Source organism: Trifolium pratense, linkage group LG2, assembly GCF_020283565.1.
Source record: "Trifolium pratense cultivar HEN17-A07 linkage group LG2, ARS_RC_1.1, whole genome shotgun sequence".
Taxonomy (NCBI): Eukaryota; Viridiplantae; Streptophyta; class Magnoliopsida; order Fabales; family Fabaceae; genus Trifolium; species Trifolium pratense.
Window position 1 is genome coordinate 59,416,849 of NC_060060.1, and position 52,250 is coordinate 59,469,098.

The window sequence follows — 52,250 nt, forward strand, 5'->3', positions numbered from 1 at the left end:
TTTTTGACTTAACACTCTAATTCCAAAGGCATTTGCAAATGTTTTTGTTCCAAACAAATGAATTTATATAGAGAACGATTTGTTGTTTTAATGAATTTAATTTTGTTAAACCAAAATGATACAATTTTTTTAAAAAGCCCCTATAATAAATGAATTTTTAAAGTGTGCTCTAAAAATGGGTAAAGTAGAAAAAAGAATGTATTTGAAAACCTCATTCTAAGATAATGAATGTCTTAGGACTGAAAGAACACTTACAAATAAATGAAATAAATGAATGGAGTTTGAATTTGAGATGTCTTTTAACTACTATAAAAAATTTTGGAGATAAAATACATGTATTATTATAAAATAAAAAATTAGTTAAATAGATTTGAATAGAATCAAATATCATAATATAATTTAATGTTTTTATTGGAGTATTTCTTTCTTCTCTCAAATAATAGTTTTATATTTAATTCAATTTTTTATTAATAAAATGATAACAAGTATTAAGCATATTTTTACTGATGTGGGTATTTTGTGTGACTTATTAAACATGTTCGCTTTTTATGTTATAATTATAACTTTTAATTTTTTATTTTTTATTTATGAAAATTTTAATATTTAAATATTATTTATATAGTCACATTTTTACCCGTGCTTGGCACGGGTTTGGGTACTAGGAGATATTAAATAATTCTCTTTTCATAGTAGTATTGAAATTTTCCTCCGTTTTATATTATAAATAAATAAAAAAATACATACTTATTAAGAAAAGTAAAATAGAATAATTTAAAATTAGAATTTGTGTTTTACTTGAAATAAGTTTCATGGAAAAAAGAATTTACAAACACGTTTTTACCCGTGATTTGAGTCCATTTTTTCAAAGAATTTTATACACATGCCATGTCCAAAAGATTTCTCTTCTCATAAGGCTTTGACAATTAATTCACATAATTCACATGAGAAACCAAAAATTCAAATTCTACATAGACAATTGATGATTTATAGTTGTACCATTAATACTAATAATATGAAATTTGGACGTTATTAAAAACATTCTATAATGAAATAGGCGATGCAACATTCATTAATAGTTGTACAGAAAATTCATATCGTTAAGGAATATTCTTTTTATTGCAAACATTAATTTTATTATATTTATTGTACCGTAAAAATATCCAAAGCAATGTTTTATATTGGATTTAATCATTTATTATATTTTATTTGCAGATGTATAGAAAGACTATGAAAGGAATGAATTAATACCAAGTTGGTTGCGATATAACTTGACGGGATCAATTATATTCTTTTCTTAGAGTGGATTAAATTTGTTTGATTAGGTTAAGATTATTTTCTGTATTAATTTTTTATTTATTTAGAGAAGACCAATAATTTATACCAAAAAAAAAAAGAGAAGACCAATAATAAAGAGGAGGAAGAGAATTGTTCAAAAAAAAAAAGGAGGAAAATAGTACAATTATTTTAAGACATTTATACGGGATTTTAAGACATTCTCCTATTTTTTTATTAATTTTCCTATTTTTTTTATCTATTTTATTTTTTATATTTTTTATCGTGGTTTTATACTTTTATTTTAAGATATTTATACGGGATTTTATACTTTTACTCATATATTAATACATAGACTTATTTTTTTGTATTTTTATGTGGCATGTGTTCTTTTTATTTTGTTATTTATATATGATCTTTTTTTTTTTTTTATGTGAGAATTTTGCACATGTATTATTTGGGGATATATATATGCACACGGCGGTCGAACTATTAATTATCAGATAATTCTTCCCATAAGAACAAGATGGTAAATACCAAAAAGTATATATTTTTGGTAAACGAATACCAAAAAAAAAAATTATTATAGGAACCGTATGTTTGTTCATATGTTAATACAGAGACATATTTTTTATTTATAATATATACTAGGTTCTATATTTATGTTATTCGGAGGATATTGATGTGAAAATTAACTAATATAAGATATATTATATTATTTGGACTTTTTTTTAGGGTTTAATGTACACATGACACACTCATCAATCATCTTCTAGCATTATTTTGACATTATTATCATAATCAAATTAATAACAAAGTTGATCTTTCTATCATTATTATGCTTCAAAAAAATAAAAGGAAACAGAGCAATGATCATTTATTTTATCATTATACATTTTGATTCAAATTTCACAATAAGCAATGGTCATTTATTTCTAATTGCAACGTCAATTGCTATTGGAATCGATTGATATATTATTTGATAGCTGTTTTTCAAAGACTTTTGTACACATGACATTTCGATAGTGATCCTCTTCTCATATGATTTTGACAATAAATTCACGTAAGCAATATCAATCTCATTCAATGTAAAACGCTGCAATTTATTGATCTTTACTAATAATATATCTTTTTTTTTTACAATTTTTTACAAAAAATTACTAATAAGCCAAATATATTTGAGAGAAAAAATATAATATTTTTTAATATAATTAAATGTTTTAAATGCTATAATTTGAGTATTAATCCTTTCTCAAAATATTTGGTAAGGATTGGTTAAAAAAAAAATATTTGGTAAGAAAATACTACAATGACGAAAGAAAAAGTATTTAAAAAAGAGATTTAGTAAAAAAGTACTATATATAATCAGTAAAAAAAAGTAGTGGATAAACGGGAAGTTAAATTTGAGGAAAAGAATTCATAGTAGTATTGAAATTTTCCTCCGTCTTATATTATAAATAAATAAAAAAATTCATATTTATTAAGAAAAGTAAAATAGAATAATTTAAAATATGAATTTTTGTGTTTTACTTGCTTGAAATAAGTTTCATGGGAAAAAGAATTTACAAACACGTTTATACCCGTGATTTGAGTCCTTTTTTTCAAGGAATTTTGTACACATGCCATGTCCAAAAGGCTTGTCTTCTCATATGGCTTTGACAATTAATTCACATAATTCACATGAGAAACCAAAAATTCAAATTCTACATAGAAAGTTGATGATTTATAGTTGTACCATTAATACTAATAATATGCAAATTGGATGTTATTAAAAACATTCTATAATGAAATAGGCGATGCAACATTCTATTAATAGTTGTACAGAAAATTCACATCATTAAGTAATATTCTTTTTATTGCAAACATTAATTTTATTATATTTATTGTACCGTAAAAATATCCAAAGCAATGTTTTATATTGGATTTAATCATTTATTATATTTTATTTGCAGATGTATAGAAAGACTATGAAAGGAATGAATTAATACCAAGTTGGTTGCGATAGAACTTGACGGGATCAATGATATTCTTTTCTTAGAGTGGATTAAATTTATTTTATTAGGTTAAGATTATTTTATGTATTAGTTTTTTATTTATTTAGAGAAGACCAATAATTTGTACCAAAAAAAAAGAAGAGAAGACCAATAATAAAGAGGAGGAAGAGAATTGTTCAAAAAAAAGAAGGAGGAAAATAGTACAATTATTTGAAGACATTTATACGGGATTTTAAGACATTCTCCTATTTTTTTTATTAATTTTCCTATTTTTGTTTATCTATTTTATTTGTTATATTTTTTTATCGTGGTTATATACTTTTATTTTAAGACATTTATACGGGATTTTATACTTTTACTCATATATTAATACATAGACCTATTTTTTGTATTATTATGTGGCCTATGTTCTTTTTATTTTGTTATTTATATATGATCTATTTTCTTATTTTTGTGAGAATTTTGCACATGTATTATTTGGGGATATATATGCACATGGCGGTCGAACTATTAATTATCAGAGAACTCTTCCCCTAAGAACAAGATGGTAAATACCAAAAAGTATATATTTTTTATAAACGAATACCAAAAAAAAATATTATTATAGGAACCGTATGTTTGTTCATATATTAATACAGAGACATATTTTTTATTTATAATATATACTAGGTTCTATATTTATTTTATTCGGAGGATATTGATGAGAAAATTAACTAATATAAGATATATTATGATAATTTCTTTAAGGTATTTTTGTTTCATATTTATTTTACTCTCGAATTTAACTTTTTTTGTTTGTTTTTTTTTTAAAGTTTACACACGAGTCTATATTTTTACATTGAGATTTATACGGGATTTATATTTATATATTAATACGATATTCTATGTTTTATTTTTTTACTAATACGGGATTTTTTTTTTATGTTTATAAATTTCCATTCTTTTTATTTGAGAATTTTGAAAATTTTAATATTAAAATATTATTTTTGTAGTCTCATTTTACCCGTGCTTGGCACGGGTCCGGATACTAGTTATGATTAAGGACCACAAATTTGAAACTTTCCACCTTCAAAGCATATTTCTACAGTAAATGCAGCAGGACCACCACTTAGGAAGCATATATTCTTAAGTTTGTTCATCATTATTTGACCACTTTTAACGTTGGAGTAAAAAATGTACACTTAGTATTTTTCTTTAACAAAATGATGCATTTGTATTGCATGAATGATAGAGCATTGTCAAGAAGTAACATATTTCTTTGGATAAATTTAAGGTTAATGAATTAGAATTGGCTTATTCAGTCTGGAAATATCGCCGCCATCGTCGAAAATCTTGAATTATTTGAACACAAATGAAAAATAATATGGTACTGAATGTGGCGTGATAAAACTGTATGGTCAGTGTAAGTATACAATGACATAAAAGTATATGGTTAGTGAGTAGTTATTATATTTTACTTATAGCATTCACAATGGAGCTCCTCATTTTTTAGTACTTAAGTGGACTTCACATATACACATCACTCTTTATAATTTTTTAATAATAGTACTTAATAAGCACTCAACCCCTCCAACCCAACACTTCTTAAAAAATTCTAAATTGGCCCCACCAATAACACATTTCACCAATAACTCTACATTATTATAAACGGGTCTCACAAAAATCATATAAGTTATTTTAGAATCAGTACCTATTAGGTACTCATTTCTGTTTTGCTCCAATTAGAGTACCTATTAGGTACCGATTCTTAAGAAATAGGTACACTTTAACGATATTATATGTGGCATTTTATCTAAACCAACCACTATGAAATTTGGTAGAAGGGATCAAAGTTGGTGGAAAAGCGATGCATTTTTTGGTTGTGTACGCGGTTAAGGCAGTGGTGGGTTACTATGTATTGACAACGGGGCTCCAATATCTTGACCCGAACCGTGAAACATCGAAGAAGGCTCATGAGCAGAAGAAAGATATTGCAAAGCGTCTAGGTCGTCCCCTCGTTCAAACCAATTCTTACGAGGTAGTACCAGGGACGGATCTAGACATGAAAATCTAGTGTGGCTAAAATCTGAAAGTTAATGTAACAAAAAAAAATATAAAAATTAAGAAACAATGAGCATTAAAAAGATAATGTATTTTTTTGAATTGGCTAAAAATTGAAGCAGTGCAGCAGCACAAGAAGTGCTAGAACATCAAAGTACAGAGAATAAAAATAAATAAAAGGGCAGGAATCAGGCCAGAACAGAAAATAGCAGCAAAAAATAGCAGGAGCAGCAAAAATACCTCGTAGTAGGAGCAGAACAGTTTAGCCCATCTGTGATGCAGTACAGGAAAACAGAGCAGAAAATAGCAGCAAAAAACTAGGAGCAGCAGGCACTTGTTCTTGATACAAAAGTTGAAACTAATAGCAGAGAGAAATACACATTTACAACGAAAACCGTCTACCATCCATTTGTTGAAAATGATCTAAAATGACATCATTATCAATTGTTGCAAGAACATCTCTTTCTATAAGAGTTACAAGACGATTATTTAACCATTCATCACCCATTTTGTTACATAGCAGACTCTTTACTAAATTCATAGCTGAAAAAACGCGTTCCACACTTGCAGTTGCTACCGGCAAGACTAAAGCCAGCTTCAAAAGCTTATAAACCAAATTATATGTGTTGCACTTATTTGTTTCCACAAGTTTTGCACAAAGATCTGAAAGTCCTTTTAACTTTGCAAAATTTTTGTCCTCTCGAACATCTCTAACATAAGTCTGAAGTTGATGTCGCAATACCACTTCCGGCACATCTACAAAATCATTTGGATAAAACTCAACCATCCTCAATAGTTTTTTGGCATCAAACCTTGCAAATGACGATGAGGGACTCAAGCATGAAACACATTGTAAAAGTTCAGTATTCTCTTCATCAAACCTTGCATTGAGCTCATGCAACTGCAAATCTAAAACACTAAACAAACAATCATGCTTATAATGATGTAAATTAGAAACACCAGAAGTTGTAGATTGCCTAGGTTTCTTTCGCGCCCTATACGGTGCATCCATATCAGGCACATCAATATCATGCTTAATGCAAATTTTCATAACCTTTGATATAAGTTCTTCCCATCCATCCTCTCTCATTTCTTGTAATTCTTGTTTGGTGGCATTGACAAGTGACAAAGCATTGATAAGATCTTGATCACGCTTTTGTAGTGCTACACTCAAATCATTTGTAAATCCTAATATTTCAACCAACATATATAACATGAAGATAAAATCAAAGGATTGAAGCAAATCTAACAAAAGTGTAGTTTCACCATGTTTCTTAAATGTCGAATCATCCCCCACTTCTTCAAGTACCCTAACAATAGAACCATACAATCTCATCACACTAGTGAGAGTCCTAAAGTGGGAACCCCAACGAGTGTCACCCGCTCTAGCTATAGATGATTGTTGATTTAATCCACTACCAGTCTCTATCTCTCCATCTTCAATCAATTGAGCAAACTCAGCTACTTGTTTGTCCCGAAGCAATTCTTGCCGCTTGTTAGATGATCGTATGAAATTAACGAGAATATTGACGTTACCGAAAAAACCACTAACACCTTTATGAGCCTGAGCACAAGCAACAAGTGCCAATTGAAGTTGATGGGCAAAACAATGCACATAATAAGCAGATGGATTCTCATTTTGGATTAAAGTTCTTAAACCACCAAACTTACCTCGCATATTGCTAGCTCCGTCATATCCTTGCCCCCTAATGCTAGATAAACTCAAGCCATTAACAGACAACATCTTCTCAAGTGCCTCCTTAAGTGACTTAGCACTTGTTTCTTTAACACTTACAATGCCAAGAAATCTTTCTTTTACCAAACCTTCGCTATTAACATAGCGAACAACTATAGCCATTTGTTCTTTCCCGGCAACATCACCAGATTCATCAATTAAAACACAAAACACATCATCCGCAATATCACATACAATTTGTTTAGTTATTTCATAAGCACAAGCGGAAGCAAGATCCTTTTGTATCCTAGGGGCAGTCATATAGTTATTCCTCGGAGCACGATCTAGTACACTAGCTATTTCTGGGTTAGCTTCCTTTAAAGTCTCTACCAACTCAAGAAATGGCCCCTTAAATGGAGAGTCATGTTTCTCGTCATTCCCTCTAAATGGCATAGCACTCCTCAAAAGATACTTGATAGCTATAAGAGATGTGTTTATACGAACACGATAATCGGCATTCTCTTGCTTAGTTTGCTTAACAAACGCAGCCTTAACACTTTGGATTGGGTTCATGAGAGCATAACCCATATGCACACAATCAATATGACTATTGCAAGAAGTAGCATGCTTAGCCAATCTGTGAGCATTCTTCCAATCACCAAATCCGTCTCCCACAAAGTGATCCCCCCCGTATTTAGAGACATTTTTAAACAAAAAGCATGGCAAACAAAATGCTAGGTCCTTAGATTCACTATATTCAATCCAATCATACAAATCAAACCAATTTTTTGAAAATCGACGTCTTTGACTACCTTGAACAGACCAAGGATAAGCGAAATTGTGAGGGGGTTTATGGCGACCTATTTTTAAATAAGCTTTTCGTACCTCATTTTGAATGTCAGGATGATAGTTTGAAATTGGAGGCCTAATTCCTGGATCCGTTTCCAACAATTCATAATCAATAACTTTACTACCCTCACTTGGATGTTGAATTTCTGTTGCTTCTACGGTAGCCGAAGAACTAGCTTTGTCTCTAGAAAGCACAGGAAAAAATTTCTTCATCCTATAAACAGAACAATGAAGCCTTTATTGTAGCAAACCAAGTACTAGCATCTAAATACAGGACAATATTTTACATGCTGATTCTATTAAAAAATATCACATTAATATTCAGTGTAGCACAGGCCTTCTAGTTAGTTAATTAATTAGTAGAGGTGCTCTCAAGAGAAAGAACCCACCACATACTTCAAACAACCTCTTCTATAATTACAGTATATAAGGTTTTCCACGGGAAGAAAGAAACACAAAGCCACCAACCAACTACACAACACAACACACATCACACTCACAGTCACAAAACAACGATCATAATAAGTTGAATCAGAAGTTTATAACATATAAAATATGAATCCAGAAAAAATAAGGGTGAAATTAAGGTTTCTAATTTTAGGGTTTGAAAATTGGAAGCAAATTAGAAAAACATACCTTTTGTGGAAGACGATGTCAAGATGAGTGGTCGGAGAAGGTGGACGGCGCCGGCAATTATGGAGGAGGATGTGAAGACGAGTGACGGTGAAGAGGAAGAGAAAGAAATACGGCGGTGAAGAGGAAGAGAAAGTTCTATTTTAAATTTTTTTTCTCTTTCACTCTATATATATTTTTTTTTAAAAAAAAAAAAAAAAAAAAAAATTGAAAAATCTGGTGTGGCTTTAGCCACACCCAGCCCTTACATCAGTCCGTCCCTGGGTAGTACCAATTTCTCAACTGTTGTTGTCTCTACAATCAGTTGCAAAATTTTTGTAGATTTCTGTAAAAAAAATCCTAGGCTCTGTTTGGTAAAAAAATAAAGCTAGATGAACTTATAGCCGGTAGCTTATAAGCTAGCTTTTAGCCTATAGCAAATAAGCTAGCTAATTGAATTTGCGTATGAAATGACATAAAAAAAGATATGTTTAATTAATATTTGATTTTTTTTTTCAAGTAAGATGATAGGGGTAAAATTGGAAGAAAAAATGATAAGCTATAAGCTATAAGCTCATAAACTACTTGAAATAGCATTTGGAAAATAAGCTATAAGCTCTTTTTTAAAAATTGTTACCAAACAAAGCTTTTAGCTTATAAGCTATAAGTTAGCTTATTTGTCTTCCTAGTTAACGGTTATCTTTTATTTTGATGTTTGATATGTGCCCTTTAACTTCATTGTGTGTAGGATGTGATAGCATGTGATGTTATAAATCCTGACAACATTAATGTGGAATTTGACTCCATTGGGGGACTTGAAACTATTAAACAAGCTTTGTTTGAGCTTGTTATTTTACCCCTTAAGCGGCCCGACTTGTTTTCGCATGGTAAGCTCCTTGGACCACAAAAGGGGGTCTTGTTGTATGGACCTCCTGGCACTGGAAAAACTACACTTGCAAAAGCTATTGCCAAGGAGTCTGGAGCAGTATTCATTAATGTCAAGATATCCAACCTCATGAGCAAATGGTTCGGGGATGCCCAAAAGCTCGGTAAGTGTGTGATATCCTTAAAACTATCTTGTAGCATATTTTGATGATAAATTCAATTTTTGTTTGTATGGATAATGGATGTTATGATTTTCTTAGTTCAGTAAATAAATAGTAGTTAACTAATTAATTAGTTGAGGTTGTTACTTGTTATTATATTAGGGCTATTAACCCACTTGGGTTGGTCGAGTGGTGTTGGCTTGAGCCCTTGGAGCATGCTCCTCTCAAGGTCTCAGGTTCGATTCCCACTGGTGCCAATTTCGGTGGGCTAAGTCCATACAGAGCAAAAAAAAACTCTGGCTTTAAATGGGACCCCCGCAAGTGGGCGGTGGGATTGGTCCCCTTGGATTAGTCGGTCCTAAGACCGGATACCAAGTTTTCAAAAAAAATTATATTAGGGCTATTTGTATAAGTACAAAGGGTGCTGAGCATCTTTGATTATCGTAATTGTGAATAGAGTATTAGTCTCTACTGTGAAGAGGAAATTCTTGAGGAGAGATTCTATCCTATTTCTTAATAAAATTGTTGTATCTCTTTGGAATTCAATTATTGGGTTCCGAACAACAACCAAGTCATTTCTCTATTCACTCAATGTTTACAAAACTTAATCATGTCCCTCTCCCCTTGCCTCCTATTTATGCATGTCCACCTCTTTAAATAACCAATAAACCTAACAATAAGAAATATTGTTGTTCTAAAGTGAAATTCCTGGCACACAGTGGACAAGTGTTGATCAAGGTGTATCAACACTTGTCTGTTGTAGACAGATGTTGTTACCGGTGCGCCAACACTTGTCTATAAACAGAGCACTTAACATAAAACAATAAAAACAATAAAGTAAATAACACACAAGAGTTGTTAACCCAGTTCAGCCTAAAGCCTACTCTGGGGGATACCAATCCAGGAATGAAGTCCACTATCAGTAGTATTACTTCGAAGCTAAACTCACCCGTTTACAACTTCTCACTTAATCACTACCCAATGACACTTCTACCTAGGAACTCCTAGATATGAGACCCCGTCCCAATTCCCACCTTAACAACACAGACAGCGTTGTTATTCAATTCAACGATTACAAACGGTGGAGACACACTCCTAAGAAAATAGGATTCACTCTTGCTTAAAAGCTTGCGAGCAAACTACACAACACAATAGAACAATCTCCGTACTTCAAAGCTTAGGAGAAGTTCACACTTACAACTCAATAAACTCAGGTCCTAAGCTTGCATCAATGAGACACAAGAAAGGCTCACAATTAACACTCTAAAATCCCTAAAACACACGCTTTGTAAGACACGATTTTAGATGCTTGAAACCATATGCTTGCCTTCGTATTTATAGTAGTAGAACGACTTGGGCTTCAAGACAAAATTAGGGCTTCTTGAATTGCGGCAGCAGTGATATATTTTTGAAAATAATAGTTCTATTTTTGAAACACAAAAATATATTTTCCAAAAATATAATTCCTTTAGAAAATATAACTAGGGTTTCGGCTGCCTCCTGAAACACATTAAACACGTGCGCCTTCCTCTGTAAGAAACCTTGAAACAATTCTTCAATCAAATCTTCAAAAGATTGAGTAGAAATTAAAACCCGCTAGCTGGCGCGCACAGATACACAGACAGGTGTTGTTCCAAAGTGTACCAACATTTGTCACAACACTTGGGGTCAGCACATATGTCTCAACACTTGGCTAAAATATGTTTTTGCAAAATGTAGCCAACATACAAAAACCCAACAATCTCTCCATTTGGCAAATTTTGGCTAAAACAATATTAGACCAGTATATAGAGAGATACAGTATTACCTTTCCTTCGAGTCAACATGATCACACAACTAGGAAAGAAAGTAGTACATAATAAAACTACTTCCAAGAGAATTAAGTAGCATCAGAGGCAATGCAACAGCGGAATAAAAACACAACTAGCCTCATGGAACAACACAAGGGAGAAATAAACTTCCATAGTAGATGCAAAGAAATAGGAGAAATAAACTCCTAATAGTTAAAGCGCATCCATTCATCACAAGAACATCTGGGAAAAATAAATTCCCATAAACATCTGAGAAAAATAAATTCTCAGTCATAGTGGATAGTGGACTCAATAGTCAGGTGCCATAACACTTGGCACAACATTTGTCATCAAATACATTCAGGCGATCAAGAGATAATATCACTCACACTCCCCCTGAATTCATGCATACGAACATCAGATAGAGAAAGAATATTCACTACTCCCCCTCAACACATGCATATTACTCTCACTCCCCCTCAATACGAGCATACGAACATTAGCACAGAAACAGTCATCAGATGTGAGAACATCTGTCCACACACTTGTCACACACACACACTACTCCCCCTTTTTAGCCACAATTTTGACAAACACTATGCATATGAAAACATAGAGTAGCAAACAATAGAAGTATCAGGGTGCAATTATTACAGACCATAATGCACACACAGGTGCTAGAAATCCAGGGCCTTGCCCATAAAAGTAACAACAAAGAAAACACCAAAAGTACATCAGAAACAAATAAGAGAATATCAGAGATCATATGGAAGAACTTTCATCAGAGTCCTCCTCCAAATCCTCAGTGTCATCATCAGAGCCACTAGTTTCCTCACCTTCTTGTCCATCAGGCTCACCCTCAGCATTCTCAGCAGCTTCCTCAGCCTTGAGGGCCTCTATCACACGATCAATTTTCAATTTTCTTGCCTCAAGTGCTCTGCTGGCCTCAGTCAGATCAGCAATCATCTGCTTCCTTGAAAGTACACCAACCTGGACAGATGTGCCAACACCTGCTGCAACATTTGTCCCTTCAAGCAACCTCTGCTCAATAACCAACACCCCTTTCCTTTTACAAGGAACATCGGTGCTTCTCAGAATATCTGGGTGTTGCTCAAGGATGATATTGCATAACAGAGTGGGAAGGGCTACTGGTTTTTCAACAGCATAGGTCAGGGCATGGCTTAAGGTTTCTTGAAAGAAATAGGACCCATAATCAAATTTTGCCTTTATACCCACAGCATAAATGAACTTTCCCAATCCTCTGGCCACATCACCTGAGTGGGTTGTTGGCACCCAATTGTGTGCAGTAATCCTATTCAAAACAACATAAAATGGAGAGAGAGAAGTTGCAGCCAACTTAGCCTTGCTTGGCCATACCTTTATCCTGCCACCTGTGAGGACCTTGCAGACCTCATTGTCTGTGACTTTTAGAGCAGCCACCTCATCAGAACTTCTTTGCAGATGTTGGTTAATCACAGTTGGTGAGAATTTTACACACTTCCCACGAACAAAAACTTGCCTATATTCAGGACTTGTTGGATCATTACAATTGTCAGCCACATTAATCAAAAACTCTTTGACAAGCCTGTCATAGCACTTGTCCAAACCACAGACAGTCTTCATTAAACCTGCATACTCAATAGCTTCAACAACACTTTGGCATTGAAGGATATCATCTTTTAGGTTCCTTTCCAAGGCCAACCTCCTGTGATATACAAACTTCCATCTAGCAGACCCATTTTCCAGATGGAATGAAACATTATCCAAGGGAGCATAGGGAACAGATTGAGGAACTTTCTTTCTTCCTATACTCTTTCTAGATGTGCTGCCAGATGCAGCAACATCTGTCTCTGGCTCAAAGTCAGAGTCACTGGTTGGTGGAGCTTTCCTTTTCCTAGCTTTTTCCTTTTCCTCAGTTCTAGGAACCACCTTACTCACAGGTTTTGGAGGTCCATATAGGGGCTTTCTACCAGTACTTTTTCCAGCCCTAGATGGTTTGGGTGTTTGGACAGGTGTGTTAGCAGTCTCTACACCTTTACCTGCAGTTGAGAGTGTTTGGACAGGTGTGTTTCATTGACAATTATAACTTCAGGATTTTCATTAACAACCTTATCAAAAGCAGTTTCTTTATCAGCACCCTTAGGTTGGGGACTCTCATCAGACTCAGAATAGTCCACAATATTTTCCTGTGCCAAAGATGTGGTAACATCTGGCACAACATTTGGCGCAGCGCCATGTGTTGCAACACTTGGCGCAACATGAGTCTCAGGACCAGTTTTCTTGAGAGACTCATCAGCAACATCATTATTGGTCTCAGTAGAAGCACCAATATTAGCATCAGCAACAATAGGGGAGTTAGGAACACTTTTCCCCAAATTTCCAGATATAGCAGGGTTCTCTACGCCTAGGGTTTTAACAGATTTTGGTATATTGAGACCTATATTAACAGAAGTCTTACCAGATGCAATAACACTCTCAACTGCAGGATTAGCGACAGGCGTTGCAACACCACTTGATGGAAGTGGATTAATGTGAAGCTCGGACATTGTAAAAGACTTACTCGATTCACCTTTCCCTTTCTTGCTTTTACGCTTTGAATCTTTAATTGTAGCAGGAGAAGAAGGATTTGTACTTGTTCGTGATGATTTATCCTTCTTTGCAGTTGATTTTCTCCTCATCGTTGGACTTGTAGGAGGTATGGTGCTGAGAGGAATAGTGAAATTCTGGTATAGCAGAACCAGATGTTGTACAGGATGGCGAAACATCTGGTCTGTCATGAATAATATGGCAAGACATATAACATTAACAACAGATACTGAAATACGTAAACAGTAGATGTTCTACACGATGTTCCATCATTTGTCAGGAGCGATAATATACTGATGTTGAACGCGATGCTTAAGCATCTCGTACCAGTACAGACAAGTTAATAATAAAGTGCAGAACGTAAAACACAAGTTATTTGTTAACCCAGTTCGGTGCAACGTCACCTAATCTGGGGGATACCAATCCAGGAGTGAATCCACTATGATAGTATTAGTTCAAAGCTAAACTCGCCCGTTTACAACTTATCACCTAATCACCACCCGTGTTATATTCTACCTAAGACACACCTAGGTATGAGAACCTCCGCTCAACTCCTCTTAATCACAGCCACTGTGATCGTACACATAACAACTTGTATATGAAGACACACTTCTTAAACATTCACCAATTCCGTACTTCAAAGCTTAGGAATGGTTCACACACACTATCTCCTTGCTTAGAAGCTCTAGAGATATTACAACACTCTACTCATTACCTAAAGGTTTCTGAGTGAGGACATAGTGACCATCTCACAACCCGAGTGGTTCACTTACACCAACTCTCCTAGAGAGTGGCTACATGACACGAAACCCTAAAGACTACATCTTGATGAACAATGGCTTCGGTGAGTAAATTAGGTTTAGCTCCTTTCTTTATATAGCATAAGCAACATGGGCTTTGATGAGTAAACATGCTGCACAATACTTCAGCTCCAAGAACTCTTTTAGAAGAAAAATATATTTTCCACAAATATATTTTCACCAAATATTTATTCCTTCCATAAATATATTTATTGTCCATAAATATATTTTCAGTAACAATCTCCTGAATATATTTTCAATAATAATCTCCTTGAACCATAAAGATTTATTTGAAATAAATCTTTTATATTTTCTACAACAATCTTCTAAAATATATTTTAGAATCAAATCTTTTATGACAATATTGAGGAATAAATAACACATAAAACACTTTCTGAAGATTCTGGAAACACCTGTGTGTTGGCACACAAATTAAAAGGCGTGGATTAATTCTTCAATCAAATCTTTCAAAGATCTCACGCAAAAATATATCATTCGCGAAAACAGAGCGGACTGGATGTGGTATCCAATGTTGAAGCATGAATGTTGTATCCAATGTTGAAGCATTCTATCCAACATCTTGCTTGAATATTTGTTTTAGCAAAATGAGGCCAACATAAAACACCAACAATCTCCCCCTTTGGCAAATTTTTGGCTAAAACAATCTTAGACCGTTAAACCATTCTAGAGAGATACAAACATATATATTCCATAAACACCAGAGGTATGCAACAACGGAATACGAACACACCTGGCTTCACATAATACTTCAGCAGAGAGATATATATAAACTCTCCCAATAGAACCTCACAAGGAGAAATAAACTCCTTCAAATAGAGAAAGATAATTTCTCTTTAAGAAAACATCATCCGGATGTTTCAACATTTGGTAGGTCATCACAACACCCAGACATACATTAAGCGCATACATTAAGCGCATACAAGCAGAGCACTACATCACTGTACTACTCTTCACAGATTCATCAGAGCATGTCAGAACATCAGGCACAATTCTCTCCCCCTTTTTAGACACAAAATATGCCAAACAGAAACTTCATGCATTAAGAACAATAGTAAAGACCACCACAATATACATAGTGGAGAGTATCAGAGCGTAACAGATCACATACCACACTTGTAGAGCACATTCAGAACATATGCAGAGCACATACATCAGATACTAGACATCACATACTGCTACCGTGCCACACCAGATGTTAGAGCATCCGTCAACACATCATGTACACAGAACACATCACAGATCACCACTCCCCCTTTTAAACCACAAATTCTCACAAATAACCACGCATTAAGCAAACCACAGAGTAGCAGTTGCGAAAGTAAATTCCAACATAACTGAGAAAAATAAATTCTCAGGCAACCAGGATGTTTCAACATCTGTCGGGATATTGCGCCACGCTCAAGTACAGAATCAGTCAGAGCAATCAAACAGAGCATTACACAACAAAATAGTAACTGCTTACTTCATTATGCTACTCCACCTCAATATCAGAATCAGAGAAATTAATTTCACTCCCCCTGAATACATCGACACATGCTTATCATAATGATAATCAGAAAGCAATTTTTACTCCCCCTCAATTTTATCATCCATGTCAGCACATAAGCATACAGCAGCACAAATTCAATGCTACACTACACAGGTTAGCAGATGTCTAAGCATCCGACACCACATCATATAGTAGAACACATCCATATAGCAGAACACGTCCAACCACTACACAGACTAGCAGAAGAGCATGCATATGTTTCAACATCAGTTAGCACATCAGCATACTGCACACTACTAACTACCAACTACTCCCCCTTTTTGACAAAATAGGGTCTTCATAGAAATAACAGAAAATCCAGAGACATAGTGCATAATATCACAGTCCAGATGCACACATGGTGCTTCAAATTATCCAGGTCATAACTCACAAATGTCATGAGAACAGAAGAGTGGAAAGAGAACATGTGAGCTTTCATCCACAATACCATAACCAAACTCCAGCAATATAGCATGAAGATCATAAGTCAGAAGGCACAAACTTATATTATCTTCATCACATCAATCACATAGTGCACAAAGCTACTACAACCGAAGATACCACTATGAGATACATACCTCATTAACAGTGGAGGAAACATATCATATTCACTACATCAAACATCATAGTCAACACGCATAAAATAGACATTTTCCCTTTCTTTGCACACTATGACTTCACACAATTCTATTGATCTTTACCAAATTCTTGTGTCTTCATCCATATAACCATGAGCCTTGTAATAGCGGAAGCATTCAATCAAAGTGATCAAGGCTTAATGGTTGCTTTAGACACACATGTGTGTATTCATAATCAAGCATGTACAAGTTACCCATATTTCTATGACTGTAACTAACTAAGTCACCCATATTGCTATGAATGTGACCTAAGCATAAAAGTCATCCATATTTCTATGACTATGACTAAGCATGAAGAATCATCCATATTTCTATGGTTATAAGATTATGATCATGCCCTATGCTACAAGTTTAAATGCTTTTTGAAATCCTTGCATGCACACAACACAGAGTAGGAAGCAAAATTTACTCCCCTTCAAACATAGAAATAGCAAATCAGCCCATAGCAGGAAGAACCATAACATCAACATGAGAAGGGCCTAAGAGACCATTGTTCCAAAATTCAGCTTCTCATAGAACTTATCTTCATTAAAACACGGACTTTCACTTCTGAACACTTCCTTCAAAATGAAAGAGACATTATCTAAGAGAGCATAAGAGATACTAACATGTCAACTTTTTCCTGTCAGGTGACATGATGTTGAACACATCATCCTCAACATCTGGCTCAGAGTCACACACATATGAATATAAACCAGTTTCAGCCTCAAGAGGCACATACCAAAATCACATAAGAACCTCAAGCCAGAGATTTTAGTAACGAATCCGAAACCGTCAGATATAGTAGTAATAATCACGTTTTGTACATCACATATCTGAGTATTATCACATCTGATCATACCACATCTGAACACAAATAATACTTCTCAGCTGAATGTACATCCACACAAACATCCATAACATGACTAGATCTCTTTCAGTCACAATTTGAGCAACAACTTGATCAAGTGGAAGATCATTAGAATCAGTTTCTTCCACCACATTCAAAACCTAAATACTCCAAACAACCATTTGGTTGATCTTCAACTTCATCAGATAGGGGACTCTCAGAACCATATCAACTTCAGTATGGGGAATTATAGAACAGGTTTCAACAAAATTAGCAGGTTGGTCCAGGATGGTTCAACATCCGATAGGACATCAGAATCAGGTGAGGTTTCTTTGGGGGGACACAACCACAACTTTAGTGGGGGGTGACAAAGTGTCAGAACCAACAACTTTGGAAGATGACACAAGAACAATTTTAAAAAAAAACAATGTCATCAACAACCACAACATTCATGCTAGATTGACCTATGATTTTAAGTGATCTAGGTTTATCTAGAATTACAATTTCAGAGGCAGATCTCATAGATGTTCCAACACTACCCACAACATTTGAACCGACAAAACCTTTAACAGAGGTAATCACATTTGATTCAACATTAGGGGTGACAACTAAATCAATGAGGTTATAAAAAATGAGCTTGGTAGGTTCATTAACATCATCAACAGTAACATAAATAGACTTTTCTAGGGTCTTTTGAAAGATAGGATTAACCTGGATAATAGATTTAGAAACAGGTTTCCTAGATGATTCAACATTGTGTTCAACATTGAATTCTTCCAGCACTTGCTACATCCACAAGAGTTGTGAACAGCTACTCGCAGCTACTATGTACTCAACCTCTGTAGTAGACATGGATACACTATTTTGCTTCTTGATAAACCAGGAAATCAGATTATTCTCCAAAAAGAAACAACCTCCATAAGTACTTTTCTTATCATCACCACTTCTTATCCAATCAACAACACAATACTCCACCAGTATAGAATTTGTACCATGGGAGAACAGAATATCATAGTCACAAGTACCAATAACTTACTTCATATCAAACTCAGATTGCATCTACTGGCCAATGTTGGACCATCTGGTTCGACATTCCTCCAAACACAATCTCATCAACAACAAAGACTCTTGGAGAGTCCTTCCAAAAATCTGTAGAGAAAAATAAATTCTCTCAAACTTAACCATTTAACCACTTGAGAAATAACTGATATAATTATCCAGCTTTACATGGCTAGAATCAACCATTCCTTGTTAAGATCACCAATAATTTCATAATGTCACAACATGTTGTCTGACATCATATCCTCTTATGAGGCATAAGATTTCCACAAGCTTGAACAACACTCTAGACAATATATGTATCATTGTAGCAACAGTTCACAGATAAACACATGACACTCCCCGTCATGGATAACCAATGCTCCATCAGAAGATGAAACCTTGAGTACTAGATGAAAACATGCGAAAGACTTCATCCTTTCATGTTGGAGAGCAACATTAACTCCCTCAGTAGAGTCAATCTTGAGTCAGATATTCTCACTCCTTGAGAATTAATCCAAGCACTCTGACTTCTTCACTTAATCAAGGACTCATATGATCATTTTCCTTGCAGAACCACACTTTGTATCATGACCTTTTGAATAGGCAAGATGTCATACACAGTCAGAACATACTATTAAAACAAAGATCAGATTATCCACATTCTGATTCACATAGTCAGAAGCGCCACTTCTAACCATACTACTTGAGTACTCTCATGCACAATCCCAAGCACCTTCCACAAAACACCCATCAATAATTATGATGTTCCAACATCATTTGGCTCATCAGCCTCTGATTTCAGAACCCAGATTCGTTGGTTCGTAAATCATCATTCAAAGGACTCATTGTGCATAAACATCTTTCAAGAAGCTCCTAACGGAGTACTATTGGTGCAGATCATCCCAGTTTTTCAAACCTGAATACCACGGAGAGAAATAAACTCTCATAAAAGAATCACTGGGAAAAATAAATTCCCTCAAAGCTGAGAAAAATAAATTCTCAAGTAAAACGATGCTTCAGCATATATTAGAGCATTGAGACACATCAGACAAACAGTACTACTCCCAGAAAAATACTCAGTCTCTCGTCAAAGTATTCACCATCAGTCTTATGCATAACATCAACAGAGGATAGACAGATATCAGCTCCCATTAAAGAAATTATAATTTGTCAGATAGGATTACCTTCTCATACATGGTAGGACATTTGATTTGACATCCTTCTTCTACACATATCTGACACCAGCAGATGACACTCAGTCATTACAGCTTACCACAAATTATTCAGATTAGGTCAGTGGCTTGACCTTGTACTCCACCTTGAGTAGAACCAACATCCTTGGCTGAAGAGGCAGATCCTTGAGATAATGCTTCAGCATCAATTCAAGCATCAATCTCAACCTCATGAGTTTCATCCTGAACTATGGTCTGGAGATACCATAGTAGTCCATAACTCTTGCAAGGGGACACAAGAGGGTCAACCATCAGTAGTTGATCAACCTTCAATACCAAATCATCCATACATGCAAGGACCTGCATATTATACATCTCAAGAAATTTCTTCTAATGTTCAGACTTCTTGTATGACTTTGAGATGTTGGATGCCATTCTTCTGCACTTATAGAGGAGATTCCCTCTACCAAGTATTTGGAGCAGTCTTCAAAAACAATGGCAATAACTGGTCATTATTCACCATAAGCCACCTTTTCAGACTAAGTCTGCTTCTCCCAATACACAAGGATCACCTTCAATCCTTTCAACATAATCGTTCCATTATGTGAGGACACCACATAACTGGACCCTAAGTCAAAGAGGAACTTCCCATATAGATACCAGAGAACCATAATCATTTAGTCCCAAAAATAATGACACCTCCTTGCTAAATCATAAATTCATACAACTATAGATATTATCACCAGAACATAATAACATGCATGGTTAGAACATCATACAACATATACCAGAACATGCATGTGTAGAGCATCATATAGCACATACTACTCACTAGATATCACAGCATCATATAGCACATCAACATTGCACCCAACTGCAACTACCACTTACTTGGATCAGAAATAAACTACTCCAAGAGGTCAACCATGAGTTGATCGTGTCCTGAGCAACATGCTTATCTAAGACATGTTTCTAGCGTAGAAAACATCTCAGACACAGATGCCTCATCTTCCAGATCAGGAGAAGGTTACAAACACATGTAACCAATACACATTTGTTCAGCACCCACGCATCTGCCATGCTCTACTATCATCCAACAAGATTCTGCAAAGTCTGCTCGTTTGATGTTCCAACATCTGGTAAGGCATCAGCTCCCTTCTACAGATGCACACAAATAAATCCTCTATCAAGGCCGTACAGCAAGTTAACACCGGTTTGAAAATAAATCAAACCATACAGCAACTCATTACCAAATCTACACGCCTGAACACCAATAGACAGGTCTAATACACACCCTGTCATGAATAGTCCATCCTCCACTTCTAGGGACCATTCAATTAATATGAACTTCTCCAAGTTCAAAACAATTTTTCAGTATTCCTTTCTTGCCCATAACCAGAAAGTATCTTCCCTTGGATCTCATCCAGAAAACAGAACAGGATGCCTGCTCTGATACCAATTGAAATTCTGGTATAGCAGAACCAGATGTTGTACAGGATGGCGAAACATCTGGTCTGTCATGAATAATATGGCAAGACATATAACATTAACAACAGATACTGAAATACGTAAACAGTAGATGTTCTACACGATGTTCCATCATTTGTCAGGAGCGATAATATACTGATGTTGAACGCGATGCTTAAGCATCTCGTACCAGTACAGACAAGTTAATAATAAAGTGCAGAACGTAAAACACAAGTTATTTGTTAACCCAGTTCGGTGCAACGTCACCTAATCTGGGGGATACCAATCCAGGAGTGAATCCACTATGATAGTATTAGTTCAAAGCTAAACTCGCCCGTTTACAACTTATCACCTAATCACCACCCGTGTTATATTCTACCTAAGACACACCTAGGTATGAGAACCTCCGCTCAACTCCTCTTAATCACAGCCACTGTGATCGTACACATAACAACTTGTATATGAAGACACACTTCTTAAACATTCACCAATTCCGTACTTCAAAGCTTAGGAATGGTTCACACACACTATCTCCTTGCTTAGAAGCTCTAGAGATATTACAACACTCTACTCATTACCTAAAGGTTTCTGAGTGAGGACATAGTGACCATCTCACAACCCGAGTGGTTCACTTACACCAACTCTCCTAGAGAGTGGCTACATGACACGAAACCCTAAAGACTACATCTTGATGAACAATGGCTTCGGTGAGTAAATTAGGTTTAGCTCCTTTCTTTATATAGCATAAGCAACATGGGCTTTGATGAGTAAACATGCTGCACAATACTTCAGCTCCAAGAACTCTTTTAGAAGAAAAATATATTTTCCACAAATATATTTTCACCAAATATTTATTCCTTCCATAAATATATTTATTGTCCATAAATATATTTTCAGTAACAATCTCCTGAATATATTTTCAATAATAATCTCCTTGAACCATAAAGATTTATTTGAAATAAATCTTTTATATTTTCTACAACAATCTTCTAAAATATATTTTAGAATCAAATCTTTTATGACAATATTGAGGAATAAATAACACATAAAACACTTTCTGAAGATTCTGGAAACACCTGTGTGTTGGCACACAAATTAAAAGGCGTGGATTAATTCTTCAATCAAATCTTTCAAAGATCTCACGCAAAAATATATCATTCGCGAAAACAGAGCGGACTGGATGTGGTATCCAATGTTGAAGCATGAATGTTGTATCCAATGTTGAAGCATTCTATCCAACATCTTGCTTGAATATTTGTTTTAGCAAAATGAGGCCAACATAAAACACCAACAATCTCCCCCTTTGGCAAATTTTTGGCTAAAACAATCTTAGACCGTTAAACCATTCTAGAGAGATACAAACATATATATTCCATAAACACCAGAGGTATGCAACAACGGAATACGAACACACCTGGCTTCACATAATACTTCAGCAGAGAGATATATATAAACTCTCCCAATAGAACCTCACAAGGAGAAATAAACTCCTTCAAATAGAGAAAGATAATTTCTCTTTAAGAAAACATCATCCGGATGTTTCAACATTTGGTAGGTCATCACAACACCCAGACATACATTAAGCGCATACATTAAGCGCATACAAGCAGAGCACTACATCACTGTACTACTCTTCACAGATTCATCAGAGCATGTCAGAACATCAGGCACAATTCTCTCCCCCTTTTTAGACACAAAATATGCCAAACAGAAACTTCATGCATTAAGAACAATAGTAAAGACCACCACAATATACATAGTGGAGAGTATCAGAGCGTAACAGATCACATACCACACTTGTAGAGCACATTCAGAACATATGCAGAGCACATACATCAGATACTAGACATCACATACTGCTACCGTGCCACACCAGATAGTGGAAGAAAAGAAATGATTGCGGTTGATAGAGGTTATGGGAAGTTGAAAAAAAAACTCCCTTGATTAGCGTGTAACTTTAAGTGAAGAGGCGGATGAGAGGTAGTTACACGCATTACATGCTGTAACTGCTATTTGTCTTCAAAAAGGCAAATTCCAAGTTTGCCTCTCAATTTTTCAAATTGATTCGCATCTAAAGCCTTTGTAAAAATATCTGCCAACTGTTCTTCAGATGCAATGTGTTCAAGTGTAACAATTTTTTCTTCCACAAGTTCTCTTATAAAATGATGTCGTATATCAATGTGCTTGGTCCTACTATGCTGAATAGGATTTTTAGAAATATTTATAGCACTCAGATTATCACAGTAAAGTGTCATGACATCTTGTTCAACACTATACTCCTTCAACATTTGTCTCATCCATAACAATTGAGAGCAGCTACTACCAGCTGCTATATATTCTGCCTCAGCTGTGGATAGAGACACACTATTCTGCTTCTTACTAAACCAAGATACTAGATTGCTTCCCAAAAAGAAACATGCACCAGAGGTGCTTTTTCTATCATCAGCACTTCCTGCCCAATCTGCATCACAATAGCCAACTAAGGTAGAATCATTACCATGAGAGTATAAAATTCCATATCCACATGTTCCATTGACATATTTGAAAATTCTCTTTACTTGAGTCAGATGACTCATCTTGGGTTCAAATTGATATCTAGCACAAACACCTACTGCAAACATGATATCAGGTCTGCTAGCTGTAAGATATAGCAAGCTTCCAATCATACTTCTGTAGAGACTTTGATCCACATCAATCCCTTTCTCATCTTTGGTAAGCTTCAAATGTGTAGGTGCAGGTGTCCTTTTGTGACTACCACCTTCCATTCCAAACTTCTTCACAATGTTTCTTGCATATTTTTCCTGAGAGATAAATTTGGTGTCTTCCATTTGTTTGACTTGAAGACCTAAAAAATAAGTTAGTTCACCTACAAGACTCATTTCAAATTCAGATTGCATTTGATGCACAAAATGTTCCACCATTTGTCGCGATATTCCACCAAATACAATATCATCCACATATATATGAGCTATCATTAGCTTCCCTTTCTCCTCTCTTACAAACAGGGTTTTATCATTGCCACCTTTCTTGTATCTATGGCTGACGAGGAATTCAGTCAATCTTTCATACCATGCTTTAGGGGCTTGTTTCAATCCATAGAGATCTTTCTTTAGTTTGTAGACATGGTTAGGAAAACTTGGATCTACAAACCCTTTTGGTTGTTCAACATATACCTCTTCATTTAGATAGCCATTTAGGAATGCACTCTTTACATCCATTTGATATAACTTGAATTTTAAGATGCATGCCACAGCTAAGAGCAATCTTATGGACTCCAAGCGAGCAACTGGAGCAAAAGTCTCATCAAAATCTACTCCTTCTATCTGGGTGTATCCTTGTGCCACAAGTTTGGCTTTGTTTCTAGTATTATCACCATTCTCATCAGTTTTGTTCTTGTAGACCCACTTTGTACCAATAACATTTATACCATCTGGTCTAGGTACTAGATCCCATACCTCACTTCTTTTAAACTGAGTTAGTTCCTCCTGCATAGCATTGATCCAGTATTCATCAGTCAAAGCTTCTTTGACATTTTTTGGTTCAATCTTGGATATGAAGCATGAGTTAGAGATTGCTTCTTTTGATCTTCTTGTTGCAATTCCTTGATTTGGATTTCCAATGACAAGTTCCAGAGGATGATTCTTCTGTGTTCTAGTAGATGGTCCTTTGTTTGGTCTAGGAGCCTCTGTAGTAGATTCAGAATGTTGATCAGGTTCAGGTTCAGTTTGATCATCATCTAGTGCAGGGACAGGTGTGATGACATCTGTCTCTTCAGCTGGATCTGCACTTGTTGTATCACTATCATCAACAACAACATTGATTGATTCCATCATAGTTCTTGTTCTGGAGTTAAAGACTCTGTAGGCTCTGCTGTTGGTTGAGTAACCCAAAAATATCCCCTCGTCACTTTTGTGATCTAATTTTCTCCTAGGTTCTCTATCTGCCAAAATGTAACATTTTGACCCAAACACATGGAAATATTTCACAGTAGGCTTCCTATTCTTCCATAGTTCATAGTGTTGTAGCAGTACCTTTTCTTAATATTACTCAATTGTGAATGTAACATGCTGTATTCATGGCTTCAGCCCAGAACTTGTAAGGAACATTTTTGGCATGCAACATCACTCTAGCAGATTCTTGTAAGGTTCTGTTCTTTCTTTCAACCACCTCATTTTGTTGAGGTGTAATTGGTGAAGAAAATTCATGAGTTATTCCTTCAGCAGCACAAAAATCAGCAAATTTAGAGTTTTCAAACTCCTTACCATGGTCACTTCTGATTCTTACAATACCACAATCTTTCTCTTTTTGAAGTTGTAAGCAAAGATTTTTGAATTCTTCAAAAGTCTCAGATTTTTCCCTAATGAAATTGACCCAAGTATATTTAGAGAAGTCATCAACAACAACAAGAACATATTTCTTACCTCCAAGACTCTCAACTTGTATGGGCCCCATCAGATCCATATGTAGTAACTCAAGAACTCTAGAAGTGGACAAGTGTTGCAACTTCTGGTGCGACACTTTGGTTTGCTTCCCAATCTGACATTCACCACAGATGTTGCCTTCCTGTATCTGTAAACTTGGTAGTCCTCTGATAGCTTCTTCAGATATGACTCTCTTCATGCTCTTCAGGTTAAGGTGTCCTAATTTTTGATGCCACAGTTTAACCTCTTCATTTTTAGTTAAGAGACATGTAGATACATTAGCTTCTTCAAGAGGGATCCATAAGTAGCAGTTGTCCTTTGATCTAACACCCCTCATAAGGATGTCTCCTCCATTATTGCTGACAATACATTCATTTTTTGTAAAGTTGACTTTCATGCCTTGATCACATAGTTGGCTTATACTGATTAGATTGGCAGTTAGCCCTTTTACAAGGAGAACATTTTCAAGTTTTGGCAGACCATGGTCAATCAGTCTTCCAATACCTTTAATTTCCCCCTTTGCTCCATCTCCAAATGTCACAAAACTTGTGGCATAGGATTTTACCTCCTTTAAATACTTTTCAACACCAGTCATGTGTCTGGAACAACCACTATCAAAGTACCAATCTTCTTTTGATGAGGCTCTGAGAGACGTATGGGCAATCAAACTTTTCCCACTGCTTTCAGCTGTATACTCCTTGATATTGGTTGTATCATCCTTTTGCTTCCATTCCATCCTTGTTTTAGTAATGGATGGATCAGACTCTTGAGGAATTTCACTTGGATACTGAAATTCTGGCACACTAGTATTAAGATGTTGTACTCAACGCTTCACCACTATAGTACACTTTTAATGCGTGAATCAATGATCCAACATCCAACAGCGCATACACAAGGAATAATAAACTAAACAAAACTGAAGGTAAATTAACACAATAATTTGTTAACCCAGTTCAGCATAAGCCTACTCTGGGGGATACCAATCCAGGAGTGAATCCACTATGATAGTATTAGTTTGAAGCCCTCAATAAACCTCCCGTTTATGACTTCTCACCTAATCACCACCCGTGCTATATCCTACCTAAGACACACCTAGGTATGAGAACCTCCGCTCACCTCCTCTTGACCACAGCCACTGTGATCGTACAATACTAGATTTAATATGTGAAGACACACTTCATAAAACACTCACACCCCTTCCGTGCTTAAAAGCTTTGGAATGGTATACACACACTATCTCCTTGCTTAGAAGCTCCAGAGATATTACAATGCACACACACAGTTCCTAGTCTAGTGGGAAATCAACACAAGACTTAGAACACAATAGACACAATACTAAAACCTAAACTCACGCTTTGTCAGACTCAAATCTGGTTTCAGTGAATTGAACAATGGAGTCAACCTTCTTTAAATAACCTTCACGAGCTCAGGCTAGGTCTTCAATTAGGCTTCAATAGCTCAGCATGATTAATGGTTCCTTCAAGGAATAATCTTCAATTAAAATGTTTTGTTTCCTTAACTTGAAGATCTGATTAACAAGCAACACTTGATCACGAGATCCATTAATAATTATGTGTGACAACGCTCCTTATCACAAACGAACATTTATTGTGGATTCCATATTTAGAACTTAGACGCGAGATCTCAACATACACAGGCCCGACCTACTGGATGTGGTATCCAATGTTGAAGCATTGTACCGAACATCTTGCTTATACTGGATGATGGAAGCATGTAGTTCCACATCAGGAAAGATCACATGTTTTAGCAAAATGAGGCCAACTTATACAACGCCAACAATCTCCCCCTTTGGCAATTTTTGGCTAAAACATCCTAGGATTATTTCAACCGCTCTAAAGGGATACACAAGCTACCTTTTCTTCAACTCAACGTAGGCACACAGTCATGAAGTAAAGTAGAACAATTTAACATGCTTGTTTTAATAACCCCTCATATAAAAATAGCATATTTAATATGTATCAATTTAGAACTTCAGAGGCATGCAACAGCGGAAGGATAAGCACAAGAGCCTCACAGGAATTTGCCAATAGAGAGTATAAGATTCTCATAAAAGAAACACTGGGGAAAAATAAATTCCCTCAAAGCTGAGAAAAATAAATTCTCAGGAACAGATGATGCTTCAACATGCAGTAGCACATTGTGTGCTAAATATTGCTCCCCCTCAAAGGTAGAGTCGAGTACCAAGTTCATCTTACTCCCCCTTAATTCATGCATTATTCAGATGATCCAGCATCTGGTGGCACATCAAGGCCTCAGCACCTATTATGGCATACAATAACTACTCCCCCTTTTTAGCCACAAAATAGACAAAATGGGAACTGCATAAAAAAATATCCAAACGCAGTGCAGATAGTAGCAGAACATAAAGTGCAGACAAAATATTACACACCATGCACACTAGGTGCTAAATTCAGGGCTCAGCCCACAGACATGCAAAACAAAAAATCCAAATACAGAAACATCAGAATTAAACAGAAGCACTTGGGGAGGAATCACTTTCTTCTCCTTCAGCATCTGAGTCAGCTTCTTCTTCACCACTAGAACCATCATCATCTGCATCAGCTGCTTGAGCTGCAGCCTCTTCAACCCTGAGAGCATGTATCATCCTTTCAAACTGCAACTTCTTTTCATCTAGTTCCTTACAGTTTGCTTCCAGCATAACAATCATCTCCTTCCTTGTCATAGGAGTGTCAGCAGCAGCATTTGATGGTCCAGCAATATCTGGAGCATGCTGTTTACTGTACAGCTTCTGATGAATGGCCAGAGGAGTTGCCCTTTTCTTAGCAGACTCATCCTCATGCCTTATATTCGGATGTTGGGACAAGATGATGTCACAGATCAAAGTTGGAAATGCAATGGGTTGCTTGGTGACAGAGGTCTTAGCATGCTGCACAACTTGATTGAAAATATATAGACCAGCATTAAACTTAGTACCAGTACCAATCATATAAATGAGCTTACCCAGATTTGTTGCAATGTCAGATGCATGTGTAGTAGGGACCCAGTTGACAGATGCAATACGATTCAGAATTGCATACTTTTGGGTTAACTTGACAGCTGGTACCTTCTCTTTCTTTGGCCAGGTTTTCACCTTTTCAGCTGTGATAGTTTTGCATACCACATTGTCAGATACATCTATGTCAGGGTGAGGATCATCAGCATTACCCAGCACCTTGTTGATCACACTTGGAGAGAATGTCACACATTTTCCTCGAACATATACCTTCTGAAATTCTTTGTCCAAGGGATTGTCACAACCTATAGGGATGTTGACAACAAACTCCCTAACCAGCTTTTCATAACAGGAGCCTAAGCCCCACACAGTTTTGATCAATCCAGCATCATTGATCAAACTCACAATTTCTTCACATTCCAGAATATCTTTGCCTAGTTCCCTTTCCAGAGCCAATCTTCTTTTGCAAATGATTCCCCATCGTTGAGCATAAGATGGAAGATGAAATGAGACATTGTCACAAGGAAAGTCTTCAATGTCAGGAGCAACAGATTGAGGCATGGCCTTCTTAGCAGACATAGCCTTCTTAGCAGGAGGCTTGATGCTTGAGTCATCCTGGTCAGCTTCAAAATCAGAGTCACTTGATGGTGCATTCTTCCTCTTCAGCACACCCTTTTTCTTTTCAGGAGGAGGTATAGGCTTGCTCCATCCTTTCTTAGGACCATACTTGACAGGCTTCAGAGTATTGTCCTTTGTTTTCTTGGTAACAACAGGGGTAGTGGTAACAGCAGGTGCAGGTGTAGTGGTCCTGCTTCTCAGTCTTCTCCCAATACCTTTTTGAGTAGGTGGAGGTTGCAGATCTTCTTCAGAGGGGACTTCATCAACATCCACTATGTCCTGTTCTTCATTGGTGGTTTTCTCAGAGTCCTCACCAGCTTCATTCTCTGGCTCAGAATCAGCCACATCCTCAGGGGTACTTTCTTTGTTTACTTCCTCTTCAGTGGAAGCTTCAGTATTAGATCCACTGCCAAACGACCCAGTGGCAGTGTTAGCATGTGGACTAGATCCTCCTTTGGATGCTTCAACATCCTTCTCAGCATCAGTTGGTATAGAGGATGGCTCAACACCGGTTGGAGCATCGGTTACAACAGCCTTTTCTTGGGATTTTTCAGTGACATCAGTTATGACATTCGTGGGAACTGCCATATTCTCAGGAATACTAGAATTATTGCTCACAACAACATTCTCAACAATATTTTGGGTTTTTCCTAGGGTTTCAACAGAACTAGGGTTTTCCTTTGCAGAAGGGGTTTCTTGATTCCCCTTTTCAGACACAGACTTAACACTTTCTTCATTGATTTTATTGGACGATTCAACATTCGCATTTTTGCCGGAGGCAACATCATGCGATTCCACATTCGCAGTTTCAGAAGGATCCTTATTCAAGTATAGATCAGACATGCTCAAACCCCTTTTTACGGGAGATTGGGGTTTCTTCTTCTTAGACTTAACAGTATCAGACTTAATAGAAATTGAGGGAGACGATTCACTTACTTTCTTAGTGGATTTTGCAGATTTCTTCTTTTTCGAACTAGGAGCAGGGATACTTGATATGGGCGTCGCATTGACCACAACAGTTGATCCTTCCTTCTTAGATTTTGATCTTGTTTTCACAGTATCAGCAAGTTTGTTTTTGATCTGAGCGGAACCGGAAGATTGAGACATTTTCACAAAGAAATTGTTGAAGTTTTTGAAGTTTTTGATGATTTGAGATGATGGTTTGTGTTTGCAGATCGCAGCAAGGAGTTCAGAGGAAGTTGAAGGTTTTGGAAAGGAATAATGATGATATGAGAGTTGATAGCGTGTAATTGAGAAGTTATGGAAAGTTATTTTTGTCTTTCCTTGATTTACGTGCGCCAACAGACGAATTTTGGAGAAAAAAACGGTTGCGCGCACATAATGCCTTAACTGCTATAATTCCTCATATAGGCAAATTCCTAATTTGCCCCTAAGCCTTTCAAACTGATTTGCATCTAAAGCTTTGGTAAAAATATCAGCTACCTGTTCTTCAGTTGCAACATGCTCCAACTTCACAATATTTTCCTCTACTAAATCCCTGATGAAGTGATGACGAATGTCAATATGCTTTGTTCTACTGTGCTGTATAGGATTTTTTGAAATATTTATGGCGCTTAAATTGTCACAGTACAATGTTAAAGCATCCTGTTCAACATTGTATTCCTTAAGCATCTGCTTCATCCACAATAATTGAGAGCAACTACTCCCAGCTGCAATGTACTCAGCCTCTGCAGTGGATAGAGAAACACAGTTTTGTTTCTTGCTAAACCATGAGATAAGATTTTCTCCTAGGTAAAAACATCCACCAGAGGTGCTTTTTCTGTCATCTGCACATCCAGCCCAATCTGCATCACAATATCCCATCAACCTAGCATTGTTGGTGTGGGAATACATTATTCCATAATCAGAAGTTGCATTGACATACTTCAAGATTCTTTTTACTTGTGTAAGATGGCTCATCTTTGGCTCAGCTTGGTACCTAGCACATACACCAACAGCAAAGGTGATGTCAGGCCTGCTTGCTGTGAGGTACAGTAGGCTCCCTATCATGCTTCTATACAGGCTTTGGTCTACATCTACACCTTTCTCATCCTTGGTTAATTTTAGATGTGTGGCAGCAGGTGTTCTTTTGTGTGCAGCATTTTCCATGCCAAATTTCTTTATGATATTTTTAGCATACTTGCTTTGAGACACAAATATTGTGTCTTCCATCTGTTTCACCTGTAATCCAAGAAAATAGGTTAATTCTCCTACCAAGCTCATCTCAAATTCAGACTGCATCTGTCTCACAAAGTGTTGGACCATCGGTTCCGCCATCCCTCCAAAGACTATGTCATCAACATATATCTGTGCTATCAACAAGTTTCCATTCATTTCTTTGACAAATAAGGTCTTGTCATTTCCACCTTTCTTGTATCCTTGGTTGATCAGGAATTCAGTTAACCTTTCATACCAAGCCCTTGGTGCTTGTTTCAAGCCATACAAAGCCTTTTTCAGTTTGTAGACATGATCCGGATGATTTGGATCTATGAAACCTTTGGGCTGTTCAACAAACACTTCTTCATGAAGATACCCATTTAGAAAGGCGCTCTTGACATCCATTTGGTAGAGTTTGAGTTTGAGGATGCAAGCTACACCAAGAAGCAGCCTTATGGATTCTAGTCTTGCCACGGGAGCAAAGGTCTCATCAAAGTCAATTCCCTCCACCTGAGTGTAGCCTTGAGCTACCAGTCTTGCCTTATTCCTTGTTACTGTACCCTTCTCATCAGACTTATTCTTGTATACCCATTTAGTGCCTATGACATTTACTCCATGTGGTCTTGGAACAAGGTCCCAGACTTCATTTCTCTTGAATTGATTCAATTCCTCTTGCATTGCTTCAATCCAGAACTCATCAGTAAGAGCCTCTTTTATGTTTTTAGGCTCAAATTTTGATACAAAACAAGTGTTTAAGATAGCATCAATCTTTCTTCTGGTAGCAATGCCCTGGTCTGGATCACCTATGATTAGATCTTTAGGGTGATTCTTCTGTGTCCTAATAGATGGTGCTTTTGCTGGGGCAGGTACAGAGTCTTGATCAGATTCATCACCTTTTAATTCAGACTTTTCACTTTGTGTCATCTCATCAGAGTTGTCAGGAGATGGTTCAACATCTGTTTCCACATCCGATGGTTGAGTGGATGGTGCATCATCAATAACAACATTGATCGTTTCCATAATGACTTTGGTTTTTGTGTTATAGACCCTGTAGGCTCTGCTATTCAAGGCATATCCCAGAAATATACCTTCTTCACTTTTAGGATCAAGTTTTCGTCTTGGTTCTCTGTCAGCAAGAATGTAGCATTTACTCCCAAAAATGTGAAAGTGTTTCACAGTTGGCTTTCTTCCCTTCCATAATTCATACAAGGTTGCAGATGTTCCCTTTTTGAGTGTTACACGGTTGTGTATGTAGCAGGCTGTACTCATAGCCTCTGCCCAGAACTGATATGGAAGACCCTTGGCATGAAGCATTACCCTAGCAGACTCTTGAATGGTTCTATTCTTTCTCTCTACTACACCATTTTGTTGTGGTGTTATGGGAGCAGAGAATTCATGTTGGATACCTTCTGCTGCACAGAAATCATAGAATTTGCTATTCTCAAATTCCTTTCCATGATCACTTCTGACCCTTATGATGACAGACCCCTTTTCTCTTTGAAGTTGTACACATAAGTTTCTAAATGTTTCAAAACTATCTGATTTTTCTCTAAGGAAGTCTATCCATGTAAATCTAGAGAAATCATCCACCATAACAAAAGCATACCTTTTTCCTCCAAGACTTTCAGTCTGCATAGGTCCCATCAAATCCATGTGTAACAATTCAAGTGTTCTGGTAGTAGATTGATGTTGAAGCCTTGGGTGCGCCACCTTGGTTTGTTTGCCTATCTGACATTCTCCACATATTGTTCCTTCGTCTATCTTTAGCTTGGGTAATCCTCTGATTGCTTCTTCAGCTATGGCCTTTTTCATTCCTCTCAGGTGTAAATGACCCAACTTTTGATGCCAGAGTTTGACTTCCTCATTTTTGCTTATGAGGCAGGTAGACATATAATTTCCTTCTTCAGACACCCACAAGTAACAATTGTCTTTGGACCTTACTCCCTTCATTATCAGTCTTCCTTCTTCATCTGTAACAAGACATTCTGATTGTGTGAAGTTCACCTTCATGCCTTGGTCACATAGTTGACTGATGCTAATCAAATTTGCTGTAAGTCCTTTTACTAACAGAACATTGTCTAAGTTTAGTAACCCATTATCAATTAGGTTCCCAATTCCTTTTATTTCTCCCTTAGCTCCATCCCCAAATGTTACAAAGCTTGTGGCATAGGACCTTAGGTTGGCTAGATACCCTTCCACTCCAGTCATGTGTCTAGAGCATCCACTGTCAAAATACCAATCTTGTCTAGATGATGCCCGCAGTGATGTATGAGCTATCAGGCTTATACCATCTTCCTTCTTCTTCCACTCTTTCTTGATATTCACGTTATCAGATTTGGGTTCAAGTGGCCGTGAATTCTGTGGATAGCCGTACAGTTTGTAGCAATAAGGTCTAATGTGCCCTTTCCTACCACAATAATGACACCTCCAATTCCTTCTTTTAGTTCTAGATCTTGACCTGTTGTATCGATGGTGAGGCGGGTGTTGAGGCATCGAGTTAGTCTGGACATGCTGCTTGGGTTTTAACCATGTGTCAGTTCCCTGATGTGTGGGAGGATGAGGAGGTAGTAACCCACCACTAACAGGAAAAGTTCTATCAATGGGGGTAGTGATTGTAGCTTTGTTGTAACCCATTTCTTGATCCACTATCTCGTAATCAAAGCCAATAGGTTTCTTACCAGCACTTTGTTTTAGCAGCATGGCTTGAAACTTTTCTTCTCCTGATGCAAAAACTCTAACTTGTTTTCTAGCATGCTCCAAGTCTTCATTCAGCTTTTCAATCTCTTTGTTGAGAGTCTTAATTATATCCAGACATTCATTCTTCTCGGCCTGAAGTTGACAATTTGTCTCCTTTTGTTTTTCCAAGGCTTTGCAGAAATCATTGCTCCTTATGAATAAGTCCTTATAGGTAGCCAGAAGTTCTTCATATGATGTTTCATCGCATGATTCAGCATCAGATTCATAGACACCTGTCAATGCATTGACAAGTTTAGCAGATTCACCTTCATCTTCTTCTGAATCATCCTCATCTGACCAAGTAACAGCAAGACTCTTCTTCTTCTTCAGAAAAGTAGGACATTCAGATTTGATATGGCCAAATCCTTCGCACTCATGACACTGAACTCCTCTAGATGAAGTACTTTTGTCATCACTTCTGGTCCTCCTTTGAGTAGATACAGGTTTGTTGGAGTCAGATTTGGTGCTTGGACCATTGAACTTATTGTTGAAGTCAGATTTGGTGTTTGGACCATTGAATTTATTTCTTTTATCCATCCTCTTCATGATACGGTTGAACTGTCTACCAAGTAACACCATGGCTTCAGATAAACTTTCATCACTCTCCATATCTATCTCATCATCTTCTGTAGTATTAGAAGTAAAAGCCAAACTTTTGTTTTTCTTCTCTTTTCTTTGGTTTATGCTCATCTCATAGGTTTGAAGTGAGCCTATTAGTTCATCCACTTGAATGTTGGCCAGATCCTGAGATTCTTCTATTGCTGTTACTTTCATGTCAAACCTCTTAGGTAGAGATCTGAGAATTTTGCTCACCAGCTTTTCATCTGATATGGGTTCTCCCAAGGCATCAAATGGATTTGCAAATTCTAAAATATTCATGTGAAAGTCATGAATAGTCTCTTCTTCCCTCATACTCAGATTTTCAAAATTTGTGCGAAGCATCTGAAGTTTGGACAGCTTTACCTTGTTGGTTCCTTCATGTGCTTTCCTGAGTATTTCCCACGCCTGTTTGGCTACAGTGCATCGTTTAACAAGTCTGAACATGTTGATGTCCACCCCATTGAATATGGCATTCAAGGCTTTTGAATTTCCCAGAGCTAGGTCATCCTCGTCTTTGGAATAGTCTTTATTAGGCTTGATTTCACCTGTTACCTTTCCATCCTTATCAATGACCATAGGGGGTTCCCATCCATTTTCTACAGCTTTCCATGTTCTGCTATCAATGGATTTAAGAAACACCATCATCTTAGCTTTCCAGTAGTCATAGTTCTCAGGCCCAGTTAGCAGTGGTGGTTTAGAAACCGTTCCTCCTTCCTTGTCCATCTCACCAGAAATTTCCGTCCCTGAAGCTCACCCTGAGTTTCGAGCAGGGTGCCTGCTCTGATACCAATTGAAATTCTGGCACACTAGTATTAAGATGTTGTACTCAACGCTTCACCACTATAGTACACTTTTAATGCGTGAATCAATGATCCAACATCCAACAGCGCATACACAAGGAATAATAAACTAAACAAAACTGAAGGTAAATTAACACAATAATTTGTTAACCCAGTTCAGCATAAGCCTACTCTGGGGGATACCAATCCAGGAGTGAATCCACTATGATAGTATTAGTTTGAAGCCCTCAATAAACCTCCCGTTTATGACTTCTCACCTAATCACCACCCGTGCTATATCCTACCTAAGACACACCTAGGTATGAGAACCTCCGCTCACCTCCTCTTGACCACAGCCACTGTGATCATACAATACTAGATTTAATATGTGAAGACACACTTCATAAAACACTCACACCCCTTCCGTGCTTAAAAGCTTTGGAATGGTATACACACACTATCTCCTTGCTTAGAAGCTCCAGAGATATTACAATGCACACACACACAGTTCCTAGTCTAATGGGAAATCAACACAAGACTTAGAACACAATAGACACAATACTAAAACCTAAACTCACGCTTTGTCAGACTCAAATCTGGTTTCAGTGAATTGAACAATGGAGTCAACCTTCTTTAAATAACCTTCACGAGCTCAGGCTAGGTCTTCAATTAGGCTTCAATAGCTCAGCATGATTAATGGTTCCTTCAAGGAATAATCTTCAATTAAAATGTTTTGTTTCCTTAACTTGAAGATCTGATTAACAAGCAACACTTGATCACGAGATCCATTAATAATTATGTGTGACAACGCTCCTTATCACAAACGAACATTTATTGTGGATTCCATATTTATAACTTAGACGCGAGATCTCAACATACACAGGCCCGGCCTACTGGATGTGGTATCCAATGTTGAAGCATTGTACCGAACATCTTGCTTATACTGGATGATGGAAGCATGTAGTTCCACATCAGGAAAGATCACATGTTTTAGCAAAATGAGGCCAACTTATACAACGCCAACAGATACCCATACAATTTGTAGCAGTAGGGCCTTATGTGCCCCTTTCTTCCACAGTGATGACATCTCCATGAGTGGTACCTGCTTCTGTGTCTAGGTATAAATCTAGGTCTCTGCCATCTTTGCTGATGTGGTGCCACATGTGGTAACACTTGTCTCTGCTGTCTAGGAGTCAGGTGTGGCGACATCCTGTCATGCATTTTTGGAGAAGGTTGTTTACTTATCTCAGGCATATATTTCCCTTCTTTGTTGTAATCCATAATTCTACTAGGAGTAGGCAATGTTTCTAAGATTTCATCTAGATCACTTCCTTTGAATAGCCTAAGAACATGCTGATAGGTTCAATTCAGTATCAAAAATAATTAAAAGCAATCAACAGTAATAATAGAGGGAAATTGAGAAAATATTATTATAATATTGTCAACTAGAGTTCAAACGGGATCTAGCTGATAGTACAAAGGGAAATTTTGAAAGAAATAGTACTGAAATAAGGGAATGGCACTTCGAGAGGCCAAATCTCTCCTGGTAGTAGTGACTACAGAAAACTATGCATAAAAACAATGACAGAGAACATTCTGCTATTTAATCAATTGGATCCAGATCTATTTTCTCCTCCTTCGCTGAATAAGGAAACATTCCTACAAGGGAATGATTTGCTGTATTCTTATCCTTTTGCCCACGTTTCCTTTTATAGAATCTGTCATAACTATCAATACCTCCCCCTTCAAAATTCTCCTTGACCTCAAGGAGGAATCCAGGAAACTCTTTTCTCATTTTGTCAGCTAACTCCCAAGAGTTCTCAAATTCCGGCAATCCTTCCCATTTGATTAAAACTTCCACTTCTCCTTGGTCATTCCTTCGAGTATCTAAAGCCTCTGCTGGACCAGGTTCTAAGTGCCAATCTTCGTTCATGCAAGCAGGCAAGGGTTGAGGCTCAATGTTAGGAGTTACAGCTTTCTTCAATAATGATGCATGAAAAACTGGATGCACCTTAGTGTCTTCAGGCAACTTCAACTTATAGGCTACAGGTCCTATCTTCTGTATCACTTCATAGGGTCCATAGTATCTAGGACTTAGCTTCTGATTAAATCTCTTAGCTAATTTCTTCAATTTATATGGTTGAATTTTCAAATAAACCATATCACCTTCAGTATATTCCACCTCCCTTCTATGCTTATTTGCTTGAGCTCTCATAACGTCTTGGGCCTTCAATAACTGCTCTTGCATCTCCTTCAGCATTACATTCCTTTCAGCTGTCAATCTATTCACTTCTTCCACTGCTGACAGACTTACATCTCCCTTCACTAAGATTGGTGGTGATCTTCCATACAAGGCTTCAAATGGAGTAGTTTTTAGTGACGCATGGTAGTTGGTATTGTACCAGTACTCTGCCCAAGCCAACCACTTAGGCCACTGCTTTGGTTTCAACCCTGTCAAACATCTCAAATAAGTCTCTAAGCACCTATTCACTACCTCGGTTTGGCCATCTGTCTGAGGATGATAAGCACTACTGTACTTCAGCCGTGTTCCTGCCTGTTTGAATAATTCTGACCAGAAATGACTCAAGAAGACCTTATCCCTATCCGACACTATGGAGCTTGGAAACCCATGCAACCTTACCACTTCTCTGATAAACAATTCTGCAATATCTCGAGCAGTATAAGGGTGTTTCACTGGTAAAAAATGGGCATACTTGGTCAACCTATCAACCACTACCATAATTGTATCAATTCCTTGAACCATGGGTAAACCCCCTATGAAATCCATAGAAATATCACTCCATGTTTGTGTGGGTACTGGTAAAGGCTGTAACAGTCCACCTGGGCTTAAGGTTTGATACTTATTCCTTTGACATACTTCGCAGGCTTGCACATAGTCATGTATCTGTTTTCTCATACCTTCCCAATACACCAACTTTGAAATTTTTTTATAAGTCCTGAGAGACCCTGAATGCCCACCAATGGAGGTATCATGAAATTCATGTAATAACCAAGCAATCCTAGGTGATTGTTTTGGAATGACCACCCTACCTTCATGAAATAATCTTCCTCCTTTCAACTGATACCCTGGGTAACTCAAAGGATCACTTATCAAAGCTTGTACCATAGCTTTTAACTTAGCATCAGCTTGTACCTCAGCTTCTAGCCCCTCCCAAGCTTCACACTGAATAGTGGTGATGGCGTTATATTGCATTTGCCTAGACAAGGCATCTGCAGCATTATTTTCTTTCCCAGGTTTATATTTAATTTCAAAATCAAACCCAAGTAATTTTGAAACCCATTTCTGCTGATCCTCCCCCATAGTCCTCTGCTCAGTAATAAACTTTAAACTTTTTTGATCAGTGTGTACCTGAAAATGCCTTCCCATCAAATAGGGTCTCCATTTTTGGATTGCTATTACAATGGCCATCAACTCTCTCTCATAAACTGATTTCTGTTGAGCCTTATCAGATAGTGTCTGACTCATAAAAGATATAGGTCTACCTGCCTGCATAAGCACTGCCCCTATACCTTTACCAGAAGCATCTGTCTCCACTACAAATTCCTTAGTAAAATCTGGCATAGCTAACACTGGGAGTGTTGTCATAGCCTGCTTCAAACACTCAAAAGCCTTCTGAGCCTCATCATTCCAATTAAACCCATCTTTCTTCAACAATTGAGTTAAAGGCCAAGCTTTCTTTCCATAGTCCTTAACAAACTTTCTATAATATCCAGTCAAACCCAAAAAACCTCTCAAACCTTTGAGATCCTTGGGAACTGGCCATTTCAACATGTCCTCAATTTTCTTTGGATCAGCTGACACTCCTCTTCCCGATATGAGATGGCCCAGATATTCAACTTCATCCTGGGCAAATGAACATTTCTTTTTGTTAGCAAACAGCTGGTGTTTTCTTAAAACCAACAGAATTTCCCTCAAGTGAGTCTGATGATCTTCCTTACTCTTACTGTAAATAAGTATGTCATCAAAAAACACTAGACAAAATTTCCTCAAATAGGGTCTCAATACTTCATTCATTAAGGCCTGAAAGGTTGAAGGAGCATTGGTTAAGCCAAAAGGCATGACCAAATACTCATAGTGACCTTCATGAGTCCGAAAGGCAGTTTTAGCTATGTCTTCCTCCCTCATTCTGATTTGATGATAGCCTGATTTTAAATCTAATTTTGAGAAAATTACAGCTCCCCCCCAGTTCATCCAGCAACTCTTCAATAATAGGAATAGGAAATTTGTTTGGAATAGTCACCTTATTTAAAGCCATGTAATCAGTACAAAATCTCCACCCTCCATCCTTCTTTTTAACAAGCAAAACTGGGCTTGAAAAAGGGCTTGTACTGTGTCTCACTATCCCTGCTTGCATCATATCCTTTACTATCTTTTCAATCTCATTTTTTTGATAGAAAGGATATCTATAGGGTCTTAAATTAGGAATGGCAGCATCAGGTTTTAACTGAATAGCATGGTCATAATCTCTGATAGGAGGCAAACCTGATGGCATGTTGAACACATCGTGAAATTCTGCAATGATGTTGTCCCATTCAGCTAATTTCTTAGCATCTGAACCTTCACCACTGTTACCAGCCACAGTATGCACATAGAATCCCACTCCATCGTTGGACATAGCTTTTATCATAGCTTTCCAAGAAGCCTGCCTATTACACATAGTAGGGTCACCTTGAATTAAGTGCTTCTGACCATCCTTCATCCATTTCAAGCACAAATTTCCAAAATTAGCTTCAATATTTCCCAAGCTCGCCAACCAATTCATCCCCAACACCATTTCAGACCCTCCTAAATCCATTATAAAAAAATGTTGACTGAATTCAACATCTTGTAATTTGAATTTTAGGCCTTCGCATACTCCTTGATTTCTCACCTTTTCACCATTCCCGACTTCAATCACATAAGTGGGAGTGTTCACCACGTTCAACCCTAATTCCTCAACCAGCTTGGTAGTTATGAAGTTGCTTGTTGCTCCAGAATCAATGAGGGTCAGCACTTGTCTGTCACCAATCTGTACCCACACCTTGAAGGACTTGTTGGAAGTGAATCCTTCCTTACTTTGTAGGGATAATTTCAAGGTTTTCAATTCAATTATCTCACTCTCATCCACCTTATGTTCCTCGTCTACCTCCTCAATCTCCTCTTCTTCACTACTGCCCTCACACAACCTCAACTGCATATGCTTGAATTTGCATATGTGTTCCCTATTCCATTTGTCACCACATTTAAAACATAAACCCTTCTTGCTTCTCTCTTCTAGCTCAGCAGGATTTAGATTCCTACCCCTTCATTTCTCATTAGTGCCTGTACTTCTTCTTTCCACGTCCTTCTTTGCCCCACTAATTTCTCCAGGGTCTTTAAATCTAAAAGTCCCTCCTCTGTCCTTCCATCCTGACCCTCTTCTCAGCATCACCTCATTCCTCTCCTCAATCAACAGTGCACGATCCATTACTGCATCTAGATCATGACTATCATGTAGCTTTAGTTCTGCTTGAATTTCTTCCTTCAGTCCATTAATAAAAATGGAGTTCAACATGAACCTATCCTCCCTACGCAAGGGTGCTACCATCATCTCAAACTTCTCTCTATACTCCATCACAGTCCCCTTTTGTCTTAAACTTAGCAGTGGTCCTAAAGGGTTTTGAATCAACCCTGGTTGGAAACGACGAATCACTGCTTGTTTGAATTCCTCCCAAGTTCGTAACAGTGTCTGCTCCTCCCACCATTGGAACCAGTTCAGGGCCTTGTCTTCCATGGCCAGAATTACTGCATCAACTTTATCCTGGGTACGTACCCCATTCAAACGAAAGTATCGTTCGATTCGAACCAGCCACCCATACGCATCCTCTCCTTTAAACACCGGAATCTCCAAACGTCTCCTTCCTCCAAAAAATCCCGATCCATTTCCACCGTTTTGATGTCGGTGTCGTGGTCGCGATTCTCCCGAAACACCGCTATCGTCACTCCCTTCCTCATCACCATGTGGTCGTCCATGACGACGATGACGACGTGGTTGCTCTTGCAGCAACTGTCTCATCTGCTCCAACGTGACCTGAGGACGAGCTTGCAGTTCAGAAACCGCCTGACGGATCTGTTCAACCGTCGTCTCCATGTTATTCATCCTCTGTTCCAGAATGTCAACCCGATTCTCCATGATACTTCCCGTCGTCAAACCAGCCACTATGTAAATGTGAACCAAGGCTCTTGATACCAAATTGATAGGTTCAATTCAGTATCAAAAACAATTAAAAGCAATCAACAGTAATAACAGAGGGAAATTGAGGAAATATTATTATAATATTGTCAACTAGAGTTCAAACGGGATCTAGCTGATAGTACAAAGGGAAATTTTGAAAGAAATAGTACTGAAATAAGGGAATGGCACTTCGAGAGGCCAAATCTCTCCTAGTAGTAGTGACTACAGAAAACTATGCATAAAAACAATGACAGAGAACATTCTGCTATTTAATCAATTGGATCCAGATCTATTTTCTCCTCCTTCGCTGAATAAGGAAACATTCCTACAAGGGAATGATTTGTTGTATTCTTATCCTTTTGCCCACGTTTCCTTTTATAGAATCTGTCATAACTATCACATGCTTCTTTAAATTCTCAAGATGAGAGTTTAATTCAGTTACCTCTTCATTCAGATGGGCTATCTCAGTCAGTTGTTTGACCTTGTCTGCTTCTAAGTTGATGATAATTGCCTTCTGTTCCTCAATGATCTTTAAACTTTCTTCACATTTAGCATTAAATTCAGAGATTCTTGACAGATTGGTAGTTCTCTCAGTTTGCAACTTAGTAATTGTTTCTTTTTGCTCTTAAGAGACTCTGCAGACTTCTTCACTCTTCAGACACAGTTTTTTATATGATTCAGCAAGTTCATCAAAGGTGAGTTCTTCCTCACATGATTCAGTGTCAGATGTACATACACTTGTCAATGCATGTATAGCCTTTGCAGTATCAGCTTCTCCTTCAGAATCTTCATCTGACCAAGTTACAGTTAACCCCTTCTTCTGTTTCTTCAGGAAGGTTCCACATTCACTTCTAATGTGATCATACCCCTCACATTCATGGCATTGAACACCTTTATTTGGAGCTGATTTCTCATCTGTTACAGGTTTTCTAAAATTCCTGTAAGTGTTGCGACCAGTGTCAGCTGCACCTGTCTTTGAGCGTTTGTCCATTCTGTTTAGCACCTTATTAAATTGTTTTCCCAAAAGAACCATTGCATCAGAGATGCTATTTTCAGACTCTGTGTCACTCTGTTGATCTTCTTCCTCAGCATTTGAGACAAAAGCAATGCTTTTGTTTTTCTTATCCGTTTTTTCATTTGTAGCTACCTCATAGGTTTGTAATGAACCAACCAGTTCATCCAGCTTCATATCTGTGATATCCTTTGCTTCTTCTATAACTGTGACTTTCATGTCAAACTTCTTAGGTAAAGACCTAAGCATTTTCCTTACCAGCTTTTCTTCAGGTATCTTTTCACCCAAGGCATCAAATTGATTATCATAATCAAGTATGGTCATGTGAAAATCCTGAATAGTTTCATCATCATTCATTCTTAGATTCTCAAACTTAGTGGTTAGAAGTTGTAGCTTTGACAGCTTCACTTTAGAGGTACCTTCATGAACAGTCTCAAGAATTGTCCAAGCTTCCTTAGCAGAGACACACTTTTTGATGAGTCTGAATATGTGCTTGTCAACACCATTATATAGTGCATATAATGCTTTTGAGTTTGCAAGAGCAAGCTCATCCTCTTCTTTGGACCATTCTTCAGCAGATTTCAACTCAAGAGTTGGTTTACCATCTTTGTCCATCTTCACAGGTGGAGTCCACCCTCTCAGAACTGCCTTCCATGTCTTGCTATCAATTTGTTTTAGGAAGGCCATCATGCGGGACTTCCAATAGTCATAGTTTGAAGCACCAACCAAAAGAGGTGGTCTGGTAACAAACCCTCCTTCTTTGTCCATCCTTGCATCAATGAGACACAAGAAAGGCTCACAATTAACACTCTAAAATCCCTAAAACACACGCTTTGTAAGACACGATTTTAGATGCTTGAAACCATATGCTTGCCTTCGTATTTATAGTAGTAGAACGACTTGGGCTTCAAGACAAAATTAGGGCTTCTTGAATTGCGGCAGCAGTGATATATTTTTGAAAATAATAGTTCTATTTTTGAAACACAAAAATATATTTTCCAAAAATATAATTCCTTTAGAAAATATAACTAGGGTTTCGGCTGCCTCCTGAAACACATTAAACACGTGCTCCTTCCTCTGTAAGAAACCTTGAAACAATTCTTCAATCAAATCTTCAAAAGATTGAGTAGAAATTAAAACCCGCTAGCTGGCGCGCACAGATACACAGACAGGTGTTGTTCCAAAGTGTACCAATATTTGTCACAACACTTGGGGTCAGCACATATGTCTCAACACTTGGCTAAAATATGTTTTTGCAAAATGTAGCCAACATACAAAAATCCAACATAAAGAATACCACCCCCTTCAAAATCAACCTAGCCGGGGTGCAATGTAAAAGTTGGAACATATTCTGTCCTGAACCTATGATGTATGATCTAAGTTGCTGTAGGAATAATAATAGAATGGCTGCATATATTTTCCTTCAATTCCATTTGCTTGGGTTCTGCCCACTGTGTCGTAAACAAAGGTTAAAGAAGAACTTCCCGTCTGCTCTTTTTCATTAATATTGTAACTAATCAATTTGGGTTTGGCTCACTAGGTCTGGAGTGGAGAAACAGAACCAACATATTTAAACCCACCACTTCTAGGCTCCACTTGTTGTTCTTCATTGAAATCCAACCTTTACTGTGAGATATACTTTTCTGTCGTAGCCCGGGGGGAAAAAGATACACGAACAAAGAGCAGAGAGAGATCCACAAACAACTCGCACAGGCAGAAACTCAAATATGCTAGAGAGAAAAACAGCTGACAAACTCAATTAAAGGAGGCCAGAACAGTTAACCGGTAGATTTAAGCTTGACATCCTGTTTGGGCTTTCACTTTTTAACCCACAAAATTGTCTTATGTAACCAAGTAGAGGAAATCCAACCCGTGTAACTCAGTTTCTTATTTCTCCAGTGAAATCGTGAAAGATAGGATACCCAAGCAATTTGACAAGCTAGCAAATCGATCCAAGCAATTTCATACGATCCCACCCAGTTTCGATTCTGTTTGGGATCAAGATTGTTCAGTGTTGAAGATTGTCAGATTGATTTTACGAGTTGAAACACAATTTTAATGTACGTTGCTTGTAGCCACTGTTAAAGTTCAGAGAGAAACACAAAGTGACGGCTAGGGTTTCAATAATATTATAATTGCATAACATGACAAAATAAGGATTACAATACAATTTATAATAATTCCTAATGGACTACTAAACTACTAACCTATAAAGCTCAATACTTAAAGCCCTAATAATATTATTATCTAACACTTCCCCTCAAACTCACGATGCATTATCAGATAATCATCGAGAGTTTGTCAAACAAAAAACGAAAATCAAACTACTCTAACTAAATATTTTATTTCTAATACTACCCCTCAAGCTAAAGCTTACTAAACTTTGAGCTTGTTACAAATCAACCCGAAAATAAACTAAATTAACTAATAGCTTCAAATTCAACTTCTTCAGATTTCAGACTTCGAATTGTGAGTATTCCCTCACCGGATTCAATGTGAGTATTCCCTCACCGGATTCAATGTGAGTATTCCCTCACCGGATTCAAATTTCAAATTGTGAGTATTCCCTCACCGGATTCAATGTGAGTATTCCCTCACCGGATTCAATGTGAGTATTCCCTCACCGGATTCAAATTTCAGATTGCGAGCTTTCGCTCACCAGACAGACAGATTGCGAGCTTTCGCTCACCAGACATATTGTGAGCAATACTTTAACTCACCAAACAAACACATTCATACAAATCTCCGAATGGAACCAAACCAACGAAATCAAGTCAAACTGAACCGAACGAAGTCAAGCCAAACCAAAATTAATTGGAACCAAATCAAATCAAACGGAACTAAACCAATAAAACAAACAGAACCAAACCAAAAGAAAGAAGATTCAAACCAAACTAAACCAACCATAACAAAAGAAAAAAAACAAGAAGCATCGACCATACCTTCCAAATTCAAAACAATCACACCTTCACATAAAACACAAAATTTACCACAACTTATGTCCTGCTTCACATAAGCTACTAGAAAAACCAATTCATAGCATAAGACAAAACAGTGAGAGGATTGTAGGCCCCACCATGAGAAACCTTGCCAACTAAAGCATAGAACATGATGACGATGGAAAATGAAATCTTCACAATCTCAGCAACATAGGTATGAGAAAAGCCCATAGCTTTGAAGACGAATAACCGAACGAGAACACCGGAACAATACCCACATGAAAGTTAGAACAAATTCTGATACAAAAACCAACAATAAGCCCTCTGTTAAACGGACCGCCGACAGAAATGCTAAATCCCAAAATCAAATCCTACTCTTTCATCAATCAATTTTTCCAATACAACGAACAAAAAATGAATTCTTCAAAAGACAGACGCTACAAATTAAATCAAATTCAATCACACAACATTCCCAAATTTCTTGGGAACAGGCAGCGGAATAACAACGATACATTCAAGGAGGATCGAACCATGCTCTGATACCATGTTAAAGTTCAGAGAGAAACACAAAGTGACGGCTAGGGTTTCAATAATATTATAATTGCATAACATGACAAAATAAGGATTACAATACAATTTATAATAATTCCTAATGGACTACTAAACTACTAACCTATAAAGCTCAATACTTAAAGCCCTAATAATATTATTATCTAACAGCCACATGACTGCTAACTGCTGGCGTCTGTTGGCTCAAGTGAAGTTGGAAGAATGACGGGTCATTGCATAATTTGGGTTTCCTTGGCTGCCATGCATAGTAGTTCTACTGTACTGACCGCGTAACTTTGACTGCAGTACCCGTGACCCAAAAATGTTCGGCCATTGCGGCGTACTTCATCTAAGCGTGATCACCCTATCTTGACATTTTTCCATCACGATGTTACATTTGACATTTGGCCACAACCACTAATAGAAAATATTAGCCAATATTCTTAACAGCGGTATTAATAGGATGAAACTAAAATTTTCTTGAATCGTCTATGTAGAAAATAATAGTTCATAGGAATAGTAGTATTAAACGGCTGCCTACATCCTTCCCCTAGACCCTACCATGGTGGGTTTTTCATACAACCAGGATGTCTTGTGAAAGAATATGCAGGTATACAATGTGACTGATCATTGGACTTGTTTTTTAGCTTCCAATTCCAAATGTATTCCCCATATGTTTGTTTTCTGTGCATGTAATTTATATTGTGGAGTGTCAATGTTGTTTTAAATCAATGTATTTATACTGTGAAATGCAGTCGTTCTCATTCTTTTAAACCAATATCTCAGCTTGTTTGGTGGACAAGGCCATCTGTTCATCGAATGACAATCTGTTGTTCTCTGATGGATAATTGCCTTATATTGAAAAAATCAGCTTATTTTTTATCAAAAAAAATCACCAGAAAAATATGACAAACATTTCCTGTTTTAGATGAGTAAAAGGGCTTCCTTAGATTATATGCTCTTGCTGGCCAAGTTTTTCATCCTTGCCTAATCCTTCTTGAGGAGTGTATATGCTTAGTGATTGTCACCCCTCCATAGGATCTCTAATAACTACAGTTTAGCAAATATGTAGTTACTTGTTTGAAGGCTTGAAGGTTGAAGCTGTTCAGCTACACACATTCTTTATTATAACAGTTAACGAGGCTAACCTGGCATACCTAATTACGCTTCATTAATCAAACCCCGATTGATTATACAACATAAATTTGTATCTATTTCTTTTTGATCAATTTGTTTTATGTTCTTCATTCAAGCGCTATTCTTTGTTTTGGTCTATTGCTAATATTTTGCTGTTCTGCAGTGGCTGCCGTATTTAGCTTGGCTGATAAGCTTCAGCCTGCCATCATATTCATTGATGAAGTAGACAGTTTTTTGGGTAAACGTCGTACATCAGATCACGAGGCTATGTTAAACATGAAAACAGAGTTCATGGCTCTATGGGACGGATTCACCACCAACAGTAAGATTTAAATTAGTTGTCGTGTAATTTTCGTTTGTTGTTTAAATTTTCAAAACAAGTGACAATTTTGATGGTAAGGTTTAGTTATTGTTACTACAGACTACAATATATTTTTTTTGTCTGTGTAGAGAATGCTCAGGTTATGGTGCTTGCAGCAACTAATCGTCCTGCAGAACTTGATGAAGCAATACTCAGGCGGTTTCCTCATGCTTTTGAAATTGGATATCCAGACCAAAGAGAGAGGGCTGAGATATTGAAGGTTATCTTAAAGGGGGAGAGGGTTAAAGATAAAATAGACTTCGGTTATATAGCTGGGTTATGTAAGGGTTACACTGGTTCAGATTTATTTGATCTTTGCAAGAAGGCTGCGTATTTTCCTATTAGAGAACTACTGGATGATGAGAAGAAAGGGAAACAAACCTGTGTTAGTATATTTGTCATTTTCTTCTACTTTTGTATCTGCTTAAATTTTTTAATTTTCCTAGTAATGGATAATATGCTGTTTATGATTGACTTGGCTAGACTGTATTTGAATTAAATATCAGATTCAAATCAATGTTGTGTATGTCTGTTTTATTTGAGACTAAAGTTATATTTGCATGCTTGAAAAATGTCTCTGGTCAATGAAAGAAATTTGTTACGATGCGGATGTGATTTCATATATCAAGTCTTGTTAATTGTATAGTCGTCTTATTGTTTTTTACATTTCATAAGATGAAAATTACTGAGCTGTTTTATTTATTTTTCACATTTCAGGAACCTAGACCTTTGTCGCAATTAGATTTGAAGAAGGCCCTTTCAACTTCACGGAAGACAACTGTTGCTGCAAATGAATACAGTAGAATGAACCCCTGGATCCTTAAAATTTTGAGTTTCTTTTTTTGTTTGTTTTTGTTTTGTTTTTGGTTTACAAAATATCGAGTTTCTTTAGACAATTCTTCTACCGTCATTTAGCTTAATTCCAGATTGCAACAGCAGTTACTTCCTTTGGTAAACTACTAGTTCTCAAATATGTAATAATATCCATCCATCGTGGTCGCGCAAATGTTGGTTTTGCTTTTTTGTTCAGAATTTGATGCATCAATCCTTGTATAACATAATATTTTATATTTGCCAAAGTTTATTTATGAACACAGTTGGTTAATGCAAAGATACTTTTGTCGCTCCATCGTACTTTTAATATTTGTATCACGATATGATGCTGTCAAATGCCATATAATTGTAGTCAATATTGTCTGTTTCATGACATTCTATGACATTGTATAACTATAATGCATCCTAATATGCAAATGTTGGAATTAAGATAAATTTCCATCAGGTCAAAGGTATGGCTGAAATGAATCGCGCAGCCGTGTTCTAGTTTGTTATGTTCAAGCTTTTGTGAAAGATAAAAAGATACTAAAATCTGAAATCAACTCTAAAAAGAACACTTAATTTTGGTCCTATAAATACTAACATAACCAAAAGTTCATCTGCATATTGCTGTATTATAGTAGTACACCTTTAACAGATTAAGTTACTAATAATCACCAAGACTATGAAGTTATTAATTTGTCAACATCCATCAATGATTGAAACCTTGAGGCAAGTAACTTGCTTTGGAATGGGTTCAACATAGTTATACTTTATACAACGTGGGTTAGTAATTCATACATGTGTGTTTGTTGTCTTTCTGGTCCACAAGCATATGTGATGATTAACTTCAACATTTGAAAGTTGCTACCTCTTCCCAACCACATTTATTCATCTATAATCTATAATATGTAATAAGCCAGACATATTTCCCTTTCTCTCTCCTCTCCTCATTCAACCTCATTCCTCACATTTAATGTTTCTTTTGCAAAATTTATTTAGTCTTTACGTTTATGGCAATTGATTCAACATTTAATAGTGGATTTGTCCAATTACTCATTCCCCTATTCAATTTTGTCCATATCATGTTATCGTTTACTATTATTAAGGATCGCATCAATTTACCATTTAATAGTGGATTTGTCCATATCATGTTATCGTTTACTATTATTAAGGAAATTTTACACCTAATGTTAATGACTAATAATTTTACACCTAATAAACGGAATCACTTAATGACTAATAATTTGTCCATATCATGTCCATCCCAATCACTTTCATAGAAATTTTACACCTAATATTAATGACTAATAATTTTTACCATTCCCCATCAAATCACGTCAAATTCATTCTTCCAATAGAAATTCATTTTAGCCATTATTTTAATATTTTAATGCTCATTGATTAACAATATGTTTCACCCCTAATTCTTGCATTCATATCAAATACATCTAATCAGAAAATATTGGTATTATTTGCATTAATACATATTAATTATGACAGCTAATAAATCAGGTTATGAGCATATTAGTCTGAGTATGAATGAGAATGACTCAAATATATATAGATATGTATGCACTCTCATATTCTTCACTTTTGAAAATTCATGGTTATGGCTATCGTTACATTCATTTTTTTAATTGGGATTTCACAACTCAAGTAAAACTTATATGCTGATTTTGTACCAAAAAAAATTCATAGGCTGACATGAATACATAAGGAATCCAGTGACAATGGATGTTGCCAAGTGGCCACAGTCTCAAATTCACGGGTACAATTCTTAAACTTTTTGTACCCTTCTCTTTTCCGCTTATTATTCATCTTAATCTATATTCATCATTTTTTTAATTTTTGCAGAAATGGATCTTAGATGAAGAATATGGTATCTGAACTCTATAGATATTGGATCTGCCACTATTGATTAAAATTGATTAGTTTTAAGTGAAGATTATTTTGCCACATAATTATGAATGTTGTAAATTGGTTTTAAAGATGTAATGTGTATTATTATTTTTACATAAAAGTGTAATGTGTATTGTAAATTTTAAGTGACAGTCAAGTTGTGTTATTTTGGTTGAATGATTACATTATACATTCATGTGATATTGTTATGTTTTTTCATTATGAATTTTCATCCTTAAGTTTTTTTATTATGAACTTTCATCCAATTATGATTTTTAGTATCCGGATTTTTAGTATCCGGAAGTATATTAATATTATATATGCCAACAAAACATTGTGGCATTAGGAAAAGTCAATGTGACGAAAATGATAATGACGAGGAATACAATCACCCGAAGAATTTTTAGAGTCAATGATTTTTTGGTGGTTGTTGACATGAGAGTAATTTCCTTAAAAAAAAAATTAGCAGTTGAATTCAATATTTTTTAAGAATTCAAATTAGGCCCAATTATAAGTTTATCCATAGGCCACCAAAATCATAAAAACGGGTCTGGGCATAATACATGATATATTGCTTACCTTAAGCTTTTAAAAGAAATGATACTCAAATTATTATATTTTTGACTTAACACTCTAATTCCAAAGGCATTTGCAAATGTTTTTGTTCCAAACAAATGAATTTATATAGAGAACGATTTGTTGTTTTAATGAATTTAATTTTGTTAAACCAAAATGATACAATTTTTTTAAAAAGCCCCTATAATAAATGAATTTTTAAAGTGTGCTCTAAAAATGGGTAAAGTAGAAAAAAGAATGTATTTGAAAACCTCATTCTAAGATAATGAATGTCTTAGGACTGAAAAAACACTTACAAATAAATGAAATAAATGAATGGAGTTTGAATTTGAGATGTCTTTTAACTACTATAAAAACTTTTGGAGATAAAATACATGTATTATTATAAAATAAAAAATTAGTTAAATAGATTTGAATAGAATCAAATATCATAATATAATTTAATGTTTTTATTGGACTATTTCTTTCTTCTCTCAAATAATAGTTTTATATTTAATTCAATTTTTTATTAATAAAATGATAACAAGTATTAAGCATATTTTTACTGATGTGGGTATTTTGTGTGACTTATTAAACATGTTCGCTTTTTATGTTATAATTATAACTTTTAATTTTTTATTTTTTATTTTTTATTTATGAAAATTTTAATATTTAAATATTATTTATATAGTCACATTTTTACCCGTGCTTGGCACGGGTTTGGGTACTAGGAGATATTAAATAATTCTCTTTTCATAGTAGTATTGAAATTTTCCTCCGTTTTATATTATAAATAAATAAAAAATACATACTTATTAAGAAAAGTAAAATAGAATAATTTAAAATTAGAATTTGTGTTTTACTTCAAATAAGTTTCATGGAAAAAAGAATTTACAAACACGTTTTTACCCGTGATTTGAGTCCATTTTTTCAAAGAATTTTATACACATGCCATGTCCAAAAGATTTCTCTTCTCATATGGCTTTGACAATTAATTCACATAATTCACATGAGAAACCAAAAATTCAAATTCTACATAGACAATTGATGATTTATAGTTGTACCATTAATACTAATAATATGAAATTTGGACGTTATTAAAAACATTCTATAATGAAATAG

At 36.4% G+C, this 52,250-nt stretch overlaps 1 protein-coding gene across 1 annotated transcript; it reads left to right on the forward strand.

The window, feature by feature from the left end:
• Positions 1–5,041: 5,041 nt before the first annotated feature.
• Positions 5,042–48,985, forward strand: LOC123909207 (outer mitochondrial transmembrane helix translocase-like). Its single transcript, XM_045959998.1, has 5 exons — positions 5,042–5,283; positions 9,191–9,491; positions 47,661–47,819; positions 47,948–48,243; positions 48,576–48,985. Exons 1-5 carry the CDS (start codon positions 5,113–5,115, stop codon positions 48,771–48,773), a joined length of 1,125 nt encoding a protein of 374 aa, XP_045815954.1. The 5' UTR covers positions 5,042–5,112; the 3' UTR covers positions 48,774–48,985.
• The last annotated feature ends 3,265 nt before the right edge of the window (positions 48,986–52,250 follow it).

Bases quoted from the DNA above. Each gene is read 5' to 3' on its own strand.
- LOC123909207 (XM_045959998.1), top strand. From the start codon at position 5,113: ATGCATTTTTTGGTTGTGTACGCGGTTAAGGCAGTGGTGGGTTACTAT. The intron at 5,284-9,190 runs GTAGTACCAGGG...CATTGTGTGTAG, and splicing joins TTCAAACCAATTCTTACGAG to GATGTGATAGCATGTGATGT. The intron at 48,244-48,575 runs GTTAGTATATTT...TTCACATTTCAG, and splicing joins AGAAAGGGAAACAAACCTGT to GAACCTAGACCTTTGTCGCA.